The following is a 72,089-nucleotide window of genomic DNA, read 5'->3' as shown; positions in this document are numbered from 1 at the left end:
GAATTACTGTCGAGCAATTCATAGAACCGCGCAAAGTCATGATGATATCTAAGGCAATGATCATACATATAGGCATCATGTCCGAGACAAGTAGACCGATACTTTCTGCATCTACTACTATTAGTCCACACATTGACCGCTATCCAGCATGCATCTAGTGTATTGAGTTCATGACAGACAGAGTAACGCCTTAAGCAAGATGACATGATGTAGAGGGATAAATTCATGCAATAGATATAACCCCCATATTTTTACCCTTGATGGCAACAAGACGATGCGTGCCTTGCTACCCCTTCTGTCACTAGGTGAGGTCACCGCACGGTATGAAACCAAAACCAAGCACTTCTCCCATTGCAAGAATCATAGATCAAGTTGGCCAAACAAAACCCACAACTCGAAGAGAATTACAAGGATATGAAATCATGCATATAAGAGATCAGAAGAAACTCAAATAAGATTCATAGATAATCTGATCATAAATCCACAATTCATCGGATCTCGACAAACACACCGCAAAATAAGATTACATCGGATAGATCTCCATGAAGATCATGCAGAACTTTGTATTGAAGATCCAAGAGAGAGAAGAAGCCATCTAGCTACTAGCTATGGACCCGAAGGTCTATGGTGAACTACTCACGCATCATCGGAGAGGCAATGGTGTTGATGAAGAAGCCCTCCGTGTCCGAATCCCCTCCGGTAGGGCACCAGAACGGTCCCCAGATGGGATCTTGCGGAGACAGAAGGTTGCGGCGGCGGAAAAGTATTTTCGTGGCTCTCTCCCATGGTTTTGGATTTTTCGGGGATTTATAGGCGGAAGGAGTAGGGCAAAGGAGCCACAGGGGGGCCACAAGCCTGCTAGGCGCGCCCCCAGGCCACGACTAGGGGGCTTGTGGCCTCCCCTGGTGCCCTATGCCTTGGTTCTCAAGCTCCCTGCGTATCTTCTGTTCCGGAAAAAAAATCTTTTCGGAGGTTTTATTCCGTTTGGACTTCGTTTAATATTCTCCTCTGAAGAAGGTCAAAAACATGGAAAAACAGGAACTGTCACTTGGCACTGAGTTAATAAGTTAGTCCCAGAAAACATATAAAATGCATACAAAACATCCAAAGTTTGACAAGATAATAGCATGGAACCATCAAAAATTATAGATACGTTGGAGACGTATTAGTCGCTCTTTGGTAAGTTGGTCTTCAAAGAAATAAAATTATGTTTCTCTCTACCACCAAGGTCGAGTATTTCGCCGCCATAGGTTGTTCTGCACAATTTCTATGGAAGAGGCAAACTTTAAAGGATTACAGTGTCAATTGTGAAAAAGTGTCTCTTTTCTGTGACAATGAAAGTTCTATCAAGATCTCCCAGAACTCGGTTCAACATTGCAAGACGAAGCACATTGAGATTTTTCCATCACTTAATTTAGGATCATTTCAAGCATGGGAGATTGATCTTATTTATGTAAATACTCATGAAAAACTTGCAGATATTTTTACAAAGCCATTGGATGAAGCAATATTTCACGAGTTAAGGCATGAGCTATATATCATTGATTCGACAAATACGTATGGAAGCAGTACACACCCCACCTTACTCGTCATTTGTCTTGTTTAGTTGTAGGCATGGATATAGGTGTGTTGTTGTTCTCTGAATGAACTCTTCCTACCCTAATATGCATAAATAGATCAAGTCTTTCACATTAGCCATTTTTTATGGTACTTGTGCTTCAAAGACGAGTTTTGATCATGGGCCCAATGTAAAAATCTTCGCCGTGCCATATCAATTGACTCAAACATAGGTGGCTTAGACCACCACCCCTCTCCTAGTGAGGTATTTGCTAAGTAGAGATCTAGTTATGCTTTGTGCCACTTCAAGTTTCCTCTTCTTTCCATTCATCATTTTGTACTTGGAGTGTCTCTTCACATTTGCTGGTTTTTTGTGTCTCCATCCCAAGTCTTGAGTCATCTACAAACCCCTCTATTTGCATAAGCCACTATTCTTAGCTAGATTGGCAATTTTGGTCGCATTAGCGATATTGCCGCTATGTCCAGGGATGTACTACCGCTTGTAAGAGGTACTACTGCCACACCTAGTGGTACTACTATTGGAGTGGTACTACATGGCCTTCTGCCACACTCTAGTACCGAGGAAGAACTACCAGGTACTACCGCTAATAAGTATGTGCATGGGGTTATGAGACGGACGGGGAAGTTCCAACCTCCCCATACCCAATCATGTCTTTCTCCCCTTACGCCTTCTCTCTCTAGGCGACCTCCTTGCTCCGGTGTCCGCTGTCGGACCGCTGATTTTGGTTGTTCTTCCGCGATTCCAACCGGTGGATATGATCCTCACCCTCTGCTCTTGCCATGGATGTGCGTATTGCCACTATTTCCTTCTCATATGGTTCTATTTTTTGGATCTAGGATTTAGGGCAATATGAGATGCATTCGTCGATTTTTGGTCAAATCGAGGCATGAGTAGGACATGGAAGACTACTAGTAGGGTAGATTTGAAGTTCTATTAGAAGATAATTGGATTTGGCACCATTGATAATATCGGATCTTGCTGCGTTCGTGACTGCCATGTCGAGTTCCGCCTAGAGTGGTACCACCGCTCCTCCAGGAGCGATACTACCACTTATAGGTGGTACTACCACTCCTCTGGGAGTGGTACTACCGCTTATAGGTGGTACTAACATTGAAAAGGAACGGTACTACCACTTGTGATGGAAATTTCACATATCTTTTGATTCTACTGCAACCATACCCTTTCATCTCTTTTTGGCTTATGAATTTTTTTTCATCTGCTTGTCCCTTGCTCTATGTTGAGGGTTACATGGTGGTAGCGGCCCTGGTCATCAGGAGCGCCGCGTGAATCCAAGTCGTGCAACTAGCTCTAAGTATCTTCATACCATAGAGAATGGAAATACCAACCCCAACCCGAGTGCCCCGCCCAAGCAGAGAACCAAGAAGATTGCCGCCAAGTCTCAGAAGATTTCGTCAATGAGTGAGTTGCCAAGTAAATAGTTGTGCATTATTCGTCGCTTCAACCCGTACATAAATCCGCAAGATAAACCATCCCTTCTCGACCAAGAAACAAGGTTCTATATATCATTAGGTGCTCAAGAAGAAGACTAGCATGCTTGTTCCCAATGTCAAGTCCATTGATCTTGACCACATGCACAAGAATCTTGATTATTTTGGCAAAGATCTTGCTTTGTGTGTCAAGTTAGATATTACCAAGCTCATAATATTCAACAAAGATTTATATGTAGAATTAGTTGCCATGTTTTTTGCCATGGTCCATCTTGGGACCAATGAGGAGAGGACCTTAACTTGTACGAAAAATGGGAGACAATTTTCTACTATTTGGAAGGAGTTCATAGATTTTATGGGCTATGATGATCACAGCCTCTGTAACCCAATCGTATTACACCCTCACAGGGAGTTTGCTGCCGCACACAAGTCTGCTCTCTAGCCTTTCTCTACCATGAAATTTTCTTACACCACCGACAACGTGACTTATGTACTGCATCCATTCCTTGACATAATGCGTCACATCTTCCGACACACTCTATTTTCCTGTGTTGGGAACTTGGATCAAGTTTACTCTTACCTTGTGGATGTGCTGGTTTTTTGTCAGTGAAAGAACGGTTCCGATGAGTTAGAGTTTTTGGCTGTGTCTCATGTTATGTGGTCGGAGCTTCACTCGATCATGATGTAGCGCAAGCACCCTATCTATGGTCCCTATGTCATGCATATTATTGAGAGGACATGGGAATCCACCTTTCCACAAGACTTGTTTTGAGTGTGGTGAGTTGATTTCTCATGAGATTGTGCAATTGAGGTTGAAGGACATGTTGAGTATTCATACTGCTCCTGAGATGGAGGCTCCTGAGGTAGAGGATGATGAGGAGGATGAAATTAGCGCTGACCCTAGTTACGCGCCATCTAACATGGAGCCATCTTGGGCTAAGAAGCTGGAGGAGAAGATGAAGCAGTTTTTTTGCATACATGCTCATGGTCACTACACAACTCATGTGGGAGAGAAGAACTCTTGCATATGTGACAATCTAATGATGAGACACCTTGGGATGGAGGTGGCTAGTGTGTCTCAGGATAGGATCACTCATGAGGAGACATGGATTTCCCATCATTGCAAGTGGGACTCACATATTGATCATCGAGCTGCTGAAGGTTCGGGCTCAAGAAAGTTTGAGGAGTATTGATAATGGTCTCATGCGTTGCTACCACCGTGGACCGTTCTCTTTACGCTTTTGGTATCTCGATGCCAAAAGGGGCATAGAGTTTAGGGATTTGCCGAGTCACGAGTGCGCCTTAGTTGCTTGCTTTCTTCTTCGTTCGTGAACTCTTTTATCGTTTGCTTTGGTTTGTTTGTGCTTGTAAGACCTAAATACCGAGTCATGTGGTGTGAGACGTATGATACCCTCTACTTATCTACGTATGTCTTAGTTCTCTAATATTATGTGAGTTTATGCTACTTATCTTGTCCTCTATATTTGTGCTCACATGCCATCTCTTAAATATATGCTTATCTCTCTTCATGTTAATGCAAGTATTGCCATTCTATAAAATATAGGGGGAGTGTTAATCCTAGTGTGTGTGCTTTGCATCCCAAAAGCATATCTAAAATAGTGCACACATCTAGGGGGAGCGCGTCTCTATTTTGTAGATGTTGTGTTTTGCCTTTTATCTTCTGATATCCTTTGTGCAAACCCCGTGTTGTCAACAATCCACCATAAAAGGGGACATTATTAGGGCATATTTCTCACTTAGGGGTTCTGGTGATTGATGACAATGCTTTTGCAGACTAATCATGCATTAAGCCTTTTAGATAATTCATAATATGACACAAGATGATCCGAGCCCCTCGGGGGATAACAGTGAAGACGGTTGCTTTTTTGCGTTTTGTTTTCAGTGGAATTGAGTCGTAGGAGAACCATACTATTAAGAGGGGTCTGCATTAGAAAGGTTTGGGTGGAATCAACACGTACACACTTTCATTTGCACCCTTGTTTCTTTCTCGCATCTAGCTCCTTTGTGCCCATTGCGTGTTCTTGAAAGTCCCATCCGGTTGTACCGCACTCGCAAGCGATAATACCTCCTATAAGAGATAGTACCACTCTGGAGCCAACGATAGTACCACCTATAGGCAGTAGTACACCTCTCAAGTGTCACGCGTAGTACCATTGCTTGTGGGAGTCCTGGCTTTTCATGTTGAACTTCGCGGTAGTGGGGACGGTAGTACGGTGCGGTAGTACCTCCCGTCACTGCTGCTCCCTTTCTAGGCCCCGACACTCTCAACGGATGTAGGGAGATAGTAGGCCGAGGCACTACCACTAGTAATCAGTACTGCCTGTGTGCCTTCCTTTGCTTTGCGTTCACGAGCCCTTGTGCAGCAACTCGAGTGGTAGTACCGCTGGGGTGAGCGGTAGTACCGCTTTGACAGCAGTACCGGCTCTTGGCCTTTTGCCTTTGCGCTGCACTGCATACACATCCACCGAAGCGGTAGTACCGCCCCAATGAGCAGTAGTACCGCTTGTGTGCGGGCTAAGAGGGGGTAACAGTTAGATCTTTTCCCCCACTTTAAAAAGGGGTCTTCTTCCCCAAGAAGACTCCTGTAATGCCCCGGACACACCCGTCGACGGTCGTTACTCTTGGCGGGATCTAGACTGGCCCCAAATAACAATACTAGTCTTTTCTGCGCACTTTGTCCTCACTCATGCGCACCCGGGATCAACTTCCTGGTCGGTCACCCATCCTAAAACTACTCCAAGCCAAGCACGCTTAACGTGGGAGTTCTATTCGAATGGGCTCCCGATAAGGAAGGAATTCCTTATTAATATGAGTAGTCTATCATCCCTAATAAGCCATGCTATCACAACTACCACCTCCTCCCCTAAGGTCCATTATTGCTCCAAGCTCCATTTTCGCCCGATGTTTCTCCCTACCCAACAAAACTTGTTTATTATGTAGGATTTGGTTGAGAGGGACCCGATCAACACTTCCATCAAGAGAAAATTGATTTCCCCACTAATCCATGTGTATCTTGTTACTCTTGGGTGTCTGAGCATGCTAGACGGTTGAGGTCACCTCGGAGCCACAATCCATTGTGGTGATGCTTCGTGGTGGTGTTGAGAGGTTCCTATTAAGTTGTGGAGATTGTCGCATCCTTATTTGTAAAGGTTCGGGTGCCGCCTTTAAGTGTACCACTAGTGGAATCATGGCATCTCGCATTGTATGAGGTTGTGAGGAGAATACGGTGGACCTAGTGGCTTTTTGGAAAGCATTGTGTGTTCACACCACTCTAACAGAGACGTACTTCTCCTCAAAGGGAAGGAACTTTAGTAACACATCCTCGTCTTCACCGACTTCATTGGTGGCCATTTCTTACCTTTACTTTGTGCAAGCTATATATGTGTTGTATTGTTTGCTTGTTAGTATTGTTGTTGTTGTTAGCATCACATAGATTGTTGACCTACCTGCATATCTAGACAACTGATTTGTTGATAAATCTAATTGTTAAGAAAAGCTAAAAAATGGTTGTTGACTATTCACCCCCTCTAGTCAACCATGTCGGTCCTTTCACACGTACAACTACAAACGAAATACATGGATTTGGAAAGCACCAATAGAGTCATCATACCCCCCCCCCCGTGTCGCCCTTCCCATGGGCGACCTAGGAGCATGCCACCATTGCCTAGGGCTACCCTGCCCTATCACCACTCCCTCGCCGCCGTCATCAAGAGCCACTCGGCATGTGGGATGAGTCCCATGACCTCCTCTCTTCATCATTATGGGGCGTCGTTGCATCCCCTTCCCTCGACCCCTCCCCATGACATGCTCGCCGAGGGCATCCCCATGGTGCGGTGGATCTAATGAGTCCCCGGAGTGGGCGCTAGCGTTGGTGGAATATCTGAGAGTCTATGCCCAGATCCAATCAGGGATGGATGTGGTTGGTTTTGGGGTGGCCGAAGACCCCGCGAGAAAGTGTTGGTGATGCACCTGGTGGCCTGGTTGTGCCGGTGAGGCGTGGAAGGTGTGTTGGGCACATTGGCCATGGGGTCGGGGCGCTTTAGTGCTATGGTGGTTTGTCTCTAGAAATCCTCATATGCCATGGCATCTTTCTTTCAGACGTCAACCTCTTCGATCTGGCCGCTTACGCATTTTGATCTTCCTTGTGAGAGACGTACGCGGATTATCACATGTCACCGATGGATATCTACATTGGAAAGGATTAGGTCACGCACGCCAATATTATCACACAACACGACTTCAAAAGGGCATGATGTGAAGCTTCGCTTTCTTATCGGAGTCATGGGACATGTCAAAGTCAAGATTCCCAAGGCATGGATAGAGGTGGAGAAAGTCATGGCGGTTATGACTGGATGTACTAAAGCGTTGGTGGAAAGGTGTACTGGATGCGATGAAGACTAGAGGACTGCAATTTTGGTGGTGCTCCTCGAGTACCTAGTCTTGATTCCGAGGGTGGAAACCCATGGTCTATTCTTCATTAGTTGTACCTCGCAATGACCTTAGTGATGGAATTGTTTGTTGGGTAAACTCGGACTTTCTCCAAGGTGAAAACTCAAGATTTTTGATTGGGCAACGACAACACTTGTGCCGGGTGTTGCTTTTGGATGTGTTGCTTTTGGAGAACTTTTTTGTAAGCCGGGTGTGTCTTTGGTGGTGGTTAGAGTGTTGTTGTTGCTAGTCCTGGCAATGATCACCATGGCGGGCATTTTTCGTCTTCTTTTATTTTTTTGGCTGTGTGTATTCTTGAGGTCTTTGGACATCTTAATGGTACAAAGGCATGGTATAATTGATATCCTCACGATACTATTATATTCTTTCTCTCGAAAAAATAAAAAATAAATGCATACATATATTTGACGACTTTGAGCTATTTTGCTACCGCTCTGTGTTATATCTATGATTTTATACATGAAACACCCATTATATACCTCCATGTCTACCCTTTTCATCATTGTTGATCTCTTTCCAATTATATAGCTCCAATCTATTACTTTACTACAATATGTTACTCTTACTACTTCACTACTACTGCTATCAATTATTTGTGTAAAGCAAGTTATCTATTCAGGTGTGGTTAAATTGAGGACTTAACTACTAAGACTTTAAATAATCTTTGACACCCCTTATGTTAATAAATTGGGATTGAAATAATTTCCCCAAGTTATCTATACTTATGGGTAACCAAGGCTTGCGATACAAGGTATCGGACACGTAGGCCCCTCCACTTCCAGGCACGACCAGCGGCTGAAACGAACAACCCTAACACGTGTCTCGGCACACGAAGGAATGTCCGGCTAGCAAGGACGATTAGGCTTCTATTCGTACCGATAGACTCGGTGGTGGAGCCATAGCTGTGCGGAAGTGGCCACCAGTTGCCTTTTGGAAAATCCAGGGGAGAGAGTGCTATATTTTTGTTACCTTGAATGTTGGGTGGGTGTTCCTTCTAGGATATGGTTTGGTTTTATCATAATAAATCATTTGTATTTGTGGATGCTTGCTAAGGGTTTTAATCATAAATACTTACGGTTCCAAGTATGGATAGTATGTTAGCACATGTCTCTCCCATATCGTCTAGTATGATAATCAATTGCCTAGGGACAATCTCACACATCCTAGCACTGCTACTCTATAGTCGCTATCTTTTACCTTTTTATTCCTTTAATTTGGAAAAACTTACTTCTATTCGTAAGTTCTTTACTTTCTTGCCTAGCTACCCTTTTGTAGATGCAAAATAGTTCTAGTTTTATTTTATGTTTTTAGGTAAAGCAAACATTTTGTGTAGGTAGGGTTGTATTAGTGGCCAATGAAAGCCAAGAGAAAACAAATTATCGCTTTATCTCCTTTCGGGTTTGATACTCCATACTTATCAGTTCCACTTTGTAAAGTGCTACAATACTCAGTACACTTGGAGATTATCATGCATTCTGTAGGTATATCATCCTCCACTCATCAACAAATCTCATGCATAAACACAAAAGATGCTAAGTTAGAGAAATATGACTTTCTCAATAACAACTTACCCTAAAAATAGGCCTAGCAAAGATCAACCATGGGCCACTAATAAGTAGAAAAAAGGTAGGTCTAACAATGCTTTCGTATTCATGAACTTTCACGAAAACAAAGACCAAAGTCACCAAACTAGAGAAATGCACATATATCATTAAAACTAAGACCCGCAAAGAACATCGAGCAAAGATCGCTTGTATCCCAACAATAAACTAAAAATGGAAACTTTTTATGCCACCATGTCGGCCAAAACATTCAACCGGTCGCGTGGCTCGCGTTCGATCCACTAGATCCATCGTCTGTCAAGGCTATCCGCGTCCTTGATACGTCCCAAACGTATCTATAATTTCTGCTTGCTCCATGCAAGTTTTGGGTGATATTGCTATGTGTTTTTTACACTTTCATACCTTTTTCAACATATTTGGACTAACCTACTAACTCAGTGCACCCAGTGCCAGTTTCTGTCTGCTGGTGTTTGTGAATTGCAGGTTTATACCCATATTTAGAGTGCCCAAAAAATTCCACAAAAAATATATAAAAAATCAGCATTCCAGAAGACTCCCGACGGCCGAAGGAGGGCTAGAGGGGGGCCACCAGGCCTCCAGGCGCCCTGGTGGCGCGGCCTGTCCCCTGGCCGTGCAGGGAGGCCGCCTAGGTGGGGCCTACCCCCTTTGGTGCCCTACCTTGGCTCCTATTTTTACCCCCGTGGAGGAAACCTTGATTCCGGAACCCTTTTCTCCAGAAGCAATTCCGATCTCCGCCGCCATCGCCAACAAGTTTTGCGGGACCAGAATTCATGTGCCGGCACCATGCGGGGACGGGGAAGTGCCCCTGGATTCATCTCCATCGACATTGCTTCCTCCCTCCATGAAGCGGGAGTAGTTCCTCTTCGGGGCTGAGGTTTTCTACAGTAGCTATGTGGTTAATTCTCTCTCCCATGATGCGATCTTGATTGTGATCATAGGCTATGTTAACCTAGGGTGATCCCATGATGTTTCCCCTTCTTCTATGTATTTGATTGATGTACTCACTTGATCTTATCTAGTATAATTCCCGACACCATGGTGACAGCGGTCTATTAGACATGGATTAGAAGAATATTTTCATGAGTGAATTCCTCTTTTGTGAATTGATTGAAGATTGAGAGTCTCTTGGTGCTTGTCTTTCACTATCCTTGAGGTACGTTGTGGTGGTTGTGGTACTCTCTTTGGATGGCCGCAGTGACATTGGGAAATCCATAGATGAGAACTGCGAACTCTAAGGTGTGCTTTTGTATGCCTACATAATTCTCGTCCTCTCTTGATCACAAAGGAATGACCTCCAAGTACGTCACCATTGCATGTTTTAGTGGAAATATCATGTGATTAGACTATGTTAATGTTGTTGGGAGTTGCCACTAGTGGAAGTATGAAGCCTAGGCCTTGTTTATCACCATTGTTACACCATTTATGCTCACTTTTGTTACTTGCTACCTTGCTGTAATTTTTATTACATATTTATATTACCTTGCTTTGCCACACCTATCACCCATATTTTACCATCTCTTCGCTGAACTAGTGCACCTATACAATTTACCATTGTATTAGGTGTGTTGGGGACACAAGAGACTTCTTGTTTCTTAATTGCAGGGTGATACGTCCATTTTGCATCATGCTTTCATGTTGATATTTATTGCTTTTTGGGCTGTTATTCCACTTGACGGTACAATACTTATGCCTTTTCTCTCTTATTTTGCAAGGTTTACATGAAGAGGGAGAATGCCAGCAGCTGGAATTCTGGCCTGAAAACGGAGCAAGTTTGAGATGCCTATTCTGCGCAGCTCCGAACACCGTGAAAATCAACGTTGATTTTTTTGGGAATGTATAAAAAATACTGGCACAAAGAAGTGCCAGAGGGGCGCCAGCAGGTGGCCACAAGCTTGCTAGGCGCGGCCACCCCCTGGCCGCGCCTAGGGGGCTTGTGGGCTCCCTGCTGGCCCACTGGCTCCCCTCTTCTGCTATATGAAGGGTTTCATTCCGAAAAAAATCAGGAGGAGGCTTTTGAGAGGATTCGCTGCCACCACGAGGCGGAACTTGAGCAGAACCAATCTAGAGCTCCGACAGGATGATCCTGCCGGGGAAACTTCCCTCCCGGAGGGGGTAATCGTCGCCATCGTCATCACCAACACTCCTCTCATCGGAGGGGACTCATCACCATCAACATCTTCATCAGCACCATCTCATCTCCAAACCCTAGTCCATCTCTTGTAACCAATCTCCGTCTCGCGACTCCGATTGGTACTTGTAAGGTTGCTAGTAGTGTTAATTACTCCTTGTAGATTATTTGGTGGAAGAGTTTATGTTCAGATCCTTGATGCTACTCATTACCTCTCTCGTCATGAATATGATTATGCTTTGTGAGTAGTTACTTTTTTTCCTGAGGACATGGGACAAGTCATGCTAATAGTAGTCATGTGAATTTGGTATTCGTTCGATATTTTGATGTGTTGTATGTTGTTTTCCTCTAGTGGTGTTATGTGAACGTCGACTAAATAACACTTCACCATTATTTGGGCCTAGAGGAAGCGATTGGGAAGTAGTAAGTAGATGATGGGTTGCTAGAGTGGCAGAAGCTTAAACCCTAGTTTATGCGTTGCTTCGTAAGGGGCTGATTTGGATCCACTAGTTTAATGCTATGGTTAGACTTTGTCTTAATTCTTCTTTCGTAGTTGCGGATGCTTGCGAGAGGGGTTAATCATAAGTGGGATGCTTGTCCAAGTAAGGGCAGTACCCAAGCGCCGGTCCACCCACATATCAAACTATCAAAGTAACGAACGCGAATCATATGAATATGATGAAAACTAGCATGACAGAAATTCCTGTGTGTCCTCGGGAGCGTTTTCCCTCCTATAAGACTTTGTCCAGGCTTGTCCCTTGCTACAAAAGGGATTGGGCCACTTTTCTGCACCATTGCTACTTGCTATGAATCATCTCACCACACAACCACTTGTTACCGACAATTTCAGTGCTTGCAGATATTACCTTGCTGAAAACCACTTGTCAGATCCTTCTGCTCCTTGTTGGGTTCGACACTCTTACTTATCGAAAGGACTAAGATAGATCCCCTATACTTGTGGGTCATCGAGACTCTTTTCTGGCGCCATTGCCGGGGAGTGAAGCGCCTTTGGTAAGTGGAACTTGGTAAGGAAACATTCATACAGTGTGCTGAAATTTATTGTCACTTGTCACTATGGAAACTAATCCTTTGAGGGGCTTGTTCGGCATATCTTCACCTCAAACGGAAGCTCAAAGAGTTGCTCCTCAACCTGCTGAACCTACTGAAAATATTTGCTTTGAATTTCATTCGGGTATGCTTGAGAAACTACTGGCTAATCCTTTTACAGGAGATGGAACATCACATCCAGACTTGCATCTAAGCTATGTAGATGAAGTTTGTGGTTTATTTAGGCTTGCATGTTTGCCCGAGGATGAGGTAAAGAAGAAGGTCTTTCCCTTATCTTTGAGGGATAAGGCGTTGACATGGTATAGGCTATGTGATGATACTGTATCATGGAACTATAATCGATTGAAATTGGAATTTCATCAAAAGTTTTATCCTATGCATCTAGTACATCATGATCGGAATTATATTTATAATTTTTGGCCTCGTGACAGAGAAAGCATCGCTCAAGCTTGGGGGAGGCTTCAATCAATGTTATATTCATGCCCCAACCATGAGCTCTGGAGAGAAATTATCATTCCGAACTTCTATGCTTGGCTTTCTCATGATGATCGCATCATGCTTGACACTTCTTATACCGGTTCTTTTATGAAGAGAGATATTGACTTCAAATGGAATTTATTGGAGAGAATTAAACGCAACTCCAAAGATTGGGAGCTTGATGAAGGTAAGGAGTCAAGTATGAATTTCAAGTTTGATTGCGTTAAATCCTACGTTGAAACAAATACTTTTTGTGATTTTAGCGCTAAGTATGGACTTGACTCTGAGATAGTAGCTTCATTGTGTGAATAATTTGCTGCTCATATTGATCTCCCCAAAGAGAAGTGGTTCAAATATCATCCTCCTATAGAAGTCAATGTAGTTCAACCCAATCCAGTTGAAGAGAAAGTCATTGCCTATAATGATCCTATTGTTCCCAGTGCTTACATTGAGAAACCACCTTTCCCTGTTAGGATAAAGGATCATTCTAAAGCTTCAACTGTGATACATAGAGGCTACATTAGAACAACTACACCCCCTGAGCAAATTAGAGTTGAACCTAGCATTGCTATTATCAAAGATCTCCTGTCCGATGATGTTGAGGGACATAATATTCACTTCTGTGAAGATGCTGCTAGAATTGCTAAACCTCACGCTAGAGATAAACATAGGCCTGTTGTTGGCGCGCCTGTTGTTTTTGTTAAGATAGGAGATCATTGCTATCATGGTTTATGTGACGTGGGTGCTAGTGTTAGTGCAATACCTCAATCCTTATATGATGAAATTAAAGACGAGATTGCACCTGTTGAGATAGAACCTATTGATGTCACTATTCAGCTTGCCAATAGAGATACTATCTGCCCTGTGGGAATTGTTAGGGATGTTGAAGTCTTGTGTGGTAAAACGAAGTATCCTGCTGATTTCCTCGTTCTTGCTACCACTCAAGATAGCTTTTGTCCCATCATATTTGGCAGACCTTTTCTCAATACTGTCAATGCTCATATTGACTGTGAGAAGCAAACTGTCACTGTTGGCTTTGAAGGTGTGTCACATGAGTTCAATTTCTCCAAGTTTGGTAGACAACCTCATGAAAAAGAGTTTCCAAGTAAGGATGAAACTATTGCCTTGGCTTCTATTGCCGTTCTTACTACTGATCCCTTAGATCAATACTTGCTTGAGCATGAAAATGATATGCATATGGATGAAAGGGATGAGATAGATAGGGCTGTCTTAGAACAATATCCTATCCTTAAGAATAATTTTCCTATTGAACTGCTTGGCGATCCACCCCCACCAAAGGGTGATCCTGTGTTCGAGCTTAAATAGTTGCCAGATACTCTTAAGTATGCTTATCTTGATGAAAAAGAGATATATCCTGTTATTATTAGTGCTAGCCTCTCAGAGCGTGAAGAACAAAAGTTACTAAAAACTCTGAGAAAGCACCGTGCTACTATTGGATATACTCTTGATGATCTTAAGGGCATTAGTCCCAATCTATGCTAGCACAAGATTAAAACTGATCCTGATTCCAAACCAGTTGCTGATCATCAAAGGAGATTAAATCCTAAGATGAAAGAGGTAGTGAGAAAAGAAATACTAAAGCTCCTGGAAGCGGGTATCATCTATCATGTTGCTCAAGTGATTGGATGAGTCCGGTGCATTGCGTCCCTAAGAAGGGAGGCATTACCATTGTCCCTAATGATAAAGATGAATTGATCCCACCAAGGATTATTACTGACTATAGGATGGTGATCAATTTTAGGAAATTGAATAAAGCCACTAGGAAAGATCATTACCCTTTGCCTTTTGTCGACCAAATGCTAGAAAGACTGTCTAAACACACACACTTCTGCTTTCTAGAAGGTTATTCTGGTTTCTCCCAAATACCAGTTGCACAATCTGATCAGGAGAAAACCACTTTCACCTGCCCTTTCGGTACCTTTGCTTATAGACGTATGCCTTTTGGCTTATGTAATGCACCTGCCACCTTTCAAAGATGTACGATGGCTATATTCTCTCACTTTTGTGAAAAGATTGTTGAGGTTTTCATGGACGACTTCTCCGTTTACGGGTCTTCCTTTGATGATTGCCTCAGCAACCTTGATCGAGTCTTGCAGAGATGTAAAGACACCAATCTTGTCTTGAATTGGGAGAAGTGCCACTTTATGGTTAATGAAGGCATCGTTTTAGGACATAAAATTTCTGAAAGAGGTATTGAAGTTGATAAGGCTATGGTTGATGCGATCGAGAAAATGCCATACCCCACAGATATCAAAGGTATAAGAAGTTTCCTTGGTCATGCTGGTTTCTATAGGAGGTTCATTAAAGACTTCTCTAAGATTTCTAGGCCTCTTACCAATTTCTTGCAAAAGCATATTCCTTTTATTTTTGACGATGATTGTGAGGAAGCCTTCGAAATACTTAAGAAGGCTTTGATAACTGCACCTATTGTTCAATCACCTGATTGGAACTTACCTTTTGAAATCATGTGTGATGCTAGTGATTATGTTGTTGGTGCTATCCTAGGGCAAAGAGTTTATAAGAAATTGAATGTTATTCACTATGCTAGTAAAACTCTAGACAGTACCCAAAGAAACTATGCTACTATGGAAAAGGAGTTTTTAGCAGTCAGGTTTGCATGTGAAAAGTTCAGGTCTTACATAGTTGATTCGAAAGTCACTATTCACACTGATCACGCTGCTATTAAGTACCTCATGGAGAAGAAGGACGCTAAACCTAGACTTATCAGATGGGTTCTCTTGCTAGAAGAATTTGATTTGCATGTTGTTGACAGGAAGGGTGCTGATAACCCAGCAGCAGATAACTTGTCTAGGTTAGAGAACGTTCTTGATGACCCACAACCTATTGATGATAGCTTTCCCGATGAGCAACTGAATGTCATCAATAATTCACGTAGTGCACCATGGTATGCTGATTATGCAAACTATATCGTTGCCAAATATATACCAACTAGTTTCACATACCAGCAAAAGAAGAAATTCTTCTTTGACTTGAGACATTACTTTTGGGATGATCGTCACCTTTATAAGAAAGGAGTAGATGGTGTTATTAGACGTTGTGTACCTGAACTCGAACAGGGACAGATCCTACAGAAGTGTCACTCCGAGGCCTACGGAGGACGCCACGCGGGAGATAGAACTGCACACAAGGTATTGCAATCAGGTTTCTATTGGCCCACTCTTTTCAAGGATGCCCGTAAGTTTGTCTTGTCTTGTGACGAATGTCAAAGAGTATGTAATATCGGTAAACGTCAGGAAATGCCTATGAACTATTCGCTTGTCATTGAACCATTTGATGTTTGGGGCTTTGATTATATGGGACCTTTTCCAAAATCCAACGGGTATACTCATATCCTAGTTGCTGTTGATTACGTCACTAAGTGGGTAGAAGCTATCCCCACTAGTAGTGCTGATCACAACACTTCTATCAGGATGCTTAAAGAAGTTATTTTCCCTTGATTTGGAGTCCCTAGATATCTGAGGACCGATGGTGGTTCACATTTCATTCATGGTGCTTTCTGTAAAACGCTTGCTAAGTACGATGTCAACCATAGAATTGCATCCCCCTATCACCCTCAGTCCAGTGGTCAAGTAGAGCTAAGCAATGGAGAAATTAAACTAATTTTGCAAAAGATTGTCAACAGGTCTAGAAGGAATTGGTCTAAGAATCTCGATGATGCATTGTGGGTTATAGATCTGCCTATGAGAATCCCATGGGCATGTCTCCGTACAAAATGGTGTACGGTAAAGCATGTCATTTACCTCTTGAGCTAGAGCATAAAGCTTATTGGGCAATCAAAGAGATCAACTTTGATTTCAAACATGCTGGTGAGAAGAGGTTATTTGACATTAGCTTGCTTGATGAATGGAGATCTCAGGCATATGAAAATGCCAAGTTGTTCAAAGAAAAGGTTAAGAGGTGCCATGATAAGAGGATACAAAAGCGTGAGTTCAATGTAGGTGATTATGTCTTGCTATATAATTCTCATTTATTTTTTTTTGCAGGCAAGTTTCTCTCTAAATGGGAAGGTCACTATATTGTTGAGGAAGTATATCGTTCCGGTGCTATCAAGACCAACAACACGAAGGTAATTGTCCGAGAGTTGTAAATGGGCAGAGAATCAAGCATTATATCTCAGGTACTCCCATAAATGTTGAAAGCAATATCATCAATACCATAACTCCGGAAGAATACCTAAGGGATATTTATCAGCCTGTTTCAGACTCCGAAAACGAAGAGGTATGTGATTCGGTAAGTAAACAGACTCCAAAACTTTTCCAGTAGGAATTTTTCTCCGTTTTGGAATTTTTGAAAAAATAGAAAAATTGGAAGTAGTACGGAAAGCGCGCGAGGAGGCGGCAAGCCTGCCAGGCGCGGGCCCACCCCCTGGCCACGCCTGGGGGGCTTGTGGCCACCTCTTGTGACTCCCGGACTCCGTTTTCTTGCGGAGTACTCCTTCTGGTCTGGAAAAAATCTTTATATATTCTCCCGTAAGGTCTGACCCTCGTATCACGCGAATTTCCTCTGTTTTCGTTTCGAGCCTGTTTTCTGCCGCAGATTTAGAGCAAGATGTCGTCCCAGGAATCTGTGGGGGAGAACAATCTCCCTCAAGTCTATGGAGAAGTAAATGCTGATCTGAAAAGAATGGAGGCCAAGCAAAGGTACCTAAAGAAACCAAGGGCAAAACTATGGAGAAGAATCAGGCGTGGGACGAAGCACATTCTATGTTCAACAAGGAAGAAGTTGAAGAAGTGGATTTCCTCCAACCCTACCTCCACCTATTGTTTCCATCCTTGATTGAACTCTTGAGGTTTTGTGAAACAACTCATGCTCGCAATACTTATCTCACTCGTGAAGTTGTTTTGCTGGCAGAACATATCACAGATCTCCAAGGCCCTCTTGGAATCAAAGATTGCAACAACTCCACCACCATCATCTCCAAAGGAAGACAACTTAGCATGGGTATGGGCAATCCCCTTGGCTTGTGCCAAGCTTGGGGGAGTTGCCCCGGTATCGTATCACCATCACATCTTTTGCCTTTACATTTGTTTTAGTTTGTTCCTTTTCAGTTTTCTCTTTCTCTAGTAGATTAAAAGTCTTAGTGTTTTAGTCTTGAGTTTTGCTTTGTGTCACCCCCAATGTATTTCAGCTCGTGAGCCATATAATAAAGAGTGTCTTAGTTGAGGGCTTTGCCTCTTGCCATGATCAGAAGAGTGAGAAAAGAACAAAAGCATGAAAGATCATGTAACGATCTTATGGGAAGTGATGGCTTCACATATAAAAAGAATGTTGATTGAAACTTGTTGAGGGTAGACAAACGTAGACCTTGTCATTGTTGCAATTAATAGGAGGTGATAAAGAAGGAGAGATTCACATATAAATACATCATCTTTGACACCATCTATGATTGTGAACACTCACTAAACTATTGCATGCTTAGAAGTAGACGTTGGACAAGGAAGACAACATAATGAATTGTGTTTGCTTGGTTCTGAACAATATTATATGATTAGAGATCCCTTAGCATGTGACGATTGCTTCCACCTCATATTAGCCAAAACTCCCACACCAAGTAGAGATACTACTTGTGTGCATCCATAAACCTTCAACCCAGTTTTGCCATGAGAGTCCACCATACCTACCTATGGATTGAATAAGATCCCTCAAGTAAGTTGTCATCGGTGTAAGCAATAAAAATTGCTCCCGAATATGTATGGTCTATTAGTGTGTGGAAAATAAGCTTTGTACGAACCTGTGATGAGGAAGACATAAAAGCGACAAACTGCATAATAAAGTTCTTTATCACAGGAGGCAATATAAAGTGACGTTCCTCCGCACTAAGAGGACACACATCCAAACCTCAAAAGCGCATGACCACCTGTGCTTCCCTCTGCGAAGGGCCTATCTTGTACCTTTACTTTTTGCCCTTGAAAGAGTCATGGTGATCTTCACCAATTCCTTGTTTCGCCTTTATCTTGGCTAACGTCATATGCTTGGGAAAGATCTATATTCATATGTCAACTTGGAGGTAAGCATTCATCAATTGTTATTGTTGACATTACCCTTGAGGTAAGAAGTTGGGAGGCAAAACTGTAAGCCCCTATCTTTCTTTGTGTTGAGCTGAAACTTTGATCTCATGAGTACCACGTGAGGTGTAGCAATTGTAGAGAACAAAAAGATGATTGAGTATGTGGATTTGCTTTACAAGATCTTATTTGACTCTTTCTGATGTTGTGATAAATTGCAATTGCTTCAATGACTAAAGGCTATCGCATGCTAATTCTCGGTAAGGTTCTTGATCCATACTTTACTTTGTGAAGGAATTGTCACTTTAGCATGAGAGATTATATGTTGGTATTGCTGTTCTGATTATGATCGTGATGCATGTATGTTCGTATCTTGTTTTATCGACATCTCTCTCCCTAAACATGTGGGCATATTTACTGAGCTCGGCTTTCACTTGAGGACAAGCCAGGTCTAAGCTTGGGGGATTTGATACGTCCATTTTGCATCATGCTTTCATGTTGATATTTATTGGTTTTTGGGCTGTTATTTCACTTCACGGTACAATACTTATGCCTTTTCTCTCTTATTTTGCAAGGTTTACATGAAGAGGGAGAATGCCGGCAGCTGGAATTCTGGCCTAAAGAAGGAGCAAGTTTGAGATGCCTATTATGCGCAACTCCAAAAGCCGTGAAAATAAACATGGATTTTTTTGGGAATGTATAAAAAATACTAGGCCAAAGAAGTGGGAGAGGGGCACCAGCAGGTGGCCACAAGCCTGCTAGGCGCGGCCACCCCCCTGGCCGCGCCTAGGGGGCTTGTGGGCTCCCTGTTGGCCCACTGGCTCCCCTCTTCTGCTATATGAAGGGTTTTGTTCCGGAAAAAATTCAGGAGGAGGCTTTTCGGAGGATTCGCCGCCGCCACGAGGCGGAACTTGAGCAGAACTAATCTAGAGCTTCAACAGGACGATCCTGCCGGGGAAACTTCCCTCCCGAAGGGGGAAATCATCGTCATCGTCATCACCAACACTCCTCTCATCGGAGGGGACTCATCACCATCAACATCTTCATCAGCACCATCTCATCTCCAAACCCTAGTTCATCTCTTGTAACCAATCTCCGTCTCACGTCTCCGATTGGTACTTGTAAGGTTGCTAGTAGTGTTCATTACTCTTTGTAGTTGATGCTAGTTGGATTATTTGGTGGAAGAGTTTATGTTCAGATCCTTGATGCTAATCATTACCTCTCTGGTCATGAATATGATTATTCTTTGTGAGTAGTTACTTTTGTTCCTGAGGACATGGGATAAGTCATGCTAATAGTAGTCGTGTGAATTTGGTATTCGTTCGATATTTTGATGTGTTGTATGTTGTTTTTCCTCTAGTGGTGTTATGTGAACGTCGACTACATAAAACTTCACCATTATTTGGGCCTAGAGGAAGGCATTGGGAAGTAGTAAGTAGATGATGGGTTGCTAGTGTGACAGAAGCTTAAACCCTAGTTTATGCGTTGCTTCTTAAGGGGCTGATTTGGATCCACTAGTTTAATGCTATGGTTAGACTTTGTCTTAATTCTTCTTTCGTAGTTGCGGATGCTTGCGAGAGGGGTTAATCATAAGTGGGATGCTTGTCCAAGTAAGGGAAATACCCAAGCGCCGGTCCACCCACATATCAAACTATCAAAGTAACGAACGTGAATCATATGAACAGGATGAAAACTAGCATGACAGAAATTCCCGTGTGTCCTCGGGAGCGTTTTTCCTCCTATAAGACTTTGTACAGGCATGTCCCTTGGTACAAAAGGGATTGGGCCACTTTGCTGCACCATTGCTACTTTTGTTACTTGCTACTTGCTATGAATAATCTCACCACACAACCACTTGTTACCGACAATTTCAGTGCTTGCAGATATTACCTTCCTGAAAACCACTTGTCAGATCCTTCTGCTCCTCGTTGGGTTCGACACTCTTACTTATCGAAAGGACTATGATAGTTCCCCTATACTTGTGGGTCATCACAGGGTTGCTTGAGAGATACCATCTTCAACCTCTACTTCCCTGAGTTCGATAAACCTTAGGTCATCCACTTGAGGGAAATTGTTGCTCTCCTACAAACCTCTGCGCTTGGAGGCCCAACATAGTCTACAAGAATAGAAGCGTGCGTAGACATCATTCCTCCTCTTAGATTTTTGCCTTACCTTCTTCTTCCTCGCACCTTCCCCTGGCAACCTCAGGCACTACCGGCAAGCACTGTAGCTTCTCCGACAAGGCCTCCAACGGGCGGATCCCATCTCTCCTGATGGGACTCCACCGAAAATCGATGTGCCTAGAGGTGGTGACCGAGGTTACCACAAGAGATGCTGCAACTAGGGCGATGGAGTGCTACGACGGTGATGTCCATGTGCTGCAACCCCGCGACAATAGGGGTGCATGATGGTGATGACCGAGGTCACCGCGACCTGCAAATATAACTTTTCTATTGCGGGTAGGTGGTTGAAGCTATTTCTATATATGGTTGAAGCTTTTTGTGTCAATGTTTGCAATTTTTCCCTGGTTGCAGTGTTTGAGTCAAGCTTGTTTTCCTAACAGTTGAAGATTTTCTATACATAGTTGAAACTTTTTGCATCCACGGTCAAATCTTTTCTATAAACTGTAGATTTTTTGAGCACTGCTTGGTTAAAGCTCTCTCTATCATCTAGTTCAAACTATTTTCATCTAAGGTTGAAGCATTTTGTTTTAGCTGTTGTATTTTTCCATGATTCATAGTGTCGGTTGAAGCTTTTTCCATCTAGGGTTGAAGCTTTTTCCACATGGGGTGAGGTGCGACCGACGAGGTGGAGGTCGACGAGCATGAGCAACCGTCGCAACCGAAGCTTTGTCGACGGCAGCAAGGCGGAGCCGGTGATGCAAAAGATTTTTGTTACAACCATGGAGACTGTGAGCCAGAACTAGCCACATTTGAAGTTATGTTTGTCGATAGCAGAAGTCGGCTCACAACATCGGCCATCCTGCAATCCCAGCAGCCATGAGACAGGGACAACATGATGATAGAAGCGTTGGTGCTACTAAGTCCGGCGACATCGACGAACGCGGCCGCCGCGTCTCATGAAGGAGCAGCCCCATAGAGGAGACGTGGTGCGCGGAGACTTCAGGGTTTTCTTGTGTTCGTTGTGTGGAGGTGGGAGGTTAGGGGCACAACCTATATATGAAAGTCTGTGAGCAAAACAATCCAACGGGAACGGCACAACCAGCCAAGTTTGGGTCGGTCCACCGGCGCCAATCATTGTCCGACTGAAAAGGATAGATCCTACAAAGAAGAGTGTCACTACGAGGTACACATTTTCTTCTAGTATATGTACATTATTTTATAGGATGGAAAATTGTTATGGCTTATTGGTCTGGCCCTTGTACTTGTATATATCGAGTACAACGTGGGTGTGATACTTTGAGTACAAGAAATGTCGTTGTATGTTTACAATATCCCATCTCAATCTCGAGGTAGCTGATCATACAATAGTCATGGTCGAGGTAGCCATATTCAATGTTGTAGTCGTCATGGATAATGAAGCTGCATAAAGCCGGAGGTGCAAAAAACTTTCCTTATGTTGTACATGACGCAGTTGTTGGGGAATGTTGCATGGGAAACAAAAAATTTCCTACGCACACGAAGACCTATCATGGTGATGTCCATCTACGAGAGGGAGATTTGATCCACATACCCTTGTAGATCGCTAAGCGGGAAGCACTAAGAAATGAGGTTGATGTAGTGGTACAGCTTCGTGATTCAAATCACCGTCGTCCCACGATCCATCCCGCGATCCGTCCCGATCTAGCACCGAACGGACGGCACCTCCGCGTTCAGCACACGTACAGCTAGATGATGTTCTCCGCCTTGTCGATCCAGCAAGAGAGACGGGGAAGTAGATGAGTTCTCCGACAGCGTGACGGCGTGCCGGTGATGGTGGTGATTTATTCCTGCAGGGCTTCGCCTAAGCACCGCAGAAATATGATCTAGAGGAAGAACTACAAACTAGAGGAGAGGGTAGCACGTGGCTGAAATTGTGTGTCTCAAAAACCCTCAATACCTCTAATATATATAGGAGAGAGGGAGGAGAGGAGGCAGCCTCAAACCCTCAAGGTTTGGCCGAAATTGGAGGTGGAGGAGTCCTACTCCAATCCTACTAGGAGTAGGATTCCTCCTTTCCACTTGGAAACCCTTTCCACCTTTACCACCTCTGGGTTTTTGCCTCTCAAACCTCATGGGCCTTACTGGGAGCTTATGTCAGCCCACTAGGGGCTGGTTTGTATCCTTCCACAGACCATAAGGCCCCTCGGGGTGTGACACCCCTCCCGATGGTCCCCAGTACCCTCCCGACACTCCCGGTACACTACCGATGAGGTCGAAACTTTTCCGGTGACCAAAACATGACTTCCTATATATCAATCTTTACCTCTGGACCATTTCGGAGCTCCTCGTGACGTCCGAGATCTCATCCGGTACTCCAAACTACTTTCAGTTACCAACACCTATAACTCAACTATACCGAAACGTCACCGAACCTTAAGTGTGCACACCATGCGGGTTCGAGAACTATGAAGACATGACCGGAGACATTCTTCGGTCAATAACCAATAGCAGGACCTGGATGTCCATATTGGCTCCTACATATTCTACGAAGATCTCTACCGGTTGAACCTCTATGTCAAGGATTCAGTTAATCCCGTACGTTGTTCCCTTTGTCCTTCGGGTATGTTACTTGCCCGAGATTCGATCGTCGGTATCTCCATACCTAGTTCAATCTAGTTACCGGCAAGTCTCTTTACTCATTTCGTAATAGAAGATCCAGTAACTAACTCCTTAGTCACATTGCTTGTTGTGATGTTGTATTACCGAGTGGGCCCCGAGATACCTCTCCGTCACACAGAGTGACAAATCCCAATCTTGATCCATGGCAACCCAAAATACACCATTGGAGATACCTGTAGAGCACCTTTATAGTCACCAAGTAACGTTGCGAAGATTGATACACACAAGGTATTCCTCCGGTGTATGGGAGTTGCATGATCTCATGGTCATAGGAACAGATACATTGACATGCAGAAAAACATAGCAATAAACTGACATGATCATATGCTACGTTTATAGTTTGGGTCTTGTCCATCGCATCATTCTCCTAATGATGTGATCCTGTTATCAAGTGACAACACTTGCCTATGGCCAGGAAACCTTAACCATCTTTGATCAACGAGCTAGTCAACTAGAGGCTCACTAGGGACAGTGTGTTGTCTATGTATCCACACATGTATTTGAGTTTCCAATCAATACAGTTCTAGCATGGATAATAAACTATTATCATAAACAAGGAAATATAATAGTAACCAATTTATTATTGCCTCTAGGGTATATTTCCAACAGTCTCCCACTTGCACTAGAGTCAATAATCTAGTTCAAATCACTGTGTGATTGTAATGAATCTAACACCCATACAGTTCTGGGGTTCGATCATGTCTGGCTTGTGAGAGAGGTTTTTAGTCAACGGATCTGAACCTTTCAGATCCGTGTGTGCTTTACAAATCTCTATGTCATCCTATAGATGTTGCGACTACGTGCTAGTTGGAACTATTCCAAATGACTGCTCCACTATACGAATCTGGTTTACTACTCAGTGTTATTCGGATTAGTGTCAAAGCTTACATCGACGTAACCCTTTACGACGAACTCTTTAATCACCTCCATAATCAAGAAAAAAAAATCCTTAGTCCACTAGTTACTAAGGATAAATTTGACTGCTGTTCAAGGATTCAATCATGGATCACTCTTTGTACGCCTTGACAGACTCATGGAAAGGCACACATCAGGTGCGGTACACAACATGGCATACTTTAGAGCCTACGGCTAAGGCATAGGGGACGACCTTCGTCCTTTCTCTTTCTTCTGCCATGGTCGGGCTTTGAGTCTTACTCAAATTCACACTTTCACAATACAACCAAGAACTCCTTCTTTGCTGATTTATTTTGAACTCCTTCAAAAACTTGTCAAGGCATGAATTTCATTGAAAGTTCTATTAAGCGTTTCGATCTATCTCTATAGATCTTGATGCTCAATGTTCAAGAAGCTTTATCCAGGTTTTCCTTTGAAAAACTCCTTTCAAACAACCCTTTATGCTTTATAGAAATTCTACATTACTTCCGATCAACAATATGTCAACCACATATACTTATCTCACCTCTTTGGAAATACAAGTTTCTCATAAACCTTTGTAAAAACCCAAAAGCTTTGATCATCTCATCAAAGTGTATATTCCAACTCCGAGATGCTTGCCCCAGTCCATAGAAGGATCGCTGGACCTTGCTTACTTGTTAGCCTCCTTAGGATTGACAAAACCTTCTGGTTGTATCACATACAACCTTTCCTCAAGGAAACCGTCGAGGAAATAATGTTTTGACATCCTATGTGCAATATTTCATAAATAATGTAGCAACTACTAACATAATTCCAACAGACTTTCAGCATTGCTACGAGTGAGAAAGTCTCATCATGGTCAACTCTTTGAACTTGTCGAAACATCTTTGTGATAAGTCGAGCTTTTCTTAATGGTGACTTTTCACCGTCATCGTCTGTCTTCCTTTTAAAGATCCATCTTTACTTAATAGTATTACGACCATCAAGTAGTTCTTCCAAAGTCTACACTTTGTTTTCATACATGGATCCTCTCTCGGATTTCATGGCCTCCAGCCATTTGCCGAAATCCGGGCCCACCATCGCTTCTTCATAGCTCGTAGGTTCATTGTTGTTCAATAACATGACCTCCAAGACAGGGTTACCGTACCACTCTGTAGTAGTACACGACCTTGTCGACCTACGAGGTTTGTAGTAACTTGATCCAAAGTTTAATGATCACCATCATGAGTTTCCACTTCAATTGGTGTAGGCGCCACATGAACAACTTCTTGCGCCCTGCTACACACTAGTTGAAGTGACGATTCAATAACCCCATCAAGTTCCACCACCCTCCCACTCAATTCTTTCGAGAGAAACCTTTCCTTGAGAAAGGACCCGTTTCTAGAAACAAACACTTTTCTTCCGGATCGAAGATAGGAGATGTACCCAACTATTTTGGATATCCTATGAAGATGCATTTATCCGTTTTGGGTTCGAGCTTATCATCAGAGTGAAACTTTTTCACATAAGCGTCGTAGCCCCAAACTTTCAAGAAACGACAGCTCAGGTTTCTCCAAACCATAGTTCATACTGTGTCATCTCAACGGAAATACATGGTGCCCTAGTTAAAGTGAATGCGGTTGTCTCCAATGCATAACCCATAAACGATAGTGGTAATTCGATAAGAGACGTCATAGCATGCACCATATCAAATAGGGCGCAGCTATGACGTTCGGACACACCATCACACTATGGTGTTCTAGGTGGCATGAATTGCAAAACAATTTCCACATCGTATTAACTGTGTACCAAAACTCGCAACTCAGATATTCATATCTATGATCATATCGTAGATAGTTTATCCTCCTGTCGCGACGATCTTCACTCTGAAATAGATTTGAACTTTTCAATATTTCAGACTTGTGATTCATCAAGTAAGTACTCGTGTATCCACTCAAATCGTCAGTGAAGTAAGAACATAACGATATCCACTGCGTGCCTCAGCACTCATTGGACTGCACACATCAAAAAAATGTATTACTTCCAACAAGTTACTTTCTTGTTCCATGTGGTATGATTTGCATGTCTCAAATGATTCAAAATCAAGTGAGTCCAAACAATCCATCTGCATTGAGTTTCTTCATGCGTTTATACCAACAGTTATGGTTTGCATGTCTCAAACGTTTCAAAAATGAGTGAGTTCAAAGATCCATCAACATGGAGCTTCTTCATGCATTTTACACCGACATGACTCAAGCGGCAGTGCCACAAGTAAGTGGTACTATCATTACTAGTTTGTATCTTTTGGCATCAATAATATGAACATGTGTAGCACTATGATCGTGATTCAATAAACCATTGAAGGTAATTATTCAAGCAAATAGAATAACCATTATTCTCTTTAAATGAATAATTGTATTGCAATAAACATGACCCAATCATGTTCATGCTCAATGTAAACACCAAATAACAATTATTTGGGTTTAACACCAATCCCGATGGTAGAGGGAGCGTGCGATGTTTGATCACGTCAACCTTAGAATTACTTCCAACACACATCGTCACCTCACCCTTGCTAGTATCCTTTTAATCCGTAGCTATAACTTTGAGTTAATAACACTCATCAAATAAACCGGTGTCTAATACCCTGGTGCTACAAGGAGTACTAGTAAAGTACACATTAATATCATGTATATCAAATATACTTTTATCGACTTCGCCAGCCTTCTCATCTACCAAGTATCTAGGGTAGCTCCGCCTCAGTGACCGTTCCCCTCATAACAGAAGCACTTAGTCTCGGGTTCGGGTTCAACCTTGGGTTTCTTCATTAGAGAAACAACTGGTTTGCCATTTCATCAAGTATCCCTTCTAGCCCTTGCCCTTCTTGAAACTAGTGGTTTTACTAACCATCAATAATTGACGCTCCTACTTGATTTCTACCTTCGCAGTGTCAAACTTTGCGAATCGCTCAAGGACCATCATATCTATCCTTGATATGTTTATAGTTCATCACGAAGTTCTAGCCACTTGGTGGCAGTGACTTTGGAGAACTATTACTATCTCATCTGGAAGATTAACTCCCACTTGATTCAAGAGACTGTTGTACTCGGACAATCTGAGCACTTGCTCAACGATTGAGCTTTTCTCTTATACTTTGTAGACAAAGAATCTTGTCGGAGGTCTCATACCTCTCAACAAGGGCACGAGCATGAAATCCCAACTTCATCTCTTAGAACATCTCTTATGTTCCATGACATTCAAAACATTTTTGGCGCCTTGCTTCTAAGCTGTTAAGTATTACGCACTGAACTATCACGTAGTCATCAAAAACGTGTATGTCAGATGTTCGCAACATCCACAAATGACCCTCGAAGTGCAGCACACTGAGTGGTGCATTAAGGACATAAGCCTTCTACATAGCAATGAGGACAATCCTCAGTTTACGGACTCAGTCCACAAAGTTGCTACTATCATCTTTCAACTAAATTGTCTCTAGGAACATATAAAAACAGTAGAGCTACAGCGCAACCTACAACATAATTCGCAAAGACCTTTTGACTATGTTCCTGATAATTAGTTCAATTAATCATATTACTTAAGAACTCCCACTCAAAATATACACCCCTCTAGTCATTTGAGTCGCGCATGATCCAAATCCACTAACTCAAATGCGATCATCACGTGAGTTGAGAATAGTTTCAATGGTGAACATCTCCATGTTGATCATATCAACTATATGATTCATGCTTGACCTTTCGGTCTCTTGTGTTCTGCGTGTGCAACTATTTTGCACCCGTTGTATGTGAACGTTTAGTCTATCACACCCAGGCATCACGTGGTGTCTCGAAACGACGAACTATCGCAACAGTGCACAGTCGGGGAGAACACAATTTTATCTTGAAATTTTAGTGAGGGATCACCTTATAGTGCTACCGTCGTTCTAAGCAAGATAAGGTGCATAAAAGGATTAACATCACATGCAATTCATAAGTGACATGATATGGCCATGATCTTGTGCTTCTTGTTCTCCATCACTAAAGCACCGACATGATCTTCATCGTCACCGGCGCCACACCATGATCTCCATCATCGTGCCGCCATCGAGGTTGTTGTGCTATATATGCTATCACTACTAAAGCTACAACCTAGCAATATAGTAAACGCATCTGCAAGAACAAACGTTAGTTTAAAGGCAACCCTATGGCTCCTGCCGGTTGCCGTAGCATCGAAGTGCAAGTCAATATTAACTATTACAACATGATCATCTCATACATCCAATATATCACATCATGTCTTTGGCCATATCACATCACAAGCATACCCTGCACAAACAAATTAGACGTCCTCTAATTTGTTGTTGCATGTTTTACGTGGCTGCTATGGGTATCTAGTATGATCGCATCTTACTTACGCAAAACCACAACAGAGATGTGCAAATTGCTATTTTACCTCTCTCCAAGGACCGCCTCAGTCAAATCCAATTCAACTAAAGTTGAAGCAATCGACACCCGCCAGTCATCTTTATGCAACGAGTTGCATGTTGGTCGATGAAACCGGTCTCTCGTAAGCGTACAAGTAAGGTTGGTCCGGGCCGCTTCAATCCAACATACCGCCGAATCGAGAAAAGACTAAGGAGGGCAGCAAATCGAACATCAACGCCCACAAACTCTTTTGTGTTCTACTCGAGATATCATCTACGCATGAACCTAGCTCATGATGCCACTGTTGGGGAACGTTGCATGTGAAACAAGAAATTTCCTACGCACACGAAGACCTATCATGGTGATGTTCATCTACGAGAGGGAGATTTGATCCACATACCCTTGTAGATCAGTAAGCGGGAAGCTTTAAGAAACGCGGTTGATGTAGTGGTACAACTTCATCATTCAAATCACCGTCTTCCCACGATCTGTCCCACAATACGTCCCGATCTAGCACCGAATGGACGACACCTCCGCGTTCAGCACACGTACAGCTCGATGACGATCTCAGCATTCTTGATCCAGCAAGAGAGACGTGGAAGTAGATGAGTTCTCCGACAGCGTGATGGCGCGCCGCCTTTGGGTTTTTGCCTCTCAAACCTCATGGGCCTTAGTGGGAGCTTATGTCATCTCACTAGGGGCTGGTTTGTATCCTCCCACAGCCCATAAGGCCCCTCGGGGCGTGACACCCTGCCCGATGGTCCCCGGTACCCTCCCGGCACTCCCAGCACACTACCGATGAGGCCGGAACTTTTCTGGTGACCAAAACATGACTTCCTATATATCAATCTTTACCTCTGGACCATTCCGGAGCTCCTCGTGACGTCCGAGATCTCATACGGTACTCTGAACAAATTTTGGTTACCAACACCTATAACTCAACTATAGCGAAACGTCACCGAACCTTAAGTGTGCAGACCCTGCGGATTCGAGAACTATGCAGACATGACCGGAGACATTCTCCGGTCAATAACCAATAGCGAGACCTGGATGTCCATATTGGCTCCTACATATTCTACGAAGATCTCTATCGGTTGAACCTCTATGTCAAGGATTCAGTTAATCCCGTATGTTGTTCCCTTTGTCCTTCGGTATGTTACTCGCCCGAGATTCGATCATCGGTATCTCCAGACCTTGTTCAATCTAGTTACCGACAAGTCTCTTTACTCGTTCTGTAATACAAGATCTCGTAACTAACTCTTTAGTCACATTGCTTGTTGTGATGTTGTATTACCGAGTGGGCCCTGAGATACCTCTCCGTCACACGGAGTGAAAAATCCCAGTCTTGATCCATGCCAACCCAACAAACACCATTGGAGATATCTGTAGAGCACCTTTATAGTCACCCAGTAACGTTGCGAAATTTGATACACACAAGGTATTTCTCCGGTGTCCGGGAGTTGCATGATCTCATGGTCATAGGAACAGATACGTTGACATGCAGAAAAACAGTAGGAATAAACTGACACGATCATATGCTACGTTTATAGTTTGGGTCTTATCCATCACATCATTCTCCTAATGATGTGATCCCGTTATCAAGTGACAACACTTGCCTATGGCCAGGAAACCTTAACCATCTTTGATCATAGAGCTAGTCAACTAGAGGCTCACTGGGGACAGTGTGTTGTCTATGTATCCACACATGTATTTGAGTTTGCAATCAATACAATTCTAGCATGGATAATAAACGATTATCATAAACAAGGAAATATAATAATAACCAATTTATTATTGCCTCCAGGGCATATTTCCAATAGGAGTTGCAGTCATGGGCGACGAAACCGCAAGTTTTGCCAGGACCAAAGGAAACCCATTGATAACAAATTGATTTTGCCAGGATAATGTGGCCGTGTAGTGGTTGAGGGTGTCCTACACAAGGGGGTACTGACCCATTGTGTTTAGTCATTATGGGCCAAACTAGGGGCCCCTCAGGCCATCTCCTAGAAGATGGTAGAAGCGTCCAGACTTACCCGTATGAAGAAAGGAAACTTCCAAAGACATGGCGTGTACCCCAAAGACGCCTCAATATTCGGCATGTCATCGACCGACTTAAACATGTACCCTAGATTTCCTTAGGAGGACAACTTATTCGCCTATATAAGCCCATGGGTTTAATCCGTAGGAGGACAACTTATTCGCCTTATAGTTTAGAGCTTACACAACGACCTCGAAGTAGATCATCAACCTGTACTCGATACCTCATCATCCATACAATTAAAGCATGATGGAGGGTTTTACCTCTTCGAGAGGGCTTGAACATGGGTAAACATTGTCTCCCTACTCCCCTTGTTACCATTGATCCTAGATCCATGGCTCGGGATCTCCTACTCGAGATCCACCAGTTTTAGCACCGACGTTGGTGGCCCATACAGGTTCTGTGGTGTGGTTGTTCCGGAGTAATGGAATCGTCGGCCTTCCATCAAAGTAAGAACCGCGTTTATTTCATGTCGAAGCCCTTTTCGTCAGGTCAACCGACGAGGCAAATACATCACGCCACCTCCGCCATGATCTTAAGAGCAGAAAAAAGGAACTACTACTAACACCGAGAGCCAACATACCGACTACCAGGGATCGCAGAGCTCGGCGAGTTGAAAGAGTCTAGGGGCTCGGACGACCAAGGTAACTCAAGAGACATGACGATGTGGCCTCACTCTCTTTATGAGTTCCTAGGATCCTCGGGCCCGTGTTTGGCTAGGCTCAGTTTTGAATCCCACACACCACCCACATCGAGTATTTCCCAATTAATTCTAGTCCAACTGATGTTTGGGACCTAGCTTACGTCAAGCATAATGCCAATGGATTGATCCAACAATTCTAGAGCATGTTCGTGTTTGTCAAGAACAAGATATTAAATTGTTATGACATTAAGGTCCTCACAACTTTTTGATACACCTGCCAAGACAGAGGACTACTGGATGCCCTTGACAGACATCACATACAAACTTTCTACGAACTCTTTGACATGGTAGAAATATTATGCACCATAGAGGATGCTTGGATAGCTTAGAGGGAACATGTAGACTCAATCCATGTTGAGAAGTCGATACGGAGTCACAAGAGGCACCTCAGAAAATATTATGCCGGCTCCTCCACCATGCCAAGTAAGAAACCTTAGAAAAGGAAGAAGATGATAGCATGATTAGGTTCTATCATCGATGGCCTATTGGATAAACCTTGCCCCATACACTCGATCCTCCTGAATTCTAGTCCCCCTCACAACCTTCGAACTTGTTTGGTTGTTCTACAAGTAGCAAAGACGGGGGAGGCTCTCCTCGAAGGTATAACCACACCCAAGTACTGATCATATCCTTCGGCGAGGAGGTAGTTTTGATGATCTAGGAAACTTGGACATCCAAGAACAAACAAAAAAGAGACCTTCGTGAGCTAAGTCGGGTCCATCATGTCTCAACCTCATCCGCCTGGCCAGAAATGTCGATCACCTTTGGATAGCAGGACAAGCCGATTTCCGGTTTCAACTAATGCCCAACCGCCGTGGTGCTCGAGCCAATTGTCGATGATTGCCGATTACGGAAGGTGCTAATGGATGGTGCAGTATCCTCATTTTATCATAGGAAGACACACTGAATAAAATATGGATTGACAAAATTCAAATCAAGAAAAGTTATACAACATTTCAGGGGATTATCCAAGGAAAGGAGGCACGATGCATAGGAAAAATCACACTACAAGTGGTGTTCGGAACTCCCGAAAATTATCGATCTAAGGAGTTGACGTTGGGACCCCAATCCTAAATCATAAGAACCCAGCCTGTAACACATCACATCACTTTGCGGCTTCACGCACGGTAAACTCCACGGCTGCCACCTTACCTTGGCCGGGACCGTTTGCATCTTTTGGATCACGTATATGAGTGTGTCGCTAGCATTCAACCGACAAAGAACCCGAGTCGGCATGACTAGTTATAAACCCAAGTGGTACATCCGTACAGAGACATGCATACATAACCCAGCAAAGCAGGTGTCATTCATCAGCGTGTGTAGACGAGTCGTAGCAAGCTACAAGGACTCCATTACACCGCGTGACATTTCCCCGAAGGGACAGACACAACAGCAAAGAAGGATACATGCCGGTCAATCAATGTGTCAGGAGCAGTAGCATGCTACCAAAGCTCGATGGAAGCACAAAGAGGCATTTCCCCATAAAGAGTACTACTAAAGGCACACAACTAGGTGTCGAATCCCACACATATAATGCATTTCATAACATACACAGAATATGCACGATATGTGTAGATACGACATGGCATCAAAACATAACTCTATGACTCAAGCTTTTATTAAAGACTCATAAGAGTCAACATAGTATGATATTACAAACAGGGGTCTCGTGACCCGACACTCAAGTCATACAAACATCAAGCAGAAGCATAACATGTCTGGGTACAGACATCTACTAAAAGTGGCTGGAAGAGCCTGAAAAGCTACAACGACCCTACCAAAAGAGCCAGACCTGTGTTTGGGATTCCCAAACTATTGCGGTCAACATCGAACACATCGCGTAGAAACCTTTAATGAGACTAATGTCTCTTTTGCAAAACATAAATTAAGCAACCGTGAGTACAAAGGTACTCAGCAAGACTTACGTCAGAACTATCTACATATGCATCAGTATCAATGAAGGGGTTGTGGAGTTTAATTGCAGCAAGCCAGCTTTGACTCTTTGCTCACCTGTACTACGACTACAAGTACTTTCTTTGAGGTGGGATAGCGCACACGAGTCCACATATTCACCAATCAGTACACCACTATGGATCCACTCTCGTCTCCCTACGAGAAGGCCATCCATAGCACTCACACTTACCTTGCATATTTTAGAGTATCCATTCCAAGTTGTCTATGTACCACATAATGTTTCCAAGTAGTCCATATCTGAGGACGCGGCTATTCGAATAGATTAGTTCACCCTGTAGGGGTATACTTCTTCACACACGCTCTCACCACTTATCCCCATATGCTTGTCATGCATCTCAGCAACCTTCAAGCGGAAGCACTGGCGTGGGTGTCGGCCACGACCATTAACCACACAAGACCCCAGTCCATGTTTATCGCCTATATGAGACTGAACCCGCAAGGAAGTCCGACTGAAGTTTCCTTAACAGCCCCAAACGATGTGCGAAGGGTTCCCAAGCCCACCATCCGGGTGCCACTTGGTACATCGTGCCATTGTGTATCTACCACAGTGAACCCTACCCCGTCGGGCAGAGCTAAACACGGCCGCCAACACTTTTCCTACAAACACTAGAAACTAGTTGCAACTTCTGGACAGAGATCTAGGCGATTAATAAGCCGAGAGTGTCGAACCCAACGAGGAGGAGGAGGCTCTGATAAACGGTTTTCAGCAAGGTAAAAACTGCAAGCACTAAAGTAGCGGTAACAAGTGATGGTGTAGTGAGGTGAAACGTAGCAAGCGAAAATTCACAAGTAACAAGTAGTAGCAACGGTGCAGCAAGTGGACCAATCCCTTTTGTAGCAAGGGACAAGCCTGAACAAAGTCTTATAAGAGGAAAAACGCTCCCGAGGACACACGGGAATTTCTGTCATGCTAGCTTCATCATGTTCATATGATTCGCGTTCATTACTTTCATAGTTTGATATGTGGGTGGACCGGATCTTGGGTACTGCCCTTACTTGGACAAGCATCCCACTTATGATTAACCACTCTCGCAAGCATCCGCAACTACGAAAGAAGAATTAAGACAACGTCTAACGATAGCATTAAACTAGTGGATCCAAATCAGCCCCTTACGAAGCAACAAATAGACTCGGGTTTAAGCTTCTGTCACTCTAGCAACCATCATATACTTACTACTCCCCAATGCCTTCCTCTAGGCCCAAATATGGTGAAGTGTTATGTAGTCCATGTTCACATAACACCACTAGAGGAAAAACAACATACATCATATCAAAATACCGAACGAATACCAAATTCACATGACTATTATCAGCATGACTTATCCCATGTCCTCAGGAACAAAAGTAACTACTAACAAAGCATAATCATAATCATGATCAGAGGTGTAATGAATAGCATAAAGGATCTGAACATAAACTCTTCCACCAAGTAATCCAACTAGCATCAACTACAAAGAGTAATCAACACTACTAGCAACCTTACAAGTACCAATCGGAGTCGCGAGACGGAGATTGGTTACAAGAGATGAACTAGGGTTTGGAGAGGAGATGGTGCTGATGAAGATGTTGATGGAGATGACTCCCCTCCGACGAGAGGAGTGTTGGTGATGACGATGGCGACGATTTCCCCCACCGGGAGGGAAGTTTCCCCGGCAGGATCGTCCTGCCGGAGCTCTAGATTGGATCTGCTCAAGTTCCGCCTCGTGGCGGCGGAGAATCCACGAAAAAGCTCCAGCCTCATGTTTTTCCGGATGAAACCCTTCATATAGCAAAAGAGGGGGGCCAGTGGGCCACCAGGGTGCCCACAAGCCCTGTTGCCGCGGCCAGGGGGTAGGCCGCGGCAACCAAGCTTGTGGGCCCCTTGTTCCTCCCCTGTGACACTTCTTTCGCCCATTATTTTTTATATATTCCCAAAAAAATCACCGTTGATTTTCAGGGCATTTGGAGTTGCGCAGGATAGAGGACTCAGACTTGATCCTTTTCCAGTCCAGAATTCCAGTTGCCGGTATTCTCCCTCTTCAAATAAACCTTGCAAAATAAGAGAGAAAAGGCATAAGTATGGTTCCACAAAGTATAATAACAGTCCAAAAAGCAATAAATATCAACATGAAAGCATGATGCAAAATGGACGTATCAACTCCCCCAAACTTAGGCCTCGCTTGTCCTCAAGCGAAAACCAAGACCCAAAACATGTCCACATGTTTAGGGATGAAGGTGTCGATAAAACATAATACGGACATGAGGGCATCATGATCACACATAGAACAACAATACATCATAGAGATTCTTATGGGAAAGTAACAATTCCTTCACAAAGCAAAGTTTGAAACAAAAACCTTACCGAGAAGTAGCCAACAACAATCCATAGTCATTGAATCAATTGCAATTTATCATAACATCAGAAAGAGTCAAATAAGAGCATGTAAGGCAAATCCACATACTCAATCATCCCTTTTGTTTTCCACAATTGTTACAACTCACGTGGTACTCATGATATCAAAGTTTCAGCTAGACACGGAGAAAGATAGGGGCTTATAATTTTGCCTCCCAACCATTTACCTCAAGGGTAAAGTCAACAATAATAAAGCATAAGTACTCAGCTCCAAGTTGATATATGAATATAGATCTTTCCCAAGCATATGACATTCACCAAGAAAAAGGCTAAATAAGGAATTGGTGAATATCACCATGACTCCGACAAGGGCAAAAAGTAAAGGTACAAGATAGGCCCTTCGCAGAGGGAAGCAGAGGTTGTCATGCGCTTTTGAGGTTTGGATGTATGTCCTCTTAGTGCGGAGGAACGTCACTTTATATTTCCCCCTGTGATAAAGAACTTTATTATGCAGTATGTTGCTTTTACGTCTTCCTCATCATAGGTTCATACAAAGCTTATTTTCCACACACTAATAGATCATACATATTAGATAGCAATTTTTATTGCTTGCACCGATGACAACTTACTTGAGGGATCTTATTCAATCCATAGGTAGATATGGTGGACACTCATGGCAAAACTGGGTTGGAGGTTTATGGATGCACAAGTAGTATCTCTACTTGGTGCGGGAGTTTTGGCTAATATGAGGTGGAAGCAATCGTCACATGCTAAGGGATCTCTAATCATATAACATTGTTTGGAACCAAGCAAACACAATTCATTATGTTGTCTTCCTTGTCCAACATCTACTTCTAAGCATGTAATAGTTTGGTGAGTGCTCACAATTATAGAAAGTGTCTAACATGATATATTTATATGTGAACCTCTCTTTCCTTATTACTTCTTATTAATTGCAACAATGACTGAGGTCTATGTTGGTCTATTCTCAACAAGTTTCAATCATCATACTTGTTATATGTGAAGCTATCACTTTCCATAGGATCATCTCATGATCTTTCATGCTATCGTTCTTTTCATACTTTTGATCACGGCACAAAGCAAAGCCCTTGACTAAGATACTCTTTATTATATAGCTCGTAAGCTTGAATACATCGGGGAGACACAAAGCAAAAGACTCAAACCAAACACTAAAGACTTAATCCACTAGGAAAATAAATAAAAACTGAAAAGGAAAGAACTAAAACAAAGGTAAAAGCAAAAGATATAAAGGTGATACGATACCAGGGCAACTCCCCCAAGCTTGGCAAAAGCCAAGGGGATTGCCCATACCAATGCTTAGTTGCCTTCCTTTGGTGGTGATGGTGGTGGTGTTATTGAAGTAGTCTGATCCTCCGTCTTCCAAGGCATAGGTGCTCCATCATGGCAGGATGAACGAGTCGCCGGAATCCTCAAATCTGTAGCCAACCGTATTGATTTAAATCTATACTCATACTCACGGTTTTGGTTCTGCGGGTCATAGATCTGGCCTTGGAGTTGATCAACCCTGTCATAGAGCCTGGAGAGGTTCTTCCCAATGTCAATGGTATCCATCTTGTGATTGTTGGTGAACTCCGCGATCATCATGTGGTTGGCGTTGAGTCCACGCTCCACTATCCCTTGGCACTTGAAGACTTGTTGCTCCATTGCTTCGAGCCTCGTCTCCATGCTTCCGGTCTTTTTAGGCCCCTCAACGTCACGGATGTGCAACATCCCCTCGCTCGTCTTGATAGATTGGGGGTGCTGCAATACTTCCGTGAGGTAGGGATTGATGACCTTCTTGAAGATCTTGTCCTTAGGAAATTTTGGGGAAGTCATGACGATCTAGATCTGCAACAGAAATAGGCTCGTAACGAAAACACAGGAAAACTACACGATACGGAGATCAAAACCCTCGGGCGTATATATAATGTTTTTTTCTGGACCAGAAGGAGTGCTCTGCAAGAAAACGGAGTCCGGGGGGCACACGAGGTGCCCACAAGCCCTGTTGCCGCGGCCAGGGGGGAGGCCGCGGCAACCAAGCTTGTGGCCGCCTCGTGCGCTCTCCGGACTGCTTTTTATTTTTCTAATTTTCCAAAAATTCCAAAACGGACAAAATTTCCTATTGGAAAAGTTTCGGAGTCCAATTACTTACCGAAACACATACCTCTTCGTTTTCAGGGTCTGAAACAGGCTGATAAACATCCCTGATGTACTCCTCTGGAGTTATGATATTGATGATATTGGTCTCAACATTTATGGGAGTACCAGAGATATAGTGCTTGATTCTTTGCCCGTTTACCACCCTAGGAAAATTACCTTTTGTGTTATTATTTAGATGGCACCGGAACGATATACTTCCTCGACAACGTAGGGACCATCCCATTTAGAGAGAAGCTTGCCTGCGAAGAATCTTAAACGAGAATTGTATAGCAGGACATAATCACCTACATTGAACTCTCGTTTTTGTATTCTTTTATCGTGCCATCTCTTAACCTTTTCCTTGAACAACTTGGCATTCTCATATGCCTGGGCCCTCCATTCATCTAATGAGCTGATATCAAACAACCGCTTCTCACCGGCAAGCTTGAAATCGAAGTTGAGCTCTTTGATTGCCCAATAAGCTTTGTGTTCCAGCTCAAGAGGTAGATGACATGCCTTACCGTAAACCATTTTATACGGCGACATGCCCATGGGATTCTTATAAGCAGTCCTATAAGCCCATAGTGCATCATCAAGTTTGCTAGACCAATTCTTTCGAGATCTATTAACGGTCTTTTGTAAGATCAATTTGATCTCCCTATTACTCAACTCCACTTGACCACTAGATTGAGGATGATAAGGAGATGCAACTCTATGGTTGACATCATACTTAGCAAGCATCTTGCGGAAAACATCATGAATGAAGTGTGAACCGCCATCAGTCATCAGATATCTAGGGACTCCAAATCTTGGGATGATGACTTCTTTAAGCATCTTAATAGAGGTGTGGTGATCACCATTTCTAGTGGGGATAGCTTCTACCCACTTAGTGACATAATCCACATCAACTAAGATGTGAGTATACCCGTTGGAACTCGGGAAAGGTCCCATATATTCAAAGCCCCAGACATCAAATGGTTCAATGACAAGTGAATAGTTCATAGGCATTTCCTGATGCTTACTGATATTCCCTATTCTTTGGCATTCGTCACAAGACAAGACAAACTTACGGGCATCCTGGAAGAGAGTGGGCCAATAGAAACTTGATTGCAATACCTTATGAGCAGTTCTGTCTCCAGCATGGTGTCCTCCGTAGGCCTCGGAATGAAACTTCTGCAGGATCTATCCCTATTCATGTTCAGGCACACAACGTCTAATAACACCATCTACTCCTTCCTTATAAAGATGAGGATCATCCCAAAAGTAGTGTCTCAAATAAAAGAAGAATTTCTTCTTTTGCTGGTAGGTGAAACCGGGTGGTATGTATTTGGCTACGATATAGTTTGCGTAATCAGCATACCACGGTGCGCTATGTGAAGTGCGGATGACATTCAGTTGCTCATCAGGAAAGCTATCATCAATCGATCGTGGGTCATCAAGGACATTCTCTAGCCTAGACAAGTTATCTGCTACAGGGTTATCAGCACCCTTTCGGTCAACAACGTGCAAATCAAATTCCTGTAGCAGGAGAACCCATCTGATTAGCCTAGGCTTAGCGTCCTTCTTCTCCATAAGGTACTTAATAGCAGCATGATCAGAGTGAATAGTGTCTTTGGAGTCAACTATATAAGATCTACTTTTCGCATGCAAACACGACTGCTAAAAACTCCTTCTCCGTAGTGGCATAGTTTCTTTGGGCACTATCTAGAGTTTTACTAGCGTAGTGAATGACATTCAACTTCTTGTCAACTCTTTGTCCTAGAACAGCACCAACAGCATAATCACTAGCATCGCACATGATTTCAAAGGGCAAGTTCCAATCAGGTGGTTGAACAATAGGTGCGGTTATCAAGGCCTTCTTAAGTATTTTGAAAGCTTCCTCACAATCCTCATCAAAAACAAAAGGAACATCCTTCTGCAGGAGGTTGGTAAGTGGCCTAGAAATCTTAGAGAAGACTTTAGTGAACCTTCTATAGAAACCAACATGACCTAGGAAACTTCGTATACCTCTGATATCTGCGGGGCAAGGCTTTTTCTCAATTGCATCAACCTTGGCCTTATCAACTTCAATGCCTTTCTCAGAGATTTTGTGTCCTAAGATGATGCCTTCATTAACCATGAAGTGGCACTTCTCCCAGTTTAAGACGAGGTTGGTATCTTTGCATCTCTGTAAGACTCGATCAAGGTTGCTGAGGAAATCGTCAAAGGAAGAACCGTAGACGGAGAAATCATCCATGAAAACATCAACAATCTTTTCACAAAAGTCAGAGAATATAACCATCATACATCTTTGAAAGGTGGCAGGTGCATTGCACAAGCCAAAAGGCATACGTCTATAAGCAAAGGTACCGAAGGGGCATGTGAAGGTGGTTTTCTCTTGATCAGATTGTGCAACAGGTATTTACGAGAAACCTGAATAACCGTCTAGAAAGCAGAAGTGTGTGTGTTTAGATAGCCTTTCTAGCATCTGGTCGATAAACGACAAAGGATAATGGTCTTTCCTGGTTGCCTTGTTCAGTTTCCGGAAGTCTATCACCATCCTATAGCCCGTAATAATCCTCTGTGGGATTAGTTCATTCTTATCATTAGGAACGACGGTGATACCTCCATTCTTAGGTACGCAATGTACTGGACTTACCCAATCACTATGAGCAACATGATAGATGATTCATGCTTCCAGAAACTTTAATATTTCTTTTCTCACGACCTCTTTCATCCTTGGATTTAGTCTTCGTTGATGATCAGCAACTGGCTTAGAATCAGGATCGGTTTTAATCTTGTGCTAACATAGAGTGGGGCTAATACCCTTAAGATCATCAAGAGTATATCCAATAGCAGCACGGTGCTTCCTCAAAGTTTTTAATAACTTCTTCTCTTCGTGATTCGAGAGGTGAGCACTAATAATAACAGGATATATCTCCTTCTCATCAAGATAGGAATACTTAAGAGTATCTGGTAACTGTTTCAGCTCGAACACAGGATCACCCTTTGGTGGGGGAGGATCCCCAAGCAGTTCAACAAGCAGATTATTCTTGAGAATAGGATATTGTTCTAAGACAATTTAATCTATCTCATCTCTTTCATCCATATGCATATCATTTTCATGCTCTAGCAGATATTGCTCTAAAGGATCCGTAGGAGGTACGGCAATAGAGGAAAGAGCAATGATTTCATCCCTACGAGACGACTCTTTTTCATGGGGTTGTCTTCCAAACTTGGAGAAGTTAAATTCATGAGACACACCCTCGAAACTAACGGTGACAGTCTGTTTAATGCAATCAATGTGAGCATTGATAGTATTGAGAAAGGGTCTACCAAAAATGATGGGACAAAAGCTATCTTGTGCAGTAGCAAGGACGAGGAAATCAGTAGGATACTTTGTCTTACCACACATGACTTCTACGTCTCTCACAATTCCCAGGGGACAGATAGTGTCTCTATTAGCTAGCGTAATAGTGACATCAATGGGTTCTAACTCAGCAGGTGCAATCTCATCTTTGATTTCATCATATAGGGACCAGGGTATTGCACTAACACTAGGACCCATATCACATAAACCATGATAACAGTGATCTCCTATCTTGACAGAAACAATGGGCAAGCCAACTACAGGTCCATATTTGTCTTTCGCGTGAGGTTTAGCTATTCTAGCGGAGTCCTCACAGAATTTGATAACATGCCCATCTATGTCTTCGGCTAAGAGATCTTTGATAATAGCAACACTAGGTTCAACTCTAATTTCCTCAGGGGTGCAAGTGGTCTAATGTAACCCCTACGTATCACAGTTGGGGCTTTAGAATAATCCTTTTTCCTAGCAGGGTAAGGCGGTTTCTCAGCGTAGGCGCAAGGAACAATAGGATCACTAAAGGCAATGACTTTATCGTCCACTAGATTGGGTTTAACTATGTTGATTTCTACAGGAGGATGATACTTAAACCACTTCTCTTTGGGAAGATTAACATGAGCATCAAAAGATTGACATAGAGAAGCTACTATCTCAGAGTCAAGTCCATACTTAGCGCTAAAATCTCTAGAAGTGTTTGTTTCAACAAAAGATTTAACACAATCAAACTAGAAATTCATATCAGACTCCTTACCTTCTTCAAGCTCCCAATATTCAGAGTTACGTTTGATTCTTTCCAATAAATTCCACTTGTGATCAATATCCTTCTTCATAAAAGAACCGGTACAAGAAGTGTCAAGCATGGTACGATCTTCATGAGAAAGCCAAGCATAAAAGTTTTGAGTGATAATTTCTCTCGAGAGCTCATGATTGGGGCATGAATATAGCATTGATTTAAGCCTCCCCCAAGCTTGAGCTATGCTTTTCCTGTCACGAGGCCAAAAGTTATAAATATAATTCCGATCACGATGTACTAAATGCATAGGATAAAACTTTTGATGAAATTCCAATTTCAACCGATTGTAGTCCCATGATCCAGTATCATCACATAGCCTATACCATGTCAACGCCTTATCCTTCAAAGATAAAGGAAAGACTTTCTTCTTTACCTCATCCTCGGGCAAACCTGCAAGCTTAAATATACCACAAACTTCATCTACATAGATCAAATGCAAGTCTGGATGTGATGATCCATCTCCTGTAAAAGGATTAGCCAGCAATTTCTCAAGCATACCCGAAGGAATTTCATAAAAGATATTTTTCGTAGGTACCTCAGGTTGAGGAGAAACTCCTCGTGCTTCCGTTCGTGGTGAAGATACCCCGAACAAACTCCTCAAAGGAACAGTTTCCATAGTGACAAGTGACAATAGATTTCAACACAGTATATAAATGTTTCCTTACCAAATTCCACTTACCAAAGGCGCTTTCCTCCCCGGCAACGGCGCCAGAAAAGAGTCTTGATGACCCACAAGTATAGGGGATCAATCGTAGTCCTTTCGATAAGTAAGAGTGTCGAACCCAACGAGGAGGAGGAGGCTCCGATAAATGGTTTTCAGCAAGGTAAAAACTGCAAGCACTGAAAGTAGCGGTAACAAGTGATGGTGTAGTGAGGTGAAACGTAGCAAGCGAAAAGTAACAAGTAACAAGTAGCAGCAACGGTGCAGCAAGTGGCCCAATCCCTTTCGTAGCAAGGGACAAGCCTGAACAAACTCTTATAAGAGGAATAACGCTCCCAAGCACACACGCGAATTTCTGTCATGCTAGCTTCATCATGTTCATATGATTCGCGTTCGTTACTTTGATAGTTTGATATGTGGGTGGACCAGCGCTTGGGTACTGCCCTTACTTGGAAAAGCATCCCACTTATGATTAACCCCTCTCGCAAGCATCCACAACTACGAAAGAAGAATTAAGACAACGTCTAACCATAGCATTAAACTAGTGGATCCAAATCAGCCCCTTACGAAGCAACGCATAGACTCGGGTTTAAGCTTCTGTCACTCTAGCAACCCATCATCTACTTACTACTCCCCAATGCCTTCCTCTAGGCCCAAATATGGTGAAGTGTTATGTAGTCAACGTTCACATAACACCACTAGAGGAAAAACAACATACAGCATACCAAAATACCGAACGAATACCAAATTCACATGACTATTATCAGCATGACTTATCCCATGTCCTCAGGAACAAAAGTAACTACTCACAAAGCATAATCATAATTATGATCAGAGGTGTAATGAATAGCATCAAGGATCTGAACATAAAATCTTCCACCAAGTAATCCAACTAGCATCAACTACAAAGAGTAATCAACACTACTGGCAACCTTACAAGTACCAATCGGAGTCGCGAGACGGAGATTGGTTACAAGAGATGAACTAGGGTTTGGAGAGGAGATGGTGCTGATGAAAATGTTGATGGAGATGACTCCCCTCCGACGAGAGTAGTGTTGGTGATGACGATGGCGATGATTTCCCCCTCCCGGAGGGAAGTTTCCCCGACAGGATCGTCCTCCTGGAGCTCTAGATTGGATCTGCTCAAGTTCCGCCTCGTGGCGGCGGAGAATCCACGAAAAAGCTCCACCCTCATTTTTTTTCTGGACGAAACCCTTCATATAGCAAAAGAGGGGGGCAGTGGGCCACCAGGGTGCCCACAAGCCCTATTGCCGAGGCCAGGGGGTAGGCCGCGGCAACCAGGCTTGTGGGGCCCTGGTTGCTCCCCTTTGACACTTCTTTCGCCCAGTATTTTTTATATATTCCCAAAAAAATTACCGTTGATTTTCAGGGCATTTGGAGTTGCGCAGAATAGAGGACTCAGACTTGCTCCTTTTCCAGTCGAGAATTCCAGCGGCCGATATTCTCCCTCTTCAAATAAACCTTGCAAAATAAGAGAGAAAAGGCATAAGTATGGTTCCACAAAGTATAATAATAGTCCAAAAAGCAATAAATATGAACATGAAAGCATGATGCAAAATGGACGTATCACGGGTCTGCCCCTGGTGGGCTGGGCCGGTTTGGGCTGCCAAGTAAGTTCTTCCTCTCTTATTTATTTTGTTTTCTATTTTTATTTGTTTTCTCACATTAGTTTTTATTTAAAAATAGAATCAAAACGTTTATAAAATCCTGATGATATTTTTATGTGACAAACATATTTGTCCAATGCCACATAATAGTTTCAGAATTTATGGAGCCATATTTTTTATATAGTAAATATAATTCCATTTATAATAGTTGTTTGATTAATTCAAAATCCAATATAAAACGTTTCTATGTTTTCAAAATATTGGTTGGCAAATTTACCTCATCCCAATATTTTCACAGAATATTTGGAACATTTTCTTGGATCATTTTGAAGTAATTCCTATGTTGCCTATTTTCAAAATTTTGGTTCCTGAGGCTTGATCACTTCCCCATTGCAAATTCAAAGGAAAAATAAAAATGCATGCATGAATGCAATGACAAACAATTCTAAATCTAGGGCTGTGACAGTTGACCTTCCATATTGTGCCCTTCTAAAGTGGTTACCACACCCTACTTGAGCGGGAAGCGTTCGTAAAATTTCGTATTGTACGGCATTACGGTTACATGAAGCTCAAGATGCTCGGGCCCAACGGGATCATTTCCCTTGTTAGCAACCCAGACCAGGCACTTCGGGACAAAAACAGAACGGCAACACTACCCGTGGAGCTATTGGCGAAAACATTCATGGCCGAAGAGTTACTCGCCCTCAGAGCCACCCTAAACAAGGATGACATTATCCTTGACAAAGGGTCAAAATCCACTCCGTTCAAACCAGCCAATGAGATCGTCAAGATCCACGTGCATCCAACGGACACAAACAATACAAGCGTCCATAGGTGCACGACTGGACCCTGAGATGGAGGAGACATTACACAATTTTCTTCAAGAAAATTTGGACATTTTTCGTGGCACCCGTCTGATATGCCAGGAATCCCACATAGTCTAGCAGAGCACAACCTGAACATAATAAATGGCTTTAAGCCCGTCAAACAAGCCCTTCACCGATTTTCCAAACCCAAGCAACAGGCTATGGGCGAGGAATAGGATAATTACTCAAACCCGGATTTATCCATGACATAAAACACCCCAAATGGTTGGCTAACCTGGTCATGGTACCAAAGAAGGACAAATCTTGGTGCCTCTATGTTGATTTCATAGATGTCAATCGAGCATGTCCCAAGGACGTGTTTCCACTATCGCGAATTGATTAGATCATTGATGTGATGGCTCGACACGAACTGTTGTGCTTCTTGGACACTTATTTAGGGTATCACCAAATACAAATGAAGGAATTCGACCACGCCGCCATGACATTCATAACACCATATGGGCTGGGTTTTTTAACACAATGTCTTTTGGGTTAAAGAATGCGGGCGCAACATACCAACACATGATTCTGAGATCTTTGGAAAAACAGATCGACAAACTAGTGTAGGCCTACATGGACGACGTGGTTGTCAAAACCAGAAACATCAATCATCTGGTTTATGACCTTCGTGAAACATCCGCGAGTCTCACAATATATCAGATCAAACTTAATCCGTAGAAATGTGTCTTTGACGTGCCAATTAGCAAATTGCTCGTGTTCATCATATCTAACAAAAGGAGAGAGGCTAATCCTGATAAAATTCGAGCTCTTGCCCACCTTGAGGTACCTATCAAATTGCAGCACATCCAAAGGCTAACGGGATGCATGGAAACTCTTACCCATATACAACCTTCTAAAGTAGACAAATAACTTCAAGTAGACCGATGAAGCAGGGACAACTTTGGAAGATATCAAGACCCTGCTTGCTACTAACCCCATATTGGCTGCATGGGGCGAAAGCGAGCCAATGTTGTTATACATACCGGACACAAACTAGGTCGTCACCTTGGTTCTTGTAGTCATGCGTGACATGGAAGGTCACAAGTTCCAAGTCGAAATGCATGTATACTATGTGTCGAAGGTACTCACCCCATGTAAAACGAGGTAACCCCACTACTAGAAGATAGAATACATAATATTCATGGCATCTCGGATGAGACATTAATTTCAAGAATGCCCAGTCAATGTGGCGTCCAATCCCCCCCCCCTTAATGACATCATTAACATTGTAGAGTGGACGGATGCGAGCTCCCTAGGGAATATAGTGCGTACAAACATTGGACAATGTAGTTCGATTGCTCCAAGATGCTCGTTGGACTAGGGTCTGGAGTGGTATTCACTTCACCCATGGACGACAATATTCGGTATGTACTACGGATTTTGTACACCGACTCGACGCAGCCGAGTATGAGGCACTGTTGCATGGACTTCGGATCACACTCTCAATGGGAGTCCGACTCTAGAGGTCTGAGGAGACTTTAACCTTGCTATCTCGCAAGTCAACATGCAATATGATGCAAAGGACCCCAAGATGACCGCATGTCAAAACGTCGTCTTAACAATTTAGCTCGGTTCGAGGGGCTAGAGTTTCACCATATCCTACGATATGACAATCAAGCTGTAGGTATCTTGGCCAGGATGGGTACCAAAGGAGACCCTGTCCCACAAAACACCTTCGTTTAAGCCATCCGTAGTATGGCAGGAGGAAAACATGAAACCTCCTTCCAATAAAGAGGGCATATCCTTGTGAATTGACAAGAACGGGATAATAGGAGGTTGAGGGTCGAAGAAACCTATTCGACCCACGAAATAATGACAGTAATTGCACCTTGGACCGAGCCTTTCCTCGCCTATCTCCTCCATAACGAACTCCCTGAGGACCAAACTGACGGACGACGGATGATTTGACGGTCTAAGGTTTACAAGGTCCACGAGGGAGAGCTCTATAAAAATAGCGCTACATGGATCCTTCAAAGATGCCTATTCGAGTATGAAGTATGGGCACTACTCGCGGAAGTACATGCCGACATGGGTGGCCATTACGCCGCAGCCCCGGCTTTGGTAAGTAAGGCATTTCGAGCAGGATTTTATTGTCCCACAACCCGAGCAAATGCCAAGACACTGGTTGAACAGTGCATCACATGTCAGATTTTTATTAACCAGATTCATATGCCCCCGGTAACTCTTTGGACTGTCCCGGACACTTGGCCATTCGTGGTCTTAGGGATTGACATGGTTGAACCACCTAAAGGGGGACTAATATAAGGAAGTATCGACTCGTTATGGTGGACACATTTACAAAGTGGATTGAGGCTAAATCAGTGACCTCTGCAAAAGCCGAAGAGGTGATTGATTTTCTCTTGGATGTGGTGCAATGGTACGGGGTTCCCCATAGCATTATCATGCATAATGGAGAAAATTACAGCCCAAGAAGTAAAGGGATAGTGAGTTGACAAGGGCATAAAGCTCGACTACACTTCAGTATACCAGCCCCTAGTCCAACGGACATGTCGAGCATGCAAACATACTAATACTAAGAGGAATAAAGCCCAAACTAGTCTGATCCTTAATAGAAGCCGACACACAATGGGTGAAGGAGCTCGACTTAGTACTATGGGGCTTGTGCACCACTCCTGGTCGATCCACATGACATACACATTTTTTTCATGGTCTAGGGGGCAGAAGCAATCCTTCCATGTGACCTCATAAACGATGCACCTCGATTAAGGATCTACAAGAAAAGGGAGGCTGAACTAGATAGGCAGGACGACCTAGATGCCCTACAGGAAGAACACAACATAGCGTGAGCTCGGTGTGCATTTTACCAATAACATGCAAGGCACTACCAAAGAAAAGAAGTCTGAGCCAAGGCATACAATATTGGGGACTCGGTTTCACAGAATCACCCCAAAAACAAAAGGCATACACTTTTGCCTAAATAGGATGACCCGTTCATAATCCACCACGTACTTAATAGATTGTCTTATCACCTCGGAGATCATGAAAGAAATAGACTAGAGCCATATCCATGGAATGCAGCTTAGCTCCGATGCTTCTACGGCTAAAACGTCGGTGCTTCCCCGTTTCCCCTTTTTTTTCCTTTTTCCCTTTTTAGATAAATTGTTATATTGGACAAGCATCGTAAGACTTTTCGGTGACGATTCATCTCCTCACGTTGTTACAAGCATGCCCCTATAGTGTTTGGTACAACCTAAGTATGTCAGGTATGTCGACAACATCTTTAAATGTAAATTTGTAACATCCTAGGTGATTTTATCCAATAAAGTATGATCCCATTTCCTTGGTGCACTTGTGTTCCATGTATATGTGCCAGCTTACCTTTACAATCATTTTACGCCACTATATGCATAGGTTAGCCTTAAGATTTTATCAAGCCGGGTCGCCTAGCTCCTATGATTACCTATTATGTTCCCAGTTGTTCGGCTAGGGGTTGATACTTGTGATCTGCGTTGGGTTTTCGGTGAAGGTGAATGGGTAATCGCAACACAATGCGGGTAAGTATTTCCCTTGATTAAGAAACCAAGGTTTATTGAACCAATAGGAATTTCAATGCACAACCATCTTAGCGGTTGCACATAAAAGAGCAATCAACTTTCACCCAACACAAGCAAGAGGGTTGTCAACCCCCCTTGATCTTGTTATTTGCGAGAAAATGAAGCATGTAGATAATTGTAACTTTAAAAATAAAATAGAAGACAAATAATAACAACGAGGAAATTATAAGTTTTCTGAATATATAAGTGAATAGACCCGGGGGGCCATAGTGTTCTCTAGTGGCATCTCTCATGAAAGAAAAATATGGTGGGTAAACAAATTACTGTTGGGCAATTGATATAACATCGGCAATGATCATGTGTATACACGCATCACGTCCATAAGAAAATAGGCCGACTCCTGCCTGCACCTACTACTATTACTCCACCTATCACCGGTACCCAACATGCATCTAGAGTATTAAGTAAAACAGAGTAATGCTTGGAGAACGATGACATGATGTAGACAAAGTAAACTCAACCAATATGAATAAACCCCATCGGTTTATCCTTAGTGGCAAAAACACAAAGACGTAACTTGTCCCCTACTATCACTGGATACACAAACTCGCCAGGTTGAAACCAATATAACACACCCGTCTCACTGAAGGAATACCAAACTACTTGGCCAAAGCAATTCAGTAGATCAGAGAGAATTACGAAGCTATGATGATCATGAAAATAAGAATAATAATAATTTCAAAGAAGACTTAAATAATTTTCATGAATAATCTGAACATAAACCCACAGTTCATAAAATCCCGATAAACACATCATACAAAAGAATTACATCGGATAGATCAAAGCAAAGATGCGATGATCATTGTATTAAAGATCAAGAGAGTGGGAGAGATAGACATATGGATACTAACTACAGACCTGTAGGTCTGTAGTGAAATATTCACACATCATCACGAGGGTAGCACGGTTGATGAAGAGGCCCTCCGTGATCGATCCCCCCTCCGACAGGGTGCGGGAACGGAGCTCCACATGGATCATTGTGGAACAGAGACTTGCGGTGGTGGAAAAAGTGTTTCTCTCTTATTTTTAGGGTTTCTGGAATATATTTGAATTTATTGGCCACAGAACAGAGCAAGAGGGTCCATTATGGAGGGACAAGCCATTAGTGCACGACCACTCCCCTGGCCCGCCTTGCTTGCTTGTGCCTCCGTCTTGCGGCTTCAGGTCTCCCCCCAAAGCTTTGAGGTCTTGTTTTGGTCTAGAAAAAACATAAAATAATTTCATGGCAATTGGACATCATTTGGTACTGAAAACCTGAGAAACAAAAAACACATAGAAAACAACAAGTGGCACTGGGTACTGGGTTAATAGGTTAGTGGTCAAAAATAATATAAGTTGGTGAATTATGACCCAAAAAGTATCCTAGGGTGATAATATAACAACATGGAACTATATAAAATAATAGATACGTTGGAGACGTATCAAGCATCCCCAAGCTTAATTCCTGCTCGTCCTTGAGTAGGTGCTGATAAAAACATAAATTTTGATGTGACATGCTACCCAATATGTAACCTTTTGCATGTATTCTCATTAAGAAATGATGTATTAACAAACATTAACATAGTAATAATTATAAGTAGAAGCAACAAAATCATCAATCTTTCAAAGTATACAATCCTAAAAGAATGTTTACACCTATTCATTTTTCATATTAGCAAAGCATGGCTCCGTATTCACCACATTAATACAAATATCAAGCAACACGGTGTCCAAGTCACTCAATTGTATCATACTTTTTCAAAGTGAATCAACTTTTTTATTCTTCACACATTACATGAGCGTGAGCCATGGACATTGCATAAGGGTGGAATACAATATGGTGGTAGATATCAAAGGGGTAAAAGTGGAGAAACTAGTCTCACATCAACTAGGCGTACGAACGGGCTATGGGGATACCCATTGGTAGATGTCAATGCAAGGAGTAGGAATTGCCATGCAAATGATGCACTAGAGCTATAAGTGTATGAAAGCTCAAATGAAGCTAAGTGGGGTGTGCATCCAACTTGCTTGCTCATGAAGACCTCGGGCATTTGAGGAAGCCTGTCAACAAGCCAAGTTTATAATAAAGATAATATGATTCCCACTAGCATATGAAAATGACATATCATGAGACTCTCTATATGTGGAATGATACATCTCCAACATATCTATATATTTTTATTGTTCCATGCTGTTATATTACCATTCTTCGATGTTTATAATCATTTTATAGCAACTTTATATCATTTTCTAGGACTAACCTATTGACATAGTGCGTAGTGCCAGTTGCTGTTTTTTTCTTTTGCAAAAAATCCATATCAGATGAGGTCCAATTGCCACAAAACTTTAGGGAGATTTTTTGGACCAGAAGGAAACTTGGGAGCCAAGGATGAGTAGGAGACAAGGCCCAGGGGGCCCACAAGACATCAGGGCGCGCCAGAGGCCCCTGGCGTGGCCTCGTGTCTAGTGGGGCCCTTGGGCACCTCCTCCACAGCCTCTGAGCTCTATAAATACCCCAATATTCAGAAAACCATAGAGGAGTCGACGAAAAATTGTTTGAGCCGCCACAAGTTCCAGAACCACAAAATCTAATCTTGAGCCCGTTCCGGAGAGGAACACGATCACGGAGGGGTTCACCATCCTAATTGGTGCTCCTCCAATGATGCGTGAGTAGTTTGTATCATACCTACGGGTGTGTAGGAAGTATCTAGATGGCTTTCTCTCATTTTGTTTCCCAATACAATGGACTCTTGGAGATCCATATGATGTAACTCTTTCTTTTGCGGTGTGTTTGTTGGGACCCGACGAATTGTGACTTTATGATCAGATCTATGAACACATATTCATGCTTGATTATTATAGCCTCATATTTCTTCTTCGATATTTGGGTTTTGTTTGGCCAACAGCAAGGAAAGCATATCTCATGAAAGCAACATATGGTCAGTAAACAAATTACTATTGGGCAATTGACAGAATAGCACATAGTTATGCAATTTTCACGGCAATGATCATGTGTTTATAGGCATCACGTCCATAAGCAAATAGCCCGACTCCTGCCTGCAACTACTAATATTCTCCACCCATCAACCTCTATCCAACATGCACCTAGAGTATTAAGTAAAACAGAGTAATGCTTGGAGAATGGTGAAATGATGTAGACAAAGTAAACTCAACGAATATGAATAAACCCCATTGTTTTATCCTTACTGGCGGCAACTCAAAGATACAACTTGTCCCCTTGTACCACTGGGATATAGAAACTCGCCAGGTTGAACCCACTACAATGTACCCCTCTGACTTAAGAAATACCAAACTACTTGGCCAAAGCAATTCCATAGATGAGAGATAATTCCGAAGCTATGATGATCATGCAAATAAGAATCATAATAATTTCAAAGAATACTTAAATACTATTCATGAATAATGTGAACATAAACCAGCAATTCATTGGATCCAAACAAACAAACCATACAAAAGAATTATATTGGATAGCTCAAAGCGAAGATGCGATGGTCATTGTATTAAAGATCAAGAGAGTGTGTGTGAGAGAGAGATAGATAGACATGTAGATATTAAGTACGCACACGTAGGTCTATGGTGAACTAATCACACATCATCATGAGGGCAATAAGGTTGATGAAGAGGCCATGTGTGATCGATCCCGCCCTCTGGCGGGGTGCCGGAACGGAGCTCTAGATGGGATCATCGTGGAACCGAGACTTACGGTGGCATAAAAAGTGTTTCTCTCTTAGTTTTTATGGTTTTTGGGGAATATATGTGACTTTATAGTCCAAAGAACGGAGCAAGATGGGCCACCAGGGTGGGACAAGCCATCAAGGCATGGCCACCCCCTCGCTGCACCCACTTGTCTTGTGCCTCCCTCGTGTTGCTTCAGGTCTCCTCTCGAAGCTTCTAGGTCTTCTTTTGGTCCAGAAAAAAATCATAAAATACTTCATGGCAATTGGACTTTGTTTGGTGCTAGAAACCTAAAAAACAAAAAACATGCAGAAAACAACAACTCACCCTGGCCACTATGTTAATAGGTTAGTGATAAAAAATAATATAAATTGGTGAATTATGACCCAAAAAGTATCCTAGGATGATAATATAACAACATGGAACAATAAAAAATATTAAATGTGTGGGAGACGTATTATGGTTAAAGGGGGCACCTCCGTGGTTGTTACTTCTGGTTCATCCTATCAAGTACCTCGGGTGGGTGGAGCCAAAGGCTAGCATTCTTAAGAGGACAACTAGCCGACTACGGTGGAAGTGAATGGATTAGAGAATTTCTTGATTTCAAACTAGGGATGATACGCCTATTTTTCACCATGAATTATTATTTATATTTGTGTTATTATTGTTCATTATTTCCGATTATCAAACAATTCTTATGTCCTTTCTCTATGAATATGCAAGGTACATCACTAAGAGGGAAATATCTGGAAACTGGAATTCTGGACCGGGAAACCGAGAAAAAGGTAGAAAAATGAATTGCTCCAAATGACTTCAAATTTAATGGAGAATTTTCAGGAATATTTAAGAATTATTGGGCCAGAAATATATTAGAGGGGGCCGACGTGCTTTCCATAAGGAAACTAGGCACGACCACCCCTTATCGTGTCCTGATGCCTTGTGGCCCCCTGCTGGCCCTCTGTCGTCCCTCTTCTCCTATATGGATTGTTTTCACCTAGAAAAAATAATAAGCAACCTTTCAGGACGAAGCGCCTCCATCTTGAGTCGGAAACCTGGGCAGAGGCCCTTTTGCTCTCTGGCACAAAGATTCTACCAAGGAAGCCTCCCTCCGAGAGGAGAAATCAAAGCCATCGTCGTCACCAACGCTTCCTCCTTCATGGGAGGACCAATCTTCATCAACATCTTCACCAACACCATCTCATCTCCCACCCTAGTTTATCTCTTGTATTCCATCTTTGTCTCAAAACCTCAGATTGATACCCGTGGGTTACTAGTTGTGTTGATTACATCTTGTAGTTGATACTTGTAGGATTACTTGGTGGAATATATTATGTTCAAACACATAATTATTATTATTACACCTCTGTTCCTTAACATGTTGATGAGGTGTGAGTAGTAACTATTGTTCCTTAGGACATGGGAGAAGTCTTGTTATAAGTAATCATATAAAGTTGGCATTCATTCGATATTTTGATGATATGTATGTTATTACTTCTCTTAGTGGTGTCATGTGAACATCGACTACATGACACTTCACCATGTTATGAGCCTAAGGGAAGTCATTTGTCATGACTTGACAGCCTTTAGGTGCTCCCTGACGACTTGCACCTTCTCCTCGGCTTCACGGAGGATGTCTGGCCTGAAAATTAGTCCTTCGCCAGTCTCAGACCAGTTGAGGGGAGTGCAGTACTTATGTACGTACATCACCTCAAATGGGGCCATCTGGAGACTGGACTGGTAGTTGTTGTTGTAAGAGAACTTAGTGAAAGGCACACAATCTTTCCATTTGGTTGTGTGTGCCAAGACACAAGCGTGGAGCATATCCTCAAGTATCTGATTGACTCACTCCGCCTGCCCATCAGTCTGCGGGTGGAAGGCGGTACTAAAAGAGAGATTGGTTCCCAAGGACTCTTGAAACAGTTTCCAGAATCCTGAAGTGAATTGTGTGCCTCGGTCAGACACTATCTCCTTGGGAACTCCGTGGAGGCTCACAATACACTCAATATAGATACTGGCAAACTTGTTTCCCTCATATTTGGTACTGACATGAATGAAATGGGCTACTTTGGTCAGATGGTCAACAATGACCCATATGGAGTCGTGTCCCTTGCCTGACTTAGGCAGACCGGTGATGAAGTCCATACCGACTTTATCCCACTTCCATTCAGGTACCTGGAGAGGTTGTAACAGCCTAGCAGGTCATTGGTGCTCAGCTTTGACTTGTTGGCACACGTCGCATTTGGCGACATATGAAGCTATTTCCCTCTTCATGCCATGCCACCATAATCTTAATCTCACGTCTTGGTACATATTGGTCCCACCAGGGTGAATTGAGTATGGAGTGTCGTGGGATTCTTGCAAGATTAAGTTCTTGACTTTGGCCTTGTTGGGTACGCATATGCGATTCCCAAACCAAACAACTCCATGTTCATCCACTGAGAATCCTGGGGCTTTGCCTTCCTTGATCTTCCTCTTAATGACTTCGATGCTCTCGTCTCCCTTTTGGGACTCTTTAATATCGTCCATTAGCGTGGGATTGGCTTCAAAGTTTGCGATGAATACTTGTTCCACTAGCTCCAACCCGAAGCTTTCCAGCTCCTCATATAGAGCATGTAGCCTTTCCTTGATCATAGCATTCAAGGTGCAAGCCTTTTGGCTCAAGGCGTCTGCTACCACGTTGGCCTTACTGGGATGGTGTTGAATGTTGAGGTTGTAGTCTTTAATCAACTCCAACCATCTTTGCTGCCTCATATTCAATTCCTTATGGGTAAAGATATACTTTAGACTCTTGTGGTCGGTGTATATCTCGCATTGCTTCCCCAAAAGGTAATGCCACCATGTCTTCAAGGCATGTACCACGACCACCAACTCAAGGTAATTTGTGGCATAGTTCTCTTCATGAGGGCGCAGTTGCCGTGAGAGATAAGCCACGACCCTGTCGTCTTGCATCAAAATGCCACCGAGCCCGATCCTCGAGGCATCGCAGTATATCACAAACTCCTTGTTGATATCTGGAGTGGCCAGTACTGGAGCGGTGGTTAATCCATTCTTAAGTTCTTGGAAGCTTTCTTCGCACACCAACTTCCATTCGAACTTTTTGCCCTTCTTCAGGAGTTGAGTCATTGGTCGGGCGATGCAGGAGAATCCTTCTACGAACTTGCAGTAATATCCCGCGAGTCCGAGGAAGCTTCTGACTTCCTTCACATCGATTGGCGACTCCCAGTTTGTTACTGTAGTAATCTTGGCGGAATGGACTGCCAATCCATCTGCCATCATGGTATGACCCAAGAATCCAACTTCGTGTAGCCAAAATTCGCACTTGCTGAATTTTGCATAAAGTTGATGTTCTCGAAGTTTTTCCAACACCATCCTCAAGTGTTTCTCATGCCCTTCTTCAGACTTGGAGAAGATGAGTATATTGTCGACGAAGACGACAACAAACTTGTCCAGGTATTCCATGAAGACTATGTTCATGAGGTACATGAAGTAGGGTGGGGCATTGGTCAACCCAAATGACATGACTGCACACTCGTACACGACATACCTAGTTACGAATGTTGTCTTTGCTATCTCTTCGGGTCGGATCTTCAGTTGTTAGTACCAGATCTGAGATCGATCTTGGAGAATACCTTGGCACCATTTAACTGGTCGAATAGGTCTTCAATCTTGGGGAAAGGATACTTGTTCTTTATCGTGACTTCATTGAGGGAACGATAATCAACGCAGAGCCTCATAGTCCATCCTTCTTGGACATGAACAGAATAGGTGATCCTCAAGGAGAGGCAGTAGGACGAATAAATACCTTCCCGAGCTACTTGGCTAGGTGCTTCTTCAACTCTGCTAATTCCTCCGATCCCATCCTATAGGGCTTCTTATAGATAGGCCTTGATCCAGGCATGAGCTCAATAATGAACTCGGTGTCTCGATCAGGAGGCATCCCAGGCAGCTCATCAGGGAAGACGTCCGGATATTCACATACAAGTGGCACTTGATCCAACCCGTTTCCCGAAAGGCAGTTAACCTGAGAGACTTGAGCAGGGGTAGGCTCAGGAATATATTTGACTTTGATTGTCACTGGTCATGGAGATAGCCCTTTTGGCGCAGTCCAATATGCTTTGGTTCTTGGCCAAACAACCCATGCCAAGGATCACGTCCAAGCCTTGCGACTTAAGAATGATGAGATCTCCTATGAAGTCTACTCCATTAATGTTGATCCCAACTCCCCTACATACTATGTTGGTCCTCAATACTGCACCCGGGGTCTGTACCGCCATTGATCATTTAGGAATGTAGGTTTCAAACCTCTCTTCGTAGCAAACTTTTGGGTGACAAAAGAATGCAAAGCAGCACAATTAAACAATATTGTTGCTGGCGTGGAGTTGACGAGGAACGTACCAAGTATGTAGTCCGGGTCTTCCTAGGCTTCCTATGTGGAGATGTGGTTCACGCGTCCCCTGCTGTGGTATTACTGGTTGCGGGAAGCGTGATTCTTGTTTGGTGCTCCATGACCTTGTCCTTGATTCAACGCATTGGGGCGCGGTGCATCGGGTTTCTTGTTGGGGCATTGCGTGGAGTAGTGTCCAGGCTGTCCACACCCAAAGCAAGTGATATGCCTCGGGTAGTTAGGCTTGGACCCACTGTTGTTGGGCGGGTTGTCGTTCGTCGGCTTGGGGTTTGGCATACTGCTGTTGCTGATATAGTGGAGTCTTGTACTGATGTTGCTGATAGTTAGGCCTTGTCGGAGCTGTCTGCCACACACAAGCCTTCTCGTTGCTGGAACCACCATTTCCCATCATCTTGCTCTTGCGAGTATCATCCATATCACGGCGCTTGTCTTCAATCATGAGAGCCTTATTCCCCAGATCACAGAAGGTCCGGCAGTAATAGACAACAAGGTGATATTGCAGCGACTGTTGAAGCCCTTCCATGAAGCGTTCCATCTTAGCGGCCTTAGTGCTGACGTCATCAGGCACATACCTCGACAAGAGGTTAAACTTTTGTAGGTACTCCTTGACTGTGCCTCTGCCCTGCTTTAGTGGACGAAACTCCCGCTTCTTGATAGTCATCATTACCGGGGAGATGTGAGCAGCGCGGAACCCATCCTTGAAGGCAGCCCAAGTGATAACATGCGTGCCTTGCATGATTTGGAACCCATCCCACCAAGCCCTGGCAGTGCCTCCGAGACAGTGAGAGGCATAAAGAACCTTTTCACGGTGGCCAGTGCACTTAACAAGTGCGAGAAGGTCTTCAATGGTGCGGATCTAGTCCTTGGCATCGAGGGGCTCAGTTGCCACAGTCAGGTTGTCAGCAGGAGGCAGTGGTGGGGGGATGTCGCCTTGTGGCTGCTCCTAGTGAACTCCAACTTGGGAAGACCCACCGACTCCTAGTTGCTGGCTAGATTCGCCAGTGTTGGCTTGACAAAGGTATTGGTTCGAGTAGCAATCACCATCCTGTTTGGAGCAGTCAGGTCAATATCCCAAAATGGTCGAGAGAAAAGCATAAAGGGGAAATGTGCCTACATAAGGGAGTTTTGGTAAGGTGCAAGCGTGTCAAACAAGAGGGGTGGAAGAACCCTATGCAAATACATTAATTAAGATAGATGATGTAGACGCTTACATGTTTCCTACGGCAAAAACACGGCTTGCATCGAGACACAAACGGAAAAGCAGGCAACAAGCACACATGGTTTCATATGAACCATTACACGGACTCGACTTTGCATGGGGACTCCTAGCCTACCTTAATACGTCCATCCTAAGTGGCGGATTGCTCGGTCTCATAATCACACTCCTCAGGGTCTTCCTCCTCGTCATCATTTGTGCGGGCATCACCTCCCGTCTAGGGTGTGGGGGAAGGAAGAAGTCCATCACGATGACGTTTCATCGGAGAAGCGGTGAGGAGTTCTGTATACTCCTCGGCAATCATGTGGCAGTGACCTTATGTGGTGGTATTCCTCCTCTGTATGCGACAGTAGGCTGTCCTCCGAGTGCTCCTTCCTTCTTGAACTTGCTCGTCTTCATCTTTTCTTGGCGGAGTAGCTCTTGGACATGATGGAGTTCTTGGTGAAGCATCATTAACTCCTTGATCAGGTTGTGAACTAGGATGTCGGCATAGAGTCTGAAGTAGGTATGGCATCTGAGTGGGTCCATCCTTTCGGGGATGTGTTTAGCGTCCAACTCCCGTCAGCCTCGTCCTTAACAAAAGGTAGGTGGCGGGTAGCTGGCTTATCGGCAATCTCTGGAAGGAAGTCGCGGATGTGAACGAGCGCTTCTCGTGTTGTCGTCTCAACTGCCAATACAAGAGTCTCCATTTGTGGCCCTTCAAAGAACCAACTAATTGGAGAGTCATTTGCCTTCACAATGACATCCACATGGTATTATTTTGTGCTGGCATTTAGCCAGTTCTCAAGGTAGAGGTAATCGTGCGTTCGACATACTTGACACTTCTCCAAGCTGTCCCCCAAAAGTAGGGGAAAGCTAGTTTCCAGGAGTGTCTCAGGTATGACGGCCATCTACAAGGTTTTAGGAGAGAGGTCAGAAAGTTGTAAATGGTATAAAAAGGTAGTAAGCGTGTATAAAACCCCAGCGTAAGGACTTAGTGTGCTATTTATCCCAGCTAACATCCATGCTACCTAAGGCTTCCTACAGTCAGGATGGCTCTGATACCAACTCTATGGGAACCCTGACCTACTAGTCGAGATCACCAATTGAACGTATACAGTGATCCCAAAGATCAATGCTCACTGAACACACAGATACTGAATAAACAGAGTCTTACATCCATGAATAACGTCTGATACAGATAATGACCATTATGGTCAAATCTTACATAGACAGGGTCATGAAGACCAATCACACCAACACAACTAATAGCGGAAAACTTGGTAGTAAACGTGAACCCGTACCATCAGCCTTAACCAACGGGCATTTTGACTAGGAAGCATCCTAGTTCGCGTGTCCGTCTCCGATGACGAATTCTTCTCAATATTCTGGTTCCTCCATGTCTGGTCAATAAAATAACGAGTGGCAAGCCAATGAGTACTTTGAATGTACTCACAAACAGCCCATGATGCGAATTATTCAATTGAGTGCAATATGAAGTATAATGCAGCCTTTGCGGAAAGCGGGTTTTATTAATGCATAAACATGGTCAAGTATTTAGATGGTCATGCATCACTAAGTAAATAGTAACCATAAGAACATGTTACACATATCAACATAAATGTTCTGAGGGCTGAACACCTCATGTTCACCCTCCATCTCAAGTGACCAGACTTGACCCAGGTATTCACTTTTTGATGTAACAACCTTTATACACATGCAGTCTAAGAAGGACTAGCCAATTGTCCTTGACCGTGGGCACGACTATTCGAATAGTTTTACACTCTATAGAGGTTGTACACTATACCCACGAGATCCGGGAAACTTCCTTGTCATCCATGACTCGCGGTATATAACATACCCGAGGTAAGTACCCAATCATTTCCTTTTCCCTGATGACACTAGACAACGAGTCCACTCGGTTGGTACCCAGCCCAGATGATGTGCGTCTTACGAGCACCAACTCTAGACCGTATCATCCATGCAAGGACCAACGGTGTGCCTGGAACACGTAAAAACAGCATGGTCGCCCTGCCTGGCACGACCCCGTCACGAATGCGTCCTCTTTGCTAGCACAACCAGAGTAATTAACAAAGCCCCATCCCATAAAAGGGTATCGTGGTCGCACATGTAAGGTTGGGATGGTCAACAGTTCTTAAATCTAATCCCATTTCTGAAACCACTCACACAAAACCTTTCCCGTACACCACTTTTTTTCTCAAGTGGCATCCAGCTCAACACCATCACCCTCGGGCATTAGTAGCACCCGACGGGTTTTTTGAAAAACCTTTGATATCACCTTAGTGTTACCATCACCATGCATATGCTCATCCTATGCGGAGCATTACTATATACTTGTCAACATTTTATCAGTGCGACCCTCGTAGCTGGTAAGGTCATGCTCAAATGCAAGTGCTCACGAGGAGCCATCGGTAACACCATATCGAAGGTTTACCGATTAATCATGAGCACATGCATCAGAGTAAAGTAATGGCATGCACAAAATATTTTCTCAGACATGGTCAAAGGGCTGTTTGCCTTGATCAGCTAGGTATTCGCGGTCTTCGAGGTCTCTGGGTCCAAGTCCTTCGTCAAACGCGTGATCTATCGTTGTAATAGCAATAATAATAATAAGGACCACAACCATAACTAGAGTACAAACTCACATAAAAAATGTTACCCTATTCTGAAAAATCCTATTATTATTTATCAAAATATTTGTTTTTGGTTTTGGAATGAAAAGGTATTTTTAAAGTCTTTTTAACAAGAGTTAAAAATACTTAAACTAGGTTTTAAAAATAAACCTGTGCATAAAAGTTTTCATAAAAATTCCACAAACAGTAGTGTTAAATACTACATAATTTTACAAGAATTATGCTGGGAAATTATTTAAGTTTGGATAAGTAATTAATCTTGTGGAATTATTTTAAAACCATAAATAAAAAAATAAAGGAAAGAGTCCACCTAACTGGCCTGGCTCGGCCAGCACCTCGGCCGACCCAGCTGGCCAACCGGATAGCCAGCCAGCCATCTAGCCCAGGCGCGCGCGCCATTAGGTTCAAACCTGACGTGTGGGCCCCTGCGAACAGCGACATAGAGGAGAGAGAGGGGGAGAGAAAGGCCGCCGACAGGTGGGGTCCTCCTGTCGGGGTCGTCTTCTATCTCCACACAGAGGAGAGGGGCGGCTCACCAGCGGAAGCTCCGGGATTCTCGAGGCCAGGTGAGCACGGGAATGGACTCGTGGCACTCCCGCCTGCCAGATGTGGGTCGAGGGGACGAAGGAGGTGGCTTGAGTCGCCGGCGACGATGAAGCCGTGGCAGAGAGCTTTCAGGAAGGTGCTGGAAACGGTTCTCCAAGCAGGGAGAAGGACGGGGGAGTGGTGGAGAAGATTCAGGAAGTCTTTGCAGTCACAAGGGAAGTTAAAGGAACTTGGGAGTGTGCGTGTAGCCTGAGATCGACAGAGCCCCGACGCAGCGGGGCCTCGGTCGATCTCGAGTACCGAGGCTCTCTTAGCTCAAGGGGGTACTCGGGGTGGTCGATTGGAATGGAGGGGGACGTTCTGGTGGTTCGGGGGAGAGTGGGGGAGCCTTTAAATAGGCGGGCGACAAGTCACCGAACGGTGGTGCGCTAGTGGTTTTGTTGCGGTGGCAAGAGAGGGAGGGAGGGCTCGGGAAGCGAACCCGTGGTATTGCGGACACGGTTTTGGACCGCACGGCATCTTCAGGAGTAGAGGGGGCAGTCTCTTGGCGCGCCGAGGTGGTGGGGGTTCTTTTGGCCACTTCGTCCGCACGCGGGTGCGTCGCCAGGGGCAGAGGAGAGGGGAAGAAGAGGGGCCCGACGCTGCCCTGGCCTCGGTCGTCGGTGCGGTCAAAGAAGGGCAACGGGTGGAGGCGGGAACTCGCCGGCGCTGGTCCCATTGGGCTCGGGTGTGCCATGTCGCGCGTCTAGAGCGCAGCTTTGGCATGCCATAGCATCAGTCGCGCTCTGGCGCATCTTGGCCGTGCCTGGGGTGTCTGGGAGATGGGGTAATTGCTCCTTGGATGCTAGGAACCGAGAGGATTCAAGCTGGCCAAGGGGAGAGAGGTAAAGTGGTGCTGTCAGTCTTGGTTCAGGAACTAAATTGGAGATTTTGGCTCCCTCCCATTGAACCGATGATGGGCCTCTCATCTGCAATTTTGGAGGGGCACGGGCAACCTGTGGCAAGATTTGGAGTGAAGGGAGTAAGTGTGGTGGTTGCTAGATGCTATTTTTCAAATGTGACAGAAGGTGTTTGATGCATGTTTGGGGAAGCTAATCTGCTCCAAATGCATTGAGAGTTAACTTGATTTGGTCTTGGATATAATTAGGAGGCTCTACCAAATTTGAGCTCCATTGGACAAGTTTGGCAATGCGAACTTGAAAATACCCACAAATGGGCATATCTGCATACTTATGAGAAGATGTGAGCAAATCAATTCCCACAAATCCAAATCTTGTCATGATCTCCTTATTTGGGGTATTGAGCACTCCTACAAAGTTTGAGACCAAATGGACAAACTTTGCAATGTAGAATTGGTTCCAACTTGATTTTGGACGAATCAAATCACCTTTTATGGAGGTAAAACTTGGCATGATCACCAAATATAGCATCTGGAACATGCTAGAATTTGCTGGGAATTTATTGAGAATATCCAAAAGGTCAAAACAGACATAATTGGTTTTCAAAGGTTTGCTCGATTATTTTGAATAGGACTAGGGGTTGAAACTCTTATATATGGAAAATATATGTTCTCTGAGTATTCCCAAGTTTTATCAGATTTTTCTAAGGTAGAGGAATAATTTTTCACCCAAAAATACCATTTCTAGCCTAAGAAAAGGACATATAAATAAAATAGAAATTTGACTTTAAAAATAATCATTTTATGGTTTTGAAGAGTTATATTAATATTAGAATCATAAGACAATCTTTGGGTGAAGGCACTCCCTTAAATCGAGGGACTTGTAGTGCAAACCCTAAAGCAAGGTTTGATTTACCAAATTAAATAAAAAGGATTTTTATGGAAATAATATTTTATAAAAAACTATTTTTAGACATCTACTCATAAGAACACATACAAACAATGACAATCAAGGCACTCATGGCATTCACTTAAAAAGTTTTAATTTACATCAATTTTTGAAAGAAAGACAACACACACAAGGTGAGGTGAAAAAGGGTGTGACATCATTGTGGAGTAACAAGTAGATGATGAGTTGCGGGAGTGACAGAAGCTTAAACCCCAGTTTATGTGTTGCTTCATGAGGGGCTGATTTGGATCCACACGCACAATGCTATGGTTAGATTTATCTTAATTTTTCTTCCGTAGTTGCGGAAGCTTGCAAGAGAGGGTAATCATAAGTGGGTTGTTAGTTCAAGTAATAACAACACCTTAGCACGAGTCTCCTCACATTTCAAATTATCAAAGTAGCGAATGTGAATCAACTCAATATGATGAACATGACTAGACATAAATTCCCATGTGTCCTCGGGAGCGCTTTCTTTATATAAGAGTACTTTCAAGTTTGTCCTTTGCTATAAAAAGGATTGGGATACCTACTATTGTTACTTGTCACTTGTCACAAATTATCTTGCTACAAAACTATCTATTACTGTACTTACATCACTATACCTTGCTGAAAATTGCTTGTCATTTCCTTCCGCTCCTTGTTGGGTTCGACACACTTACTTATTGAAATGTCTATGATTGATCCCCTATACTTGTGGGTCATCAAGACTTCTTTTCTGGCACCATTGTCGAGGCCTTTGGTAAGTGGAAATTGGTAAGGAAACATTTTCGGTACGTGCTCATATTTACTGTTGCTTGTCACTATGAGTGGTCACACTTTGAGTGGCTTGTTCGGAGCATCTTCACCTCGAATGTAAGTTAGTCCTCAACCTCCTGCACCTACTGAAAATATTTACTATGAGATTCCTTCGGTATGTGAGAGAAATTGTTGGCCAATCCTTATAACGGTTCGACTCTTCCCAATTACCATTTGATATATGTTAATGATATTTGTGGATTGTTTAAGCTTTCAGGTCTACACAGAGACAAAGTTAAGAAGAAAGTTTTCACTTTATCTTTGGAGGAAAAAGCATTAATGTGGCATAGCTATTGGATGATATTGGATCATGGGACTGGAATCGCTTGAAGCTGGAATTTCATCACAAGGTTTATCATATGCATCTAATTCATCATGATTGGAATTTTATTTATAATTGTTGGCCTCACAAAGGATAAAGTATCGCTCAAGCTTGGGGAGGCTTAAATATATGATGCACACTTGCCCCAACCATGATCTCTCAATATAATTGATTATACAAAAATTTATGCATGACTTTCTTGTGATGATCAAACATCACTCGATCCTTGTGTTGCTTATTCCTATATGAAGGAGACTATTCAATTCAAATGGGATCTTCTGGAAAATATTAAATTCAACTTTGAAGATTGGGAACTCGACAAAGGTAAAGAGTCAGGTATAAAGCTAAATTTCAACTATGTTAAATATTTTATGGAAACTTCTTCTTTCCATGTGTTTAGCATAAATATGGTCTTGACTCTAAGATAGTAGCTACTTTGTGTGAATCTTTTTCTATCTATGTTGATCTTCCCAAGGAGAAGTGGTTTAAATACCATCCTCTCATTGAAAAATTACCCGACGAACATGTGAAAATTAAGAAGGAAGAAATAATTATTAACCATGTTGAACCAATTGTCCATACTGCTTACATTGAGAAACCTCATTTTCCTGTTAGGATTAGCGAACATGCTAAGGCTACAACTGTGGTTAATAAAAGTTATGTTAGGACACTTTAATCTTCCAAACAAATAAATGTTGAGCCTAATGTTGCTATAGTTAAAGATCTGTGATACGTATCCAACGTATCAATAAATTTTGATTATTCCATGCTGTTATATTATCATTCTTGGATGTTTTATAATCATTTTATAGCAACTTTATATCATATTTGGGACTAACCTATTGACATAGTGCCCAGTGCGAGTTGCTGTTTTTTGCTTGTTTTTTCGTTCGCAGAAAATAAATATCAGATCAAGTCCAAATGCCATGAAACGTTTTGGAGATTTTTTTTTGGACCAGAAGGAAACTTGAGGACCAAGAATGCTCACCAAGGGAGGCCGAGGTGGCACACTAGGCACCAGTGCATGCCCTGGGCCCCTAGCGTGCCCTGGTGGGTAGTGGGGCCTCAGGCACCTCCTCCACCGCATCTAAGCTCTAAAAATAGCCCAATATTCCTGAAACCCTAGAAGCGAAGACGAAAAATTGTTTCAGCCGCCGCAAGTTGTAGAAGCCACAAAATCAAATCTAGAGCCGGTTCTGGAGAGGAACAAGGTCACGCAGGGGTTCATCATCCTCATTGGTGCTCGTACGATGATGCGTGAGTACTGCATATTAGAACTACGGATCCGTACGCAGTAGCTAGATGGCTTTCTCTCTCGTTTTGCTTCTCAATACAATGGTCACTTGGAGATCTATTTGGTCTAACTCATTCTTTTGCGGTGTGTTTGTTGGCATATGATGAATTATGAGTTTATGATCAGATCTATGAAATTATATCCATGCTTGATTATTATAGCCTCATATTTCTTCTCTGATATTTGGGTTTTGTTTGGCCAACTTGATCTTTTTATATTGCAATGGGAAGAGGTGCTTTGTGATGGGTTCGTTCTTGTGGTGCTCAATCTCATTGACAGAAAGAGACATGACACGCATGTATCGTTTCTATTAAGGATAGAACAATGGGGTATATTCCCACATGAATAGATTTAGTCTACATCATATCATCGTTCTTAAAGCATTACTCCATTTCTCCATGAACTTAATACACTAGATGCATGCTGGATAGCGGTCGATGTGTGGAGTAACAGAAGTAGATGCACGCATAAGTTGGTCTACTTGTCTTGGACGTGATGCCTATATACATGATCATTGTCTTGTATATCATCATAATTATTCGCTCTTCTATCAATTGACCTATAGTAATTTGTCTAGCCCCCATTTTCTAATTTCTCGAGAGAAGCCACTAGTGAAACCAACGGCCCCCGGTCTATTCTACATCATCTATTTGCAATCTCTGTTTTGCTATTCTCATTTCCATTTTGTTTGCTCTTTTAATTTCAGATCTATATTATCAAAAACCTAAAAATACCTTGTTGTGTTTTATTTACCATCACTTTATTCGCATCTATTAATCTATCATTTTACCGTTTATTTTACCCAAGAGGGATTGACAACCCCTACACGCGTTGGGTTGCGAGGATTTTTTATTTATGTGCAGGTACCGCTTACTTTGTCTTGTGTATATCCTACTGGATTGATACCTTGGTTTCATAGCTGAGGGAAATACTTGTCATCGCTGTGCTATCTCACCCTTTAACCTTGGAGGGAAACCAACGCAATCAGCGAGTGGTCCAGATTTTTGGCGCCATTGCCGGGGAAGATTAAGTCAATATCTACCAGGTTCCTACACATAAACTCTCATCTCTTTGCAATTACATTATTTACCATTTGCCTCTCTTTTTCCTCTCCCAAACTTGAAAAAAATTTCCTTTTCATTTTCCTACTTTTCGTTTGTCGTTTTCTTGCCGGAACTCTTATTTGTATGGTCATTATGTCTTGCATTACTATTCCTCATTTGTTACCAGATTTTGAAGTCTTATACTTCAAACAAAGACAAGGAGAAAATTTGAAAGATTCTTGGTATAGGTTGATGGATTATTATCATGTTTGCAATTTAAAAGGATATGCAAAGATTTTGCTTCGCAATTTTTATATAGGATTAACCATGCATCACACACAACTTCTAGATTTTGCCGCTAAAAGAAATTTTGTTGAAATTGATGCTAATGCTGCTTATGAAATAAAGGAGGGAATTGGGGGTTCCACCACTCAAAATATGATTTACTTTTACACGAGAAGGATTTCAAATATTAGACAAATTGGTTGATCTACAATTTTCTTTTTTGAATTGCAAAAATCTTATGAACCTCTTATACATGTGAGTGGAAATCTCAATCACATGAATACTTTGATTACCTTAGTAATAATTGGTTTGATATTTGGATCTTAAGATGGTCCCTTTTCCTGAAAATATTGGAAAACGTAAAGAGCCACCTGGGTTTGAGAAAGCTCTTACAAAGATAGCAAAATCTAAAGATGTCAATACTTGAAATTTATGCTTTATGACTAGCTAGCGGCGTAAAACGATAGTGCTTATTGGGAGGCAACCCAATGAATAAAATTTATTTTTCAATTTTGATTTATGTTATTGAGTGTTTGCACAATTATTCTACTTTTATGATTGTGTTTTTATGTTTTAATTAGTGTTTGTGCCAAGTAAAGCCTTCAGAATTATGTTGGATGATAGCTGCTTTGATCTTGTTGAAAAACAGAAACTTTTGCGTCCAGTAGCACAAATTTTAAAAATCACAGAAGCATCGAAAGTGTCTATATTTTTTACACAAGATTGATATAAAAATTCCCTACGTTGTCCAAATTTTTCAGCATTGTTGAACTTACATAAGTACGAGTAAAATTCGATTCTTTACAAATTGTTCTATTTTTGACAAATTCTGTTTTCTTTGTGTTGCGTGCTTATTTTGATGATTCTATTATTTGTATCAGGGGGGTATAAGCCATGGTAAAGTTAGAGTAAAGTAGGTATAATGCAAAAACAAAACTGGAATAGGTTTTCAACAATACCTAGAGTAAAGTTTGGTTTCCTTATACTAATGGATCTCACGAAAGTTTTGTGTGATTGAAGTTTTCAAGTTTTGGGTGAGATCACGATAGATGAAGGAATAAGGAGTGATAAAATCCTAAGATTGGGGATGCCACATGGCACTCAAAGGTAATATCCAAAGAGTACCAACCAACTAAGCTTGGGATGCCCCGGAAGGCATCCCCTCTTTCTTCTAAGAACCATCGGTAATTTTACTTGGAGCTATATTTTTATTCGTCACATATAATGAGTTTTGCTCAGGCCATCTTGTATTATATGAGTTTTTCTTGCTTTTCTGGTCAGTTTTTCATAATAAACCTTGCTGTACACACCCATTTGAGAGAGCCAAATTATGTTATGATTTGTTAGAATTGCTCTTTATGTTTCACTTCAATATTTTAGAGCCATGGAATTGCTTTAATGCTTCACTTATATATTTTTGAGCATGGTGGTGTTGTTATTTTGAAGAACCTTTATCTCATCCTTCACTTAGATTATTTTGAGAGTAAGTATAAATTTTGAAGAAATCCTCTCTTGCTTCACTTATATTATTTTGAGAGTTGAAAATCTTAAAGAAACTTGTACTATCATTCTTCACTTATATTTGTTTGAGAGCTTGTTATTTGCAATGGAAATTTTATTTAAATGAAATTAGTCCCATGGTGATAGATCTCCAGGGGATATATAATTAAAACTTTCATGAAGATCATTGGATGTTAAACTTGATTCTTTGCAATAGTTTTGCGATATGACGATAGTGATATGTGAGTTATGTTGAGGACTAATTATGCTTTAGTAAGAATATTGGTGTTAAGGTTTGTGATTCCCTATGCATGCACATGAAGTCAATAATTATGATATGAAATTACATCCAACTTGTGTTGCATTATTTGGTGTTAGTTATGTTTAATGTTCGATTATGATGATTTTCACTCCTTGTCGGGCGCTTCTCAATCTATTTGCTAGCCTTCACTTGTACTAAGCGCGAACACTGCTTCTTCTTCCAAATCCTGAACCCAAAGTTTTTCCAAATGAGTACACCATACCTTCCTATATGTAGTATTTCAACGTCATTCCAAGTAAATTTGCAAGTGCCAACTCTAATGTTCAAAATAAATTTCTCTTTCGCGTGCTCGTACCGCTCATGAAGCGGTGAGGGGTGGCCAGTATCTTCCAGGTTAAATAGGTTATTCTCAAGATGAGTGTTTATTCACTTGTCATTGCACAAGAGTATGGCGGTAATAGGGATGCCCAGTCCCGAAATGCAAGGAAATTTTATTTTGTGTTGTCAAATAATAAATTCCTTGGAAAGTGTTAGTATGGACAATACCCGTGGATGCGGCTAGCCGTGGAATGTCAAAGAAAGGTGGAAAAAGGAATAAACTTTATTTTCAGTTTGGGAATCACTTATGATTTGTTTAGCATGGAAGATATTGGTAACTCTTAGTCGTTTTCGTTGACTGGAAAAGAATAACACACGAAATATTTTATCTCTAAATTTTTCACTTTGAGCTCTAGCACCCCTACAAATCTCTGCTTCCCTCTGCGAGGGGCCTATCATTTACTTTATGCAAATTTTCTTTTTGAATTTGAGTATGCATCTTCTCATATAAAGCACCAACTAAGGAACACTATTATCATACTGGAGCATTGGATGTAGCTAATATTTGGGTGTGTTGCATGAATGGATCAATGATGGAGCATGATGGGGTAGGGATAGTGTTCTTTAGTGTTAATATTTTGAAAGACTTGGTTGCTTGTTGATATGCTTGAGTATTGATGTTTTCATGTCAAATTATATACTATTGCTTTGAATCATCTACAAGTCCATATGTCCATGCTAAAATCAAAATAATATGATGAATATGTTAGGCATCATTCCACATCGAAAATTCTATTTTATCATTTACCTACTTGAGGACGGGCATGAATTAAGCTTGGGGATGCTGATACATCTCCAACATATCTATAAATTTTGATTGTTCCATGCTTTTATATTATCATTCTTGGATGTTTTATAATCATTTTATAGCAACTTTATGTCATATTTTGGGACTAACCTATTGACATAGTGACCACTGCCAGTTGTTGTTTGTGCTTGTTTTTTCCTTTACAGAAAATCAATATCAGATGAAGTCCAAATGCCACCAAATGTTTTGGAGATTTTTTTGGACCAGAAAGAAACTTGATGACCAAGGAAGATCACCGGGGGAAGCTCACGTGGCCCAATAGGCACCTGGGCCCCTGGCGCGCCCTAGTGGGTAGTGGGGGCCTCGGGCACCTCCTCCACCACCTCTAAATTATTTAAATACCACAATAATCCGGAAACCCTAGAAACGGAGACGAAAAATCAATTCAGTCACCGCAAGTTCCAGAAGCCACGAAATCCAATCTAGAGCCCGTTCCGGAGAGGAACACGGTCACCGGGGGGTCATCATCCTCATTGGTGCTCCTCGGATGATGTGTGAGTAGGTCATAGCAGACATATGGGTCCGTAGGTAGTAGCTAGATGGTTTTCTCTCCCGTTTTGCTTCTCAATAGAATGGTCTCTTGCAGATCTATTTGATGTAATTCATTCTTTTGTGGTGTGTTTGTTGTGATCCGATAAATTGTGAGTTTATGATCAGATCTATGAAATTATATCCATGCTTGATTATTATTGCCTCATATTTCTTCTATGATATTCGGTTTTTGTTTGGCCAACTTGATATTTTTATCTTTAAATGGGAAGACGTGCTTTGTGATGGGTTCGATCTTGAGGTGCTCAATCTTAGTGAAAGAAAGGGATATGACAAGCATGCATCCTTGCTATTAAGGATAAAACGATGGGGTCTATTCCTACATGAATAGATCTTGTCTACATCATGTCATCATTCTTAAAGGATTACTCCATGTCTCCACGAACTTAATACACTAGATGCATGCTAGATAGCGGTTGATGTGTGGAGTAATAGAAGTAGATGGAGGCAGAAGTCCGTCTACTTGTCATGGACGTGATGCCTATATACATGATCATTGTCCTGCATATAGTCATAATAATTCATCTTCTATCAATTGCCCAACAATAATTTCTCTACCCATCGTTTGCTATTTTCTCAAGAGAAGCCACTAGTGAAACCTACGACCCTAGAGTATATTCTGCATCATCTATTTGCAATCTATATTTTGCTATTTGCATTTTCATTTTATTTTCTCTTCCATTTCCAGATCTATATTATCAAAAACCCAAAAATACATTGCTGTGTTTTATTTACCATCACTTTATTTGCATATATCAATCTATCATTTTACTGTTTATTTTACCCACGAGGGATTGACAACCCCTACACGCGTTGGGTTTCGAGGTTTTGTTATTTGTGTGTAGGTACCGCTTACATAGTCTTGTGGATCTTCCTACACGGTTGATACCTTGGTTTCATAACTAAGGGAAATATTTGTCGTCGTTGTGCTATATCACCCTTTAAGCTTGGAGAGAAACCAACGCAATCAACGAGGAGTCAATCTCCTAGTTGATAATAATGATGGGCAGGTTATCTACCTCTGTGATGAAGTTGCTAGAATTGCAAAACCTGTTAGAAACCAATGATATTAACTCGATAAAAATAAACCAGTGGTAGGCATGCATGTCATCTCAGTTAAAATTGGAGATCACTGCTATCATGGCCTGTGTGATATTGGTGCTAGTATTATTAGTGTTATACCTTTTACATTATATCAAGACAATATGCATGATATAACACCTTGTGAGATTAAAGATATTGATGTCACTATTAAGCTTGCAAACCATGATACTTTTTCACCACTTGGGATTGTTAGAGATGTTGAAGTCTTGTGTTGAAAAGTCAATTACCCCACTAACTGTCGGGACCCCGATCCTAAGCCATAGGAATCCAGCATGTAACACATCGCATCCCTTTGCGGTCTCACGCACGGTTAACCCCACGGCTGCAGCCTTACCTTAGCCGGGACCGTTTGCATATTTTGACTCATGTATGCAACTGTGTCGCTAGCATTCCAATGTCAAAGAACCCGGATCGACAAGTCTAGTCATAAACCAAAGTGGCAGTACCGCACAGGGACAGGCATACATGACCCAACAAAGCAGGTGTCGGTCACC

The sequence above is a fragment of the Hordeum vulgare genome, chromosome 3H (assembly GCF_904849725.1).
Source record: "Hordeum vulgare subsp. vulgare chromosome 3H, MorexV3_pseudomolecules_assembly, whole genome shotgun sequence".
NCBI lineage: Eukaryota > Viridiplantae > Streptophyta > Magnoliopsida > Poales > Poaceae > Hordeum > Hordeum vulgare.
Note: the sequence above shows the minus strand (reverse complement) of the source record.